Raw genomic sequence first — 61,287 nt, 5'->3', positions numbered from 1 at the left:
TCCCTGCAGAGCTGTATGATCAGTGCCACCACCTTGTCCCTGCAGGTCTGTAGGATCTGTGCCACTACCTCATCCCTGCAAAGCTGTTTAATCAGTGCCACCACCTCCTCTCTGCAGAGCTGTATGATCTGTGCCACTACCTCATTCCTGAAGAGCTGTATGATCTGTGCCACTACCTCATCCCTGCAGAGCTGTATGATCAGTGCCACAACCTCATCCCTGAAGAACCGCATGATCAGTGCCTCCAACTTATACCTTAAGAGATGTATAATCAGTGCAAACACATTGTCCCCGCAAAGCTGTATGATCAGTGCCACCACCTGGTCCTTGCAGAGCTGTATGATCAGTACCACCACCTTATCGCCGCAGAGGTGTATGATCAGTGTCACCACCTTGTCACTGCAGAGCTGTATGATCAGTGCCACCACCTTGTCCCTGCAGGTCTGTAGGATCTGTGCCACTACCTCATCCCTGCAAAGCTGTATAATCAGTGCCACCACCTCCTCTCTGCAGAGCTGTATGATCTGTGCCACTACCTCATTCCTGAAGAGCTGTATGATCAGTGCCACCACCTCCTCCCTGAAGAGCTGTATGATCAGTGCCACCACTTCCTCCCCGCAGAACTGTATGATCAGTGCCACCACCTCATCCCTACAGAGCTGTAAGATCAGTGACACAACCTTGTCCCTGCAGAGCCTTATGATCAGTGCCACCGCCTCCTCCCCACAGAGCTGTATGATCAGTGCAACCACCTCATCACTGCAGAGCTGTATCTTCAGTGCCACCACCTCATCCCTGCAGAGCTGTATGATCAGTGCCACTACCTCATCACTGCAAACAAGTATGTTCAGTGCCACCACCTCCTCCCTGTAGAGCTGTCTGATTAGTACCACCACCTTGTCCACGCTGAGCTGTATGTTCAGTGCCACCACCTTTTCCCTGCAGAGCTGTATGTTCAGCACCACCACCTCCTCCCTGCAGAGCTGTATTATCAGTACCACCACCCTGTCCCCGCAGAGTTGTATGATCAGTGGTGGCATTTATGCACATGTAATCGAAGTACATGAATCAAAGTACTACTGTCAGTTATAGCATGGCAGTTAGACAGGGCAGGAGACAGGTAAGACATTTATATACATCTACTCCCTGTACATTTGGAGCACATCAAATATATACCATAAGCATTTGTATAATTTATATCCTGGCCGCTGCATTCACACACATCCACCGCCCTTGCATTAACTCTCTACACTCCATCCATATCGGCCCCTCGCTCCTTTCCTCTCCTATGTATAGCACTCACGCTCTTTTCACATTGTTAAATTGCACAGATCCAGTCAGTCCCACCATTCAACATCAGAGACGCTCTCACAAATCACTTAACAATCTGCTCACTCTTTCTATCCTCCTTCTCCTAGTCGCAGGAGACATTGCTCCCAACCTTGGTCCCCCATGTTATAGAAAGTCAAACCCCCCAACTGCTACACTTAGAAACCCCTCTAATCTTATTAATATTCCCTGCATGCCATCTGTCTCTCTTAATTGTGCACTTTGGAATTCTCGCTTAGTTTGTAACAAACTCTCCTTCATCCATGACTTCTTCCTTTCTAATTCTCTTAACCTTCTGGCTCTTACTGAAACCTGGATCCAGCAGTCAGACACTACCGCTGCTGCTGCTCTTTCATACGGGGGGCTACACTTCTCTCATACCCCAAGATCAGACAGTAGAGCAGGTGGAGGCGTTGGTCTGCTCCTATCACCAAAATGTACCTTTCAGGTTATCCCTCAAGTACCCTCACTTGTCTTCCCTTCTTTTGAGGTCCATGCCGTCAGACCCTACACCCCCTTCTCCATGCGAGTGGCGGTGGTGTATCGTCCTCCCGGCCCCTCCCATCAGTTCCTGGATCATTTTGCCACTTGGCTTCCACATTTTCTCTCCTGTGACATCCCTACCCTCATCATGGGAGATTTCAACATTCCCATTGCTCTTCCCCTCTCACCATCTGCTGCTCACCTTTTATCTCTAACCTCCTCATTTGGCCTTTCGCAGCTTACTAATTCTCCAACGCATGAAGTCGGAAACTCCCTCGACTTGGTCTTCTCTCGGCTTTGTGCAGTGGATGATTTTGCAAACTCCCCTCTCCCGCTCTCTGACCACAATCTTCTTTCATTCTCTATCAAGAACTGCCAGGCTGCTCAGGTCACCCCCACTGTCCAGACTTATAGAAACATACAGGCCATTAACACCCAGAAACTTACGAAGAACTTGCAGTCTTCATTGGCCCCTATCTCCTCCCTCTCATGCCCTGATTCTGCATTGAAGCATTACAATGAAACACTTCAAAGTGCCCTGGATGAATTTGCACCCCTTATAACTAGAACACCACAACACAGACGGCGACAACCCTGGCACACGGTGCAAACACGTTTCCCAAACACGTTTCCTGCAGCGGTGCTCCAGGTGCGCCGAACGTCTGTGGAGAAAATCCAATCTACACGAAGATTTCATCCATTATAAGTTTATGCTTTGAACATACAACACTGCCCTTCACCTCTCCAAACAAACCTATTTCAACACCCTCATCACCTCACTGTCCAATAACTCGAAACGTCTCTTTGACACTTTTCATTCTCTTCTCAACCCAAGAGTACAGGCCCCAACCTCGGAGCTCCGAGCTGACGATCTGGCCAATTACTTCAAAGAAAAAATTGACCAGATCCGACAGGAAATTATCTCCCAATCACCTCATACCATGCACTGTCCTCCCTCCCCCACTGCATCTAGCTCACTCTCTGATTTTGAACCAGTCACAGAAGAAGAAGTAAGCAGGCTCCTTGCATCTTCTCGCCCAACTACTTGCACCAGTGACCCATTTCCGTCACATCTCCTCCAGTCCCTTTCCCCTGCTGTCACCCCTCACCTAACTAAACTATTTAACCTCTCTCTTCAGGTATTTTTCCCTCCACATTTAAGTTTGCCATCAAACATCCACTACTTAAAACACCATCCCTCGACCAAAACTGTGCCGCTAACTATAGACCTGTCTCTAATCTTCCCTTCATCTCTAAACTCCTGGAACGCCTGATCCACTCCCGTCTTATCCGCTATCTCTCAGAAAACTCTGTTCTCGACCCTCTCCAATCCGATTTCCGTTCTGTACACTCCACTGAAACTGCCCTCACTAAAGTCTATAATGATCTGCTAACAGCTAAATCAAATGGTCATTACTCCATGCTAATTCTCTTGGATCTCTCTGCAGCATTCGACACTGTGGATCATCAGCTCCTCCTCACTATGCTCCGTTCCATTGGCCTCAAGGACACCGTTCTCTCCTGGTTCTCCTCCTATCTCTCTGACTGCTCCTTTACTGTATCTTTTGCCGGTTCCTCCTCCTCTCACCTTCCCCTTACTGTTGGGGTCCCCCAAGGATCGGTTCTAGGCCCTCTCCTCTTCTCCTTGTACACTGCCCCTATTGGTCAAACAATCAGTAGATTTGGTTTCCAGTACCATCTCTATGCTGATGACACCCAATTATACGCTTCTTCTCCTGACATCACGCCAGCCTTTCTAGAAAACACCGGCGATTGTCTAAACACTGTGTCTAATATCATGTCCTCACTATATCTGAAACTGAACCTGTCAAAGACTGAACTCCTGATGTTTCCTCCCTCTACTAATGTACCTATACCCAACATTGCTATTTCTGTGTGTGGTTCCACTATTACTCCCCAGTAAAAGGCCCGCTGTCTTGGGGTCATACTTGATTCCGAGCTTTCCTTTGCCCCCTACATTCGATCACTGGCTCGCTCTTGTCATCTGCACCTCAAAAACATTTCTAGAATTCGACCTTTTCTTACTTTTGACTCTGCAAAAGCTCTTACTGTTTCCCTTATTCATTCTCCTCTCGACTATTGTAACTCTCTTCTAATCAGTCTCCCTCTTACCAAACTCTCCCCCCTCCAATCTGTCTTGAATGCTGCAGCCAGGATTATATTCCTCACCAATCGTTACACCGATGCCTCTACCTTGTGCCAGTCATTACACTGGCTACCCATCCACTCCAGAATTCAGTATAAACCTTTTACCCTCACCCACAAAGCCTTCCATGGCTCAGCACCACCCTACATCTCCTCCCTTGTTTCAGTATACCACCCTACCCGCGCCCTCCGTTCTGCTGATGACCTGAGGTTAGCATCCTCAATAGTCAGAACCTCCCACTCCCGTCTCCATGACTTTACACGTGCAGCGCCAATTCTTTGGAATGCACTTCCCAGGTCAATACGATTAGTCCCCAATCCCCACAATTTTAAGCGTGCCCTGAAAACGCATTTATTCAGACTGGTCTATCGCCTCAACACATTAACCTAATCTATCCCCGTGTGGCACAGCCAAAAGTTTTACCATAAGCAGTTTTCCCGCATCATGTTCTCACATGTTTTATGCATCCATTAGCCCTCTGTGTCCGTACTGTCACATACCTAACAGTATGGCTGGTTCCTACAATCAGGGCAACTGTTACCACCCACCTTTCGTGTCTACCTCTTTCCTCATAGACTGTAAACTTGCGAGCAGGGCCCTCTTTCCTCTTGGTATTTGTTATAATCTACTGTATGTGATTACTGTTATGCTGTAATGTCTATTGTCTGTACAAATCCCCTTTGAAATGTAAAGTGCTGCGGAATATGTCGGCGCTATAAAAATAAAATTTTGTATTATTATTATTATTATTATCATTATCAGTGCCACAACCTCATCCCTGCAGAACCGCATGATCAGTGCCTCCAACTTATCCCTAAAGAGATATATAATCAGTGCCATCACATTGTCCCCGCAAAGCTGTAAGATCAGTGCCACCACCTAATCCCTGCAGAGCTATTTGATCAGTGCCACCACGTCATCCCCTCAGGGCTACATGATCAGTGCCACCAACTCATCCCTGCAGACCTGTATGATCAGTGCCACCACCTTGTAGCCGCAGAACTGTATAATCAGTGCCACCACCTTGTCACCACAAAGTTGTATGATCAGTGCCACCAGTTGGTCAGCACAGAGCTGTATGATCAGTACCACCACCAAGTCCCCGCAGAGCTGTATGATCAGTGCCACCGCCTACTCCCTGCAGAGCTGTATGATCAGTGCAACCACCTCATCCCTGCACAGCTGTATCTTCAGTGCCACCACCTCTCACTGCAGAGCTGTATAATCAGTGCCACTACCTCATCCCTGCAAACCAGTTTAGTGCCACAACCTCCTCCCTGTAGAGCTGTCTGATCAGTGCCACCACCTTGTCCGCGCTGATCTGTATGTTCAGTGCCACCACCTTTTCCCTGCAGACATGTATGATCAGTGCCCCCACCTTGTCGCCGCAGAACTGTATAATCAGTGCTACCACCTTGTCACCGCATGAACAGTGCCACCAGTTGGTCAGCACAGAGCTGTATGATCAGTACCACTGCCTACTCCTCGCACAGCTGTTGAATCAGTGCCACCGCCTACTCCTTGCAGAGCTGTATGATCAGTGCCACCACCTAATCCCTGCAGAGCTATTTGATCAGTGCCACCACGTCATCCCCTCAGAGCTATATGATCAGTGCCACCACCTTGTCCACGCAAAGCTGTATGATGAGTGCTACCACCTCATCCCTGCAGACCTGTACGATCAGTGCCACCACATCATCCCTGCAGAGCCTTATCATCAGTGCCTCCATCTTGTCCCCGCAGAGCTGTATGATCAGTGCCACCACCTCCTCCCTGCAGAGCTGTATGATTAGTACCACCACCTCATCCTTGTAGAGCTTTAAGATCAGTGCCACCACTTTGTCCACGCTGAGCTGTATGTTCAGTGCCACCAACTCCTCCCTGCAGAGCTGTATGATCAGTGCCACCACCTTGTCCCCGCAAAGCTGTAACATAAGTGCCACCACTTTGTCCCCGCAGAGCTGTATGATCAGTGCCACCACCTACTCCCTGCAGAGCTGTATGATCAGTGCCAACTGGTATGATTGAGTCACCGTAGGAGGCAGACACAAAAATAGAAGCTACGTCCAGAAAAAAAGAGAAGTTGGCAACTATCAGATTGAATACCCCTGAACCTATCAACACAACTAGCAGTAGCCGTGGGGGATTCCTACGGTGCCCTAGACCCCTCGATCACAGCCGGAGAGCTAATTAGGCTAAAGACAGAAAAGGAAATCTAAACTGCCCCAGAGCAGACCCCAAAGTAAAAGGCAGCCCCCAACATATAATGACGCTGAAGCAAGATGAAAAAACACTCACACAGATAGAAATATAGGCTGAGCAAACGATGGGGCCCAAGCTAACTAAACAGAACAGGAAAGAAAGGTTGCTGTCTGCAATCTGCCAAAACCCTATCAAAGACATAAGCCAACAAGCTGATATGGAAAAAGACCCTGAAGCAGCTAGGCTTCAAAAACTAAATCAGCACTCAGTTATTTTCAGAAGACAGAGCTAAAGGAATTCAGCTCACCCCAGCAGGGAATGGCAGAAATCCAGAAAAACAAAGCAAAACAAAGTTAAAGCACAAATGCAAAAAGCCGAGCAGAAAACTTAGCTTTAGAAGAGCAGGAATTCAGACTGGTCTCCAAGGATCCCACAGAGAATTCACCCGCAGGGCAGAAGGGCGTCGGCGGCCTTATATCCAGTCAGTAACTCCACTCAGCCAGTCATCATCATTAGGCTCAGGTGCTTGATAATCAGGCTCACTACCTTTCTTTACCAGAAGAGGGAGTTCATCGGGCCTCAGTAGTGAAGGGGAAAATGAACTCACAACAGTACCTCCCCCTTGAGGAGGGGTCACCGAACCCTCATCCATGCCACCAGGGCGATCCGGGTGAGACCGATGAAAGGCACGCACCAATCTTTTGGCATGAATATCAGAGGCAGAGACCCAGGAATTATCCTCCTGACCATAACCCTTCCACTTAACCAAATACTGGAGTCTCCGTCTAGCCAGACGGGAATCCAGTACTTTCTCTACCTCATATTCCATGTTACCTTCAACCAATACAGGGTCTGGAGGTGCCACCCCCGGAACAACAGGTTCAACAAACCTCTTCAACAAAGATTTATGGAACACATTATGGATTTTAAATGTGACAGGAAGAGCCAAACGAAAAGAGAACGGATTAATAATCTCCAAAATCTTGTAAGGTCCAATAAATCTAGGCTTAAACTTAGGAGGAGCCACCTTCATAGCAATATTTTTTGATGATAACCACACCATATCACCAACCTTAAACTGGGGACCAATGGTCCTATGTCGGTTGGAAAACCGCTGGGCCTTTTCCTGGGAGAGAGATAACTTATCCACCACTTGGTCCCAGACCTGGTGCATTCTCTCCACCACAGTGTCAACACCTGGGCAGGCAGAGGGCTCCACCTGCCCTGAAGAAAATCGAGGATGAAACCCAAAGTTACAAAAAAAGGTGACATCAAAGTGGCAGAACTAGCTCCATTATTTAAAGCAAATTTGGCCAAGGGCAAAAATGAAACCCAATCATCCTGATCAGCAGAAATAAAACATCTCAAATATGACTCAAAGGTCTGGTTTGTTCTCTCTGTCTGCCCATTGGTCTGATGGTGAAAAGCAGTGGAGAAGGACAACTGAATTCCCAGCTTGGAACAGAAAGTTCTCCAAAATCTAGACACAAACTGAACTCCTCTGTCAGATACAATGTTCTCAGGAATCCCTTGCAAGCGAACCACCTGTTGCAAAAACAGGGGCACCAACTCAGAGGAAGACGGCAACTTAGGGAGTGGTACAAGATGAACCATCTTAGAGAACCTATCACAAATCACCCAAATAACAGTCATCCTTTGAGAGACAGGCATATGAGAGATGAAATCCATTGAAATATGGGTCCATGGCCTCTTGGGGACAGGCAAAGGCATCAACAACCCACTAGAGCGAGAACACGATTTAGACCGGGAGCACGTCCCACAGGACTGCACAAAATTCCTGACATCACGAGACAAGGAGGGCCACCAAAAAGATCGACTCACCAGATGTCTAGTAAAAAAAATACCTGGATGACCAGCCAAAGCACAGCAATGAACTTCAGACATCACTCTCTTCTTCCACTGATCAGGAACATACAACTTTCCACTGGGACAACGCTCAGGTTTGTCCTCCTGGAACTCTTCCAGAGCACGTCTCAAATCGGGCAAGATGGCAGAAAGAACTACCCCTTCGCCTAAGATGGTAGCAGGCTTGGTCACCACAGGAGAATCAGCAAAGAAGCTCCTAGAGAGGGCGTCTGCCTTGACATTCTTAGTTCCAGGAAGAAAAGAAACCACAAAATCAAAACGTGTAAAAAAACAAAGCCCACCTAGCCTGTCTAGGGCTCAAGCGCTTAGCCGACTCTAGGTAAATCAAATTCTTGTGGTCAGTGAGGACCACGACTTGATGCTTAGCTCCCTCCAACCAATGTCTCCACTCCTCAAATGCCCCTTTCATGGCCAACAGTTCCCGATTCCCCACATCATAGTTACGTTCAGATGGAGAGAACTTTCGGGAAAAGAAAGCACAGGGATTAATTTTAGATGTTACAGGATCCTTTTGGGACAAAACAGCTCCTGCACCAATCTCAGAAGCATCCACCTCTACCTGGAACGGAAGTGAGACATCAGGTTGCCGCAAAACCGGGGCGGAGGTGAATCTTCGCTTCAGCTCCTGAAAGGAAGAAACAGCCTCCGGAGACCAATTTAACACATCAGCACCCTTCTTAGTCAAATCAGTCAATGGCTTGGCAATACTAGAAAATTTTGCTATAAATTTCCGATAAAAATTAGCAAAACCCAAAAACTTCTGGAGGGCCTTCAAAGAAGTGGGCTGAACCCAATCGTAAATGGCCTGTACCTTGGCCGGGTCCATTTCAATAGTTGACGGGGACAAAATAAATCCCAAAAAAGAAATCCTCTGTACTCCAAAAAGGCATTTAGATCCTTTGACATACAGGGAATTCTCCCTCAAGATACGGAACACAGTCCGAATATGTTCCACATGAGAATCCCAGTCCTTGGAGAAGATCAAAATATCATCCAGATAGATAATCAAAAATTTATCGACAAAATCTCGGAAAATATCGTTCATGAAGCACTGGAAGACAGAAGGGGCATTAGTGAGCCCAAAAGGCATCACCAGGTACTCAAAATGTCCCTCCGGAGTATTAAACGCCGTCTTCCATTCATCCCCATGCTTAATGCGAATAAGATTATACGCCCCCCGAGGTCAAGCTTGGTAAACCAGCAAGCACCTTTAACTCTGGAGAATAGATCAGAAATCAGGGGTAACGGATACTGATATTTAACAGTAATTTTGTTGAGGGCACGATAATCAATACAAGGTCTTAATGATCCATCCTTTTTGGCTACAAAAAAAAAACCGGCACCTAAGGGTGACGAGGATGGTCTAATATGACCCTTCTCCAACGCCTCCTTAATATAGGATCGCATAGCCTCATGCTCGGGTACAGATAAATTGAAGAGCCGACCCTTGGGAAATTTACACCCCGGGCTCAGTTCAATTGCACAGTCATAACTCCTATGAGGAGGCAGAGACGCAGACTCATTCTCACTAAATACATCATAAAAGTCCGCCAAATAATCAGGAACATCATGCGACTGAGGAGAGGTGGAAAACACCGGAGCCTCACTAAAGGCACACCGACAACCCCAACTCACCATAGACACAGATTTCCAATCCAAAACTGGATTATGAATTTGTAACCAGGGAAACCCCAGAACAATAGTATCATGCAGATTATGCAACACCAAAAATCTGCAATTTTCTTGATGGTCTGGGGCGACCCGCATTACCACCTGGGTCCAAAACTGAGGTTTATTTTTAGCCAAAGGAGTAGCATCAATCCCCCTCAAAGGGATAGGCGTCTGCAGAGGTGTCATCGGAAATCCACAACGTTTAGCAAAATCCAAGTCCATTAGGTTTAGGGCTGCTCCCGAATCCACAAAAGCCTTGGCGGAAAATGTGGACAGGGAGCAGATCAGAGTAATAGCCAGAAGAAACTTAGGTTGAACACTACCAACAGAAAACGTGTGTGCAAAGCGTTTCTCTCGTTTAGGGCAGACAGAAATAACATGCGAGGCATCTCCACAGAAAAAAAAACACAACTTATTACGCCTTCTGAACTCCTGACGCTGCTCTCTGGACAAAACTCTATCACATTGCATAGGTTCAGACATTTGTTCAACAGGTGGCAACACCTCTCGTGCAGTTTTGCGTTCGCGCAAACGCCGATCAACCTGAATAGCTAATGACATAGAATCGTCAAGACCAGAGGGAACAGGAAATCCCACCATAGTATCTTTTACGGCTTCTGACAACCCCTTCCGAAAGAGAGCAGCCAAGACATTATCATTCCAGGTAGTAAGTACTGCCCATTTTCGGAATTTTTGACAGTACAATTCTGCAGAATCTCGATCCTGGTTCAATGCCAGCAGGGTCTTTTCAGCCTGATCAATGGCATTAGGTTTGTCATACAACAACCCCAAGGCTTGAAAAAATGCGTTCACATTAGTCAGAAAAGGATCATCTGGTTTCAAAGAAAACGCCCAATCCTGGGGATCGCCACGCAGCAAAGAGATGACAATTTTAACCTGCTGCGCGGAGCTCCCTGACGAGTTAGGCTTCAAGGCAAAAAATAATTTACAATTATTTTTGAAATTCAAAAATTTAGACCGATCCCCAAAAAATACATCAGGTGTAGGAATCTTTGGTTCAGCAGCATGTGAATGAGCAAGGTAGGCGGAAATTCCACGCACTTCCGCAGCGAGCTGCTCCACACGATCAGACAATTGCTTTATCTCCATTGAGAGAAAAAAAAAAAATCCCCCTACGGCCTCAGAGATATAGAGGAAAAAATATACACACTTTTTTTTTTTTTTTTTTACAATTCTTTCCTGCTATTGAGTACCCTAGGATCTGCGGTATGGCGGGTGATTCTGTTATGATTGAGTCACCGTAGGAGGCAGACACAAAAATAGAAGCTACGTCCAGAAAACCAGAGAAGTTGGCAACTATCAGACTGCAGACCCCTGAACCTATCAACACAACTAGCAGTAGCCGTGGGGGGTTCCTACGGTGCCCTAGACCCCTCAATCACAGCCGGAGAGCTAAATAGCCTAAAGACAGAAAAGGAAATCTAAACTGCCCCAGAGCAGACCCCAAAGTAAAAGGCAGCCCCCAACATATAATGACGGTGACGCAAGATGAAAAAACACTCACACAGATAGAAAGATAGGCTGAGCAAACAATGGGGCTCAAGCTAACTAAACAGAACAGGAAAGAAAGGTTGCTGTCTGCAATCTGCCAAAACCATATCAAAGACATAAGCCAACAAGCTGATATGGAAAAAGACCCTGAAGCAGCTAGGCTTCAAAAACTAAATCAGCACTAAGGTATTTTCAGAGGACAGAGCTAAAGGAATTCAGCTCACCCCAGCAGGGAATGGCAGAAATCCGGAAAAACAAAGCAAAACAAAGTCAAAGCACAAATGCAAAAAGCCGAGCAGAAAACTTAGCTTTAGAAGAGCAGGAATTCAGACTGGTCTCCAAGGATCCCACAGAGAAATCACCCGCAGGGCAGAAGGGCGTCGGCGGCCTTATATCCAGTCAGTAACTCCACTCAGCCAGTCATCATCATTAGGCTCAGGTGTTTGATAATCAGGCTCACTACCTTTCTTTACCAGAAGAGGGAGTTCATCGGGCCTCAGTAGTGAAGGGGAAAATGAACTCACAACAGCCAACATCTCCTCCCTGCAAAGCTGTCTAATCAGTGCCACCACCTCCTCTCTGCAGAGCTTTATGATCAGTGCCACCACCTGGTCCTCGCAGAGCTGTATGATAAGTACCACCACCTTGTCGCTGCAGAGGTGTATGATCAGTGTCACCACCTTGTCCCTGCAGAACTGTATGATCAGTGCCACCACCTCGTCACTGCAGGGCTGTATGATCTGTGCCACTACCTCCTCTCCTCCCTGCAGAGCTGTATGATCAGTGCCACAACCTCATCCCTGCAGAACTGCATGAACAGTTCCACCACCTCGTCAATGCAGAGCTGTATGATCAGTGCCACCATCTTGGCTGTTTGAGGACACAAATCTGTGCGCGATCCACGCTAAGAGGGTCACCATCATGCCCAAAGATATCCAGCTAGCCCGCCGGATCCGTGGGGAGAGATCTTAGATCTGTCCTGCCCTCCTGACTGCAACACAAATGCTCTTTCCAGCATCAATGTGCTCTCCATCCGCATGCCATACCCAGTACCCCAATTTTGGCCTGTATGATCAGTGCCACCTCCTCCTCCCCGCAGAGCTGTATGATCAGTGCCACCACTTCATCCCTGCAGAGCTCTATAATGAGTGCCACCACCTCGTCCCTGCTGACCTGTATGATCGGTGCCACCACCTCGTCTCTGCAGAGTTCTTCAGTGTTTTGTTCGCTGGCTCCACTTCATCTCCTCTTCCTCTTGCTTTCTGGGTACCTCAGGGCTCAGTCCTTGGCCCCCATCTCTTCTTGCTCTATACATCCCCAATTGGACAGACCATCAGCAAATTTGGCTTTCGGTACCATCTTTATGCTGATGACACACAACTGTATACGTCTTCCCCCGACCTTACCCCTCTGTAATACAGAACGCCAGTGACAGTCTGTCCGCAGTCTCCAATATCATCAGAACTCTATGATCAGTGCCACCATCTATTCCCTGCAGAGCTGTATGATCAGTGCCACCACCTATTCCCTTCAGAGCTGTGTGATCAGTGCCACCACCTCCTCCCTGCAGAGCTGTATGATCAGTACCACCACCTTGTCGCCGCAGAGGTGTATGATCAGTGTCACCACCTTGTCCCCGCAGAGCAGTATGATCAGTGCCACAACCTCATCCCTGCAGAACCGCATGATCAGTGCCTCCAACTTATCCCTAAAGACATATATAATCAGTGCAACCACATTGTCCCCGCAAAGCTGTATGATCAGTGCCACCACCTCCTCCCTGCAGAACTGTATGATCAGTGCCACCACCTCATCCATGCAGAGCTGTAAGATCAGTGACACAACCTGGTCCCTGTAGAGCCTTATGATCAGTGCCACCGCCTCCTTCCCAAAGAGCTGTATGATCAGTGCAACCACCTCATCCCTGCAGAGCTGTATGATCAGTGCTACTACCTCATCCCTGTAAACAAGTATGTTCAGTGCCACCACCTCCTCCCTGTAGAGCTGTCTGATCAGTACCACCTCCTTGTCCTCGCTGAGCTGTATGTTCAGTGCCACCACCTTTTCCCTGCAGAACCGCATGATCAGTGCCTCCAACTTATCCCTAAAGAGATATATAATCAGTGCAACCACATTGTCCCCGCAAAGCTGTATGATCAGTGCCAACACCTCATCCTTGCAGAGCTGTATGATCAGTGCCACCAACTCCTCCCTGCAGAGCTGTATGATCATTGCCACCATCTTATCCACACAGAGCTGTATGATCAGTGCCACCACCTCCTCCCTGCAGAACTGTATGATCAGTGCCACCACCTCATCCCTGCAGAGCTTTAAGATCAGTGACACAACCTTGTCCCTGCAGATCCTTATGATCAGTGCAACCACCTCATCCCTGTAGAGCTGTATCTTCAGTGCCACCACCTCTCACTGCAGAGCTGTATAATCAGTGCCACTAACTCATCCCGGCAAACAAGTATGTTCAGTGCCACCACCTCCTCCCTGTAGAGCTGTCTGATCAGTGCCACCACCTTGTCCGCGCTGAGCTGTATGTTCAGTGCCACCACCTTTTCCCTGCAGAGCTGTTTGTTCAGTGCCACCACCTTTCCATGCAGAGCTGTATGATCAGTGTCACCACCCTGTCGCCGCCGAACTGTATAATCAGTGCCACCACATTGTCACCGCAAAGCTGTATGATCAGTGCCACCAGTTGGTCAGCACAGAGCTGTATGATCATTACCACCACCTAGTCCCCGCAGAGCTGTATGATCAGTGCCACCGCCTACTCCTTGCAGGCGTATCTATCCACCTGACGAAGGAGATTTATTTCCGAAACGCCCGTGGGGGCATGTTCTTATACAACTCACGTAGCGTCAATCGGCTTACAGGTATTTTACACTTTGTGTTTTGTTGCACACGCCTTAGTGCGATTTGAATTTTTTGCACAGCTGCACCTCTGCACTTTGGGCACATTCATTATACATATATTTATTTTCTTTTTATGTAATTATCCTTGTGTCACTATATATATGCATTTTTGTACCTGGTTCATTAATTAAGAATTTTTGATATGGATTGGTTTTCCATTATCCATAAACACATGGCTAATGTGATTGTATACTCTAATATATATCTATATATATATATATATATATATATTTTTTTTTTTTTAATGCACTTAATTGTTGTGTCAATATTTTAATAAAGGCATCTTTATTTAAAAAAATAAAAATTGTGCCATTTATTATTATCATTGTTATTATTTTTATCATTCATGTAGCATCTTTTTTATCCTGTGGGATTTCTCATTCCCATCCATCTTCGAGTTATTTTTTCCTTGCAGAGCTGTATGATCAGTGCCACCACGTCCTCCGCTCAGGGCTACATGATCAGTGCCACCACCTTGTCCCCGCAGAGCTGTATGATCAGGGCCACCACCTCCTCCCTGCAGAGCTGTATGATTAGTACCTCCACCTAATCCTTATAGAGCTTTAAGATCAGAGCCACCACCTTGTCCACGCTGAGCTATATGTTCAGTGCCACCACCTTGTCCCCGCAAAGCTGTATCATAAGTGCCACTACTTTGTCCGAGCAGAGCTGTATGATCAGTGCCATCAAATTGTCCCCACAGAGCTGTATGATCAGTGCCACCATCTCCTCCCTGTAAAGCTGTATAATCAGTGCCACCACCTCCTCTCTGCAGAGCTGTATGATCAGTGCCACCACCTCATCCCTGCAGAGCTTTATGATCAATGCCACCACCTGGTCCTTGCAGAGCTGTATGATCAGTACCACCACCTTGTCGCCACAGAGGTGTATGATCAGTGTCACCAACTTTTCCCTGCAGAGCTGTATGATCAGTGCCACCACTTCATCCCTGCAGGGCTGTATGATCTGTGCTACTGAATCATCCCTGCAGAGCTGTATGATCGGTGCCACTACCTCATCCCTGCAGAACTGCATAATCAGTGCCACGAACTCGTCACTGCAGAGCTGTATGATCAGTGCCACCACCTTGTCCCCACAAAGCTGTATCATAAGTGCCAACACTTTGTCCGAGCAGAGCTGTATGATCAGTGCCATCAAATCGTCCCCGCAGAGCTGTATGATCAGTGCCACCATATCCTCACTGCAAAGCTGTATAATCAGAGTCACCATCTCCTCTCTGCAGAGCTGTATGATCTGTGCCACTACCTCATCCCTGCAGAGCTGTATGATCTGTGCCACTACCTCATCCCTGCAGAGCTGTATGATCAGTGCCACAACCTCATCCCTTCAGAACCGCATGATCAGTGCCTCCAACTTATACCTAAAGAGATGTATAATCAGTGCAACCACATTGTCCCCGCAAAGCTGTATGATCAGTGCCACCACCTTGTCCCTGCAGGTCTGTAGGATCTGTGCCACTACCTCATCCCTGCAGAGCTGTATAATCAGTGTCACCACCTCCTCCCTGCTGAGCTGTATGATCAGTGCCACCACCTCCTCCCTGCTGAGCTGTATGATTAGTGCCACCACCTCGTCACTGCAGAACTTTATGATCAGTGCCACCACCTATTCCCTTCAGAGCTGTATGATCAGTGCCACCACCTCCTCCCTGCAGAGCTGTATGATCAGTACCAGCACCTTGTCGCCACAGACGTGTATAATCAGTGTCACCACATTGTCCCCGCAGAGGTGTATGATCAGTGCCACCTCCTCGTCCCTGGAGAGCTGTATGATCTGAGCCACTATCTCATCCCTGTAGAGCTGTATGATCAGTGCCAACACCTCGTCCTTGCAGAGCTGCATGATCAGTGCCACCAACTCCTCCCCACAGAGCTGCATGATCAGTGCAACCACCTCATCCCTGCACAGCTGTATCTTCAGTGACACCAACTCATACCTGCAGAGCTGTATGATCAGTGCCACTACCTCATCCCTGCAAACTAGTATGTTCAGTGCCACAACCTCCTCCCTGTAGAGCTGTCTGATCATTGCCACCACCTTGTCCGTGCTGAGCTGTATGTTCAGTGCCACCACCTTTTCCCTGCAGACCTGTGTGATCAGTGCCACCACCTTGTAGCCGCAGAATTGTATAATCAGTGCCACCACCTTGTCACCACAAAGTTGTATGATCAGTGCCACCAGTTGGTCAGCACAGAGCAGTATGATCTGTACCACCACCTAGTACCCGCAGAGCTGTATGATCAGTGCCACCGCCTACTCCTTGCAGAGCTGTATGATCATTGCCACCACCTAATCCCTGCAGAGCTATTTGATCAGTGCCACCACGTCATCCCCTCAGAGCTATATGATCAGTGCCACCACCTTGTCCGCGCAAAGCTGTATGATCAGTGCCACCACCTTGTCCCTGCAGAGCTATATGATGAGTGCTACCACCTCATCCCTGCAGACCTGTACGATCAGTGCCACCACATCATCCCTGCAGAGCTTTATCATCAGTGCCACCATCTTGTCCCCGCAGAGCTGTATGATCAATGCCACCACCTCCTCCCTGCAGAGCTGTATGATTAGTACCACCACCTCATCCTTGTAGAGCTTTAAGATCAGTGCCACCACCTTGTCCACGCTGAGCTGTATGTTCAGTGCCACCAACTCCTTCCTGCAGAGCTGTATGATCAGTGCCACGACCTTGTCCCCGCAAAGCTGTAACATAAGTGCCACCACTTTGTCCCCGCAGAGCTGTATGATCAGTGCCACCACTTACTCCCTGCAGAGCTGTATGATCAGTGCCAACTGTTATGATTGAGTCAGCGTAGGAGGCAGACACAAAAATAGAAGCTACGTCCAGAAAACCAGAGAAGTTGGCAACTATCAGATTGCAGACCCATGAACCTATCAACAAAACTAGCAGCAGCCGTGGGGGGTTCCTACGGTGCCCTAGACCCCTCGATCACAGCCGGAGAGCTAAATAGCCTAAAGACAGAAAAGGAAATCTAAACTGCCCCAGAGCAGACCCCAAAGTAAAAGGCAGCCCCCAACATATAATGACGGTGAAGCAAGATGAAAAAACACTCACACAGATAGAAAGATAGGCTGAGCAAACGATGGGGCCCAAGCTAACTAAACAGAACAGGAAAGGAAGGTTGCTGTCTGCAATCTGCCAAAACCATATCAAAGACATAAGCCAACAAGCTGATATGGAAAAAGACCCTGAAGCAGCTAGGCTTCAAAAACTAAATCAGCACTCAGGTATTTTCAGAAGACAGAGCTAAAGGAATTCAGCTCACCCCAGCAGGGAATGGCAGAAATCCAGAAAAACAAAGCAAAACAAAGTCAAAGCACAAATGCAAAAAGCCGAGCAGAAAACTTAGCTTTAGAAGACCAGGAATTCAGACTGGTTTCCAAGGATCCCACAGAGAAATCACCCGCAGGGCAGAAGGGCGTCGGCGGCCTTATATCCAGTCAGTAACTCCACTCAGCCAGTCATCATCATTAGGCTCAGGTGTTTGATAATCAGGCTCACTACCTTTCTTTACCAGAAGAGGGAGTTCATCGGGCCTCAGTAGTGAAGGGGAAAATGAACTCACAACAGCCAACATCTCCTCCCTGCAAAGCTGTCTAATCAGTGCCACCACCTCCTCTCTGCAGAGCTTTATGATCAGTGCCACCACCTGGTCCTCGCAGAGCTGTATGATAAGTACCACCACCTTGTCGCTGCAGAGGTGTATGATCAGTGTCACCACCTTGTCCCTGCAGAACTGTATGATCAGTGCCACCACCTCGTCACTGCAGGGCTGTATGATCTGTGCCACTACCTCCTCTCCTCCCTGCAGAGCTGTATGATCAGTGCCACAACCTCATCCCTGCAGAACTGCATGAACAGTTCCACCACCTCGTCAATGCAGAGCTGTATGATCAGTGCCACCATCTTGGCTGTTTGAGGACACAAATCTGTGCGCGATCCACGCTAAGAGGGTCACCATCATGCCCAAAGATATCCAGCTAGCCCGCCGGATCCGTGGGGAGAGATCTTAGATCTGTCCTGCCCTCCTGACTGCAACACAAATGCTCTTTCCAGCATCAATGTGCTCTCCATCCGCATGCCATACCCAGTACCCCAATTTTGGCCTGTATGATCAGTGCCACCACTTCATCCCGTCAGAGCTCTATAATGAGTGCCACCACCTCGTCCCTGCTGACCTGTATGATCGGTGCCACCACCTCGTCCCTGCAGAGTTCTTCAGTGTTTTGTTCGCTGGCTCCACTTCATCTCCTCTTCCTCTTGCTGTCTGGGTACCTCAGGGCTCAGTCCTTGGCCCCCATCTCTTCCCTCTCTATACAGCCCCAATTGGACAGACCATCAGCAAATTTGGCTTTCGGTACCATCTTTATGCTGATGACACACAACTGTATACGTCTTCCCCCGACCTTACCCCTCTGTAATACAGAACGCCAGTGACTGTCTGCCCGCAGTCTCCAATATCATCAGAACCGTATGATCAGTGCCACCATCTATTCCCTGCAGAGCTGTATGATCTGTGCCACCACCTATTCCCTTCAGAGCTGTATGATCAGTGCCACCACCTCCTCCCTGTTGAGCTGTATGATCAGTACCACCACCTTGTCGCCGCAGAGGTGTATGATCAGTGTCACCACCTTGTCCCCGCAGAGCTGTATGATCAGTGCCACAACCTCATCCCTGCAGAACCGCATGATCAGTGCATCCAACTTATCCCTAAAGATATATATAATCAGTGCAACCACATTGTCCCCGCAAAGCTGTATGATCAGTGCCACACCTCATCCTTGCAAAACTGTATGATCAGTGTCACCACCTCTTCCCTGCAGAGCTGTACGATCTGTGCCACTACCTCATCCCTGCAAAGCTGTATGATTAGTGCCACCACCTAGTCACTTCAGAACTGTATGGTTAGTGCCACCACCTCGTCACTGCAGAACTGTATGATCAGTGCCACCACCTATTCCTTTCAGAGCTGTGTGATCAGTGCCACCACCTCCTCCCTGCAGAGCTGTATGATCAGTACCACCACCTTGTGGCCGCAGAGGTGTATGATCAGTGTCACCACCTCTTCCCTGCAGAGCTGTATGATCAGTGCCACCAACTTCTCCCTGCAGAGCTGTGTGTTCAGTGCCACCACCTCCTCCCTGAAGAGCTGTATGATCAGTGCCACCACCTCCTCCCTGCTGAACTGTATAATTAGTGCCACCACCTCATCCCTGCAGAGCTGTAAGATCTGTGACACAACCTTGTCCCTGCAGAGCCTTATGGTCAGTGCCACCGCCTCCTCACCACAGTGCTGTATGATCAGTGCAACCACCTCATCCCTGCAGAGCTGTATCTTCAGTGCCACCACCTCATCCCTGTAGAGCTGTCTGATCAGTACCACCACTATGTCCGTGCTGAGCTGTATGTTCAGTGCCACCACCTTTCCCTGCAGTGCTGTATGTTCAGTGCCACCAACTCCTCCCTGTAGAGCTGTCTGATCAGTACCACCACTTTGTCCACGCTGAGCTGTATGTTCAGTGCCACCACCTTTCCCAGCAGTGCTGTATGTTCAGCGCCACCACCTCCTCCCTACAGAGCTGTATGATCAGTACCACCACCTTGTCCCCGCAGAGATGTATGATCAGTGCCACAACCTCATCCCTGCAGAACCGCATGATCAGTGCCTCCAACTTATCCCTAAAGAGATATGTAATCAGTGCAACCACATTGTCCCCGCAAAGCTGTATGATCAGTGCCAACACCTCATCCTTGCAGAGCTGTATGATCAGTGCCACCAACTCCTCCCTGCAGAGCTGCATGATCATTGCCACCATCTTATCCACACAGAGCTGTATGATCAGTGCCACCACCTACTCCCTGCAGAGCTGTGTGATCAGTGCCACCACCTCCTCCCTGCAGAGCTGTATGATCAATGCCACCACCTCCTCCCCGCAGAACTGTATGATCAGTGCCACCACCTCATCCCTGCAGAGCTTTAAGATCAGTGACTCAACCTTGTCCCTGCAGAGACTTATGATCTGTGCAACCACCTCATCCTTGCAGAACTGTATCTTCAGTGCCACCACCTCACCCCTGCAGAGCTGTATATTCAGTGCCACTACCTCATCCCGGCAAACAAGTATTTTCAGTGCCACCACCTCCTTCCTGTAGAGCTGTCTGATCAGTGCCACCACCTTGTCCGCGCTGAGCTGTATAATCAGTGCCACCACCTCTTCCCTGCAGAGCAGTATGATTAGTACCTCCACCTCATCCTTGCAAAGCTATAAGATCAGAGCCACCACCTTGTCCATGCTGAGCTATATGTTCAGTGCCACCACCTTGTCCCCGCAAAGCTGTATCATAAGTGCCACCACTTTGTCCGAGCAGAGATGTATGATCAGTGCTATCAAATTGTCCACACAGAGCTGTATGATCAGTGCCACCACCTCCTCTCTGCAGAGCTGTATGATCAGTGCCACAACCTCATCCTTGCAGAACCACATGATCAGTGCCTCCAACTTATCCCTAAAGTGATGTATAATCAGTACAACCACATTGTCCCCGTAAAGATGTATGATCAGTGCCACCACCTTGTCTGCGCAAGGCTGTATGATAAGTGCCAACACCTCGTCCCTGCAGAGCTGTATGATCAGTGCCACCAACTCTTCCCTGCAGATCTTTATGATCAGTGCCACCACCTGGCCCTTGCAGGGCTCTATGATCAGTGTCACCACATTGTCCCCGCAGAGCTGTATGATCAGTGCCACCAACTCTTCCCTGCAGATCTTTATGATCAGTGCCACCACCTGGCCCTTGCAGGGCTCTATGATCAGTGTCACCACATTGTCCCCGCAGAGCTGTATGATCTGTGCCACTACCTCATCCCTGCAGAGCTGTACCATTAGTGCCACCAAATCGTCACTGCAGAACTGTATGATCAGTGCCACCAACTATTCCCTTCAGAGCTGTGTGATCAGTGCCACCACCTTCTCCATGCAGAGCTGTATGATCAGTACCACCACCTTGTCACCGCAGAGGTGTATGATCAGTGCAACCACATTGTCCCCGCAAAGCTGTATGATCAGTGCCAACACCTCATCCTTGCAGATCTGTATGATAAGTGTCACCTCCTCTTCCCTGCAGAGCTGTATGATCAGTGCCACCAACTCCTCCCTGCAGAGCTGTATGATCAGTGCCACCATCTTAGCCACACAGAGCTGTATTATCAGTGCCACAACCTACTCCCTGCAGAGCTGTGTGATCAGTGCCACCACCTCCTCCCTGAAGAGCTGTATGATCAGTGCCACCACCTCCTCCCTGCAGAACTGTATGATCAGTGCCACCACTTCATCCATGCAGAGCTGTAAGATCAGTGACACAACCTTGTCCCTGCAGAGCCTTATGATCAGTGCCACCGCCTCCTCCCCAAAGAGCTGTATGATCAGTGCAACCACCTCATCCCTGCAGAGCTGTATCGTCAGTGCCACCACCTCATCCCTGCAGAGCTGTATGATCAGTGCCACTACCTTATCCTTGTAAACAAGTATGTTCAGTGCCACCACCTCCTCCCTGTAGAGCTGTATGATCATTGCCACCATCTTATCCACACAGAGCTGTATGATCAGTGCCACCACCTCCTCCCTGCAGAACTGTATGAACAGTGCCACCACCTCATCCCTGCAGAGCTTTAAGATCAGTGACACAACCTTGTCCCTGCAGATCCTTATGATCAGTGCAACCAACTCATCCCTGCAGACCTGTATCTTCAGTGCCGCCACCTCATCCCTGCAGAGCTGTATAATCAGTGCCACTACCTCATCCCGGCAAACAAGTATGTTCAGTGCCACCACCTCGTCACTGCAGGGCTGTATGATCTGTGCCACTACCTCCTCTCCTCCCTGCAGAGCTGTATGATCAGTGCCACAACCTCATCCCTGCAGAACTGCATGAACAGTTCCACCACCTCGTCAATGCAGAGCTGTATGATCAGTGCCACCATCTTGGCTGTTTGAGGACACAAATCTGTGCGCGATCCACGCTAAGAGGGTCACCATCATGCCCAAATATATCCAGCTAGCCCGCCGGATCCGTGGGGAGAGAGCTTAGATCTGTCCTGCCCTCCTGACTGCAACACAAATGCTCTTTCCAGCATCAATGTGCTCTCCATCCGCATGCCATACACAGTACCCCAATTTTGGCCTGTATGATCAGTGCCACCTCCTCCTCCCCGCAGAGCTGTATGATCAGTGCCACCACTTCATCCCTGCAGAGCTCTATAATGAGTGCCACCACCTCGTCCCTGCTGACCTGTATGATCGGTGCCACCACCTCGTCTCTGCAGAGTTCTTCAGTGTTTTGTTCGCTGGCTCCACTTCATCTCCTCTTCCTCTTGCTTTCTGGGTACCTCAGGGCTCAGTCCTTGGCCCCCATCTCTTCTTGCTCTATACAGCCCCAATTGGACAGACCATCAGCAAATTTGGCTTTCGGTAGCATCTTTATGCTGATGACACACAACTGTATACGTCTTCCCCCGACCTTACCCCTCTGTAATACAGAACGCCAGTGACAGTCTGTCCGCAGTCTCCAATATCATCAGAACTCTATGATCAGTGCCACCATCTATTCCCTGCAGAGCTGTATGATCAGTGCCACCACCTATTCCCTTCAGAGCTGTGTGATCAGTGCCACCACCTCCTCCCTGCAGAGCTGTATGATCAGTACCACCACCTTGTCGCCGCAGAGGTGTATGATCAGTGTCACCACCTTGTCCCCGCAGAGCAGTATGATCAGTGCCACAACCTCATCCCTGCAGAACCGCATGATCAGTGCCTCCAACTTATCCCTAAAGACATATATAATCAGTGCCACCACATTGTCCCCGCAAAGCTGTATGATCAGTGCCACCACCTCCTCCCTGCAGAACTGTATGATCAGTGCCACCACCTCATCCATGCAGAGCTGTAAGATCAGTGACACAACCTGGTCCCTGCAGAGCCTTATGATCAGTGCCACCGCCTCCTTCCCAAAGAGCTGTATGATCAGTGCAACCACCTCATCCCTGCAGAGCTGTATGTTCAGTGCTACTACCTCATCCCTGTAAACAAGTATGTTCAGTGCCACCACCTCCTCCCTGTAGAGCTGTCTGATCAGTACCACCTCCTTGTCCTCGCTGAGCTGTATGTTCAGTGCCACTACCTCATCCCGGCAAACAAGTATGTTCAGTGCCACCACCTCCTCCCTGTAGAGCTGTCTGATCAGTGCCACCACCCTGTCCGCGCTGAGCTGTATGTTCAGTGCCACCACCTTTTCCCTGCAGAGCTGTTTGTTCAGTGCCACCACCTTTCCATGCAGAGCTGTATGATCAGTGTCACCACCCTGTCGCCGCCGAACTGTATAATCAGTGCCACCACATTGTCACCGCAAAGCTGTATGATCAGTGCCACCAGTTGGTCAGCACAGAGCTGTATGATCATTACCACCACCTAGTCCCCGCAGAGCTGTATGATCAGTGCCACCGCCTACTCCTTGCAGGCGTATCTATCCACCTGACGAAGGAGATTTATTTCTGAAACGCCCGTGGGGGCATGTTCTTATACAACTCACGTAGCGTCAATCGGCTTACAGGTATTTTACACCTTGTGTTTTGTTGCACACGCCTTAGTGCGATTTGAATTTTTTGCACAGCTGCACCTCTGCACTTTGGGCACATTCATTATACATATATTTATTTTCTTTTTATGTAATTATCCTTGTGTCACTATATATATGCATTTTTGTACCTGGTTCATTAATTAAGAATTTTTGATATGGATTGGTTTTCCATTATCCATAAACACATGGCTAATGTGATTGTATACTCTAATATATATATATATATATATATATATATATATATATATATATATTTTAATGCACTTAATTGTTGTGTCAATATTTTAATAAAGGCATCTTTATTTAAAAAAATAAAAATTGTGCCATTTATTATTATCATTGTTATTATTTTTATCATTCATGTAGCATCTTTTTTATCCTGTGGGATTTCTCATTCCCATCCATCTTTGAGTTATTTTTTCCTTGCAGAGCTGTATGATCAGTGCCACCACGTCCTCCGCTCAGGGCTACATGATCAGTGCCACCACCTTGTCCACGCAAAGCTGTATGATCAGTGCCACCACCTCATCCCTGCAGAGCTTTATGATTAGTGCCACCATCTTGTCCCCGCAGAGCTGTATGATCAGGGCCACCACCTCCTCCCTGCAGAGCTGTATGATTAGTACCTCCACCTAATCCTTATAGAGCTTTAAGATCAGAGCCACCACCTTGTCCACGCTGAGCTATATGTTCAGTGCCACCACCTTGTCCCCGCAAAGCTGTATCATAAGTGCCACTACTTTGTCCGAGCAGAGCTGTATGATCAGTGCCATCAAATTGTCCCCACAGAGCTGTATGATCAGTGCCACCATCTCCTCCCTCTAAAGCTGTATAATCAGTGCCACCACCTCCTCTCTGCAGAGCTGTATGATCAGTGCCACCACCTCATCCCTGCAGAGCTTTATGATCAATGCCACCACCTGGTCCTTGCAGAGCTGTATGATCAGTACCACCACCTTGTCGCCACAGAGGTGTATGATCAGTGTCACCAACTTTTCCCTGCAGAGCTGTATGATCAGTGCCACCACTTCATCCCTGCAGGGCTGTATGATCTGTGCTACTGAATCATCCCTGCAGAACTGCATGATCAGTGCCACGACCTCGTCACTGCAGAGCTGTATGATCAGTGCCACCACCTTGTCCCCACAAAGCTGTATCATAAGTGCCAACACTTTGTCCGAGCAGAGCTGTATGATCAGTGCCATCAAATTGTCCCCGCAGAGCTGTATGATCAGTGCCACCATATCCTCACTGCAAAGCTGTATAATCAGTGTCACCATCTCCTCTCTGCAGAGCTGTATGATCTGTGCCACTACCTCATCCCTGCAGAGCTGTATGATCTGTGCCACTACCTCATCCCTGCAGAGCTGTATGATCAGTGCCACAACCTCATCCCTTCAGAACCGCATGATCAGTGCCTCCAACTTATACCTAAAGAGATGTATAATCAGTGCAACCACATTGTCCCCGCAAAGCTGTATGATTAGTGCCACCACCTTGTCCCTGCAGGTCTGTAGGATCTGTGCCACTACCTCATCCCTGCAGAGCTGTATAATCAGTGTCACCACCTCCTCCCTGCTGAGCTGTATGATCAGTGCCACCACCTCCTCCCTGCTGAGCTGTATGATTAGTGCCACTACCTCGTCACTGCAGAACTTTATGATCAGTGCCACCACCTATTCCCTTCAGAGCTGTATGATCAGTGCCACCACCTCCTCCCTGCAGAGCTGTATGATCAGTGCCACCACCTCCTCCCTGCAGAGCTGTATGATCAGTGCCAGCACCTTGTCGCCACAGACGTGTATAATCAGTGTCACCACATTGTCCCCGCAGAGGTGTATGATCAGTGCCACCTCCTCGTCCCTGCAGAGCTGTATGATCTGAGCCACTATCTCATCCCTGTAGAGCTGTATGATCAGTGCCACAACCTCATCCCTGCAGAACTGCATGATCAGTGCCTCCAACTTGTCCCTAAAGAGATGTATAATCAGTGCAACCACATTGTCCCCGCAAAGCTGTATGATCAGTGCCAACACCTCGTCCTTGCAGAGTTGCATGATCAGTGCCACCAACTCCTCCCCACAGAGCTGCATGATCAGTGCAACCACCTCATCCCTGCACAGCTGTATCTTCAGTGACACCACCTCATACCTGCAGAGCTGTATGATCAGTGCCACTACCTCATCCCTGCAAACTAGTATGTTCAGTGCCACAACCTCCTCCCTGTAGAGCTGTCTGATCAGTGCCACCACCTTGTCCGTGCTGAGCTGTATGTTCAGTGCCACCACCTTTTCCCTGCAGACCTGTGTGATCAGTGCCTCCACCTTGTAGCCGCAGAATTGTATAATCAGTGCCACCACCTTGTCACCACAAAGTTGTATGATCAGTGCCACCAGTTGGTCAGCACAGAGCAGTATGATCAGTACCACCACCTAGTACCCGCAGAGCTGTATGATCAGTGCCACCGCCTACTCCTTGCAGAGCTGTATGATCATTGCCACCACCTAATCCCTGCAGAGCTATTTGATCAGTGCCACCACGTCATCCCCTCAGAGCTATATGATCAGTGCCACCGCCTTGTCCACGCAAAGCTGTATGATCAGTGCCACCACCTCGTCCCTGCAGAGCTTTATGATCAGTGCCACCATCTTGTCCCCGCAGAGCTGTATGATCAGTGCCACCACCTCCTCCCTGCAAAGCTGTATGATTAGAACCATCACCTCATCCTTGTAGAGCTTTAAGATCAGTGCCACCACCTTGTTCACGCTGAGCTGTAACATAAGTGCCACCACTTTGTCCGAGCAGAGCTGCATGATCAGTGCCACCATTTCCTCCCTGCAGAGCTGTATGATCCGTACCACCACCATGTCGCCGCAGAGGTGTATGATCAGTGTCACCACCTTGTCCCCGCAGAGCTATAAGATCAGTGCCACCACCTCGTCCCTGCAGGGCTGTATGATCTGTGCCACCACCTCGTCACTGCAGAACTGTATGATTAGTGCCACCACCTCATCACTGCAGAACTGTATGATCAGTGCCACCACCTCCTCCCTGTTGAGCTGTATGATCAGTACCACCACCTTGTCGCCGCAGAGGTGTATGATCAGTGTCACCACCTTGTCCCCGCAGAGCTGTATGATCAGTGCCACAACCTCATCCCTGCAGAACCGCATGATCAGTGCCTCCAACTTATCCCTAAAGATATATATATATAATCAGTGCAACCACATTGTCCCCGCAAAGCTGTATGATCAGTGCCACACCTCATCCTTGCAAAACTGTATGATCAGTGTCACCACCTCTTCCCTGCAGAGCTGTACGATCTGTGCCACTACCTCATCCCTGCATAGCTGTATGATTAGTGCCACCACCTCGTCACTTCAGAACTGTATGGTTAGTGCCACCACCTCGTCACTGCAGAACTGTATGATCAGTGCCACCACCTATTCCCTTCAGAGCTGTGTGATCAGTGCCACCACCTCCTCCCTGCAGAGCTGTATGATCAGTACCACCACCTTGTGGCCGCAGAGGTGTATGATCAGTGTCACCACCTCTTCCCTGCAGAGCTGTATGATCAGTGCCACCAACTTCTCCCTGCAGAGCTGTGTTTTCAGTGCCACCACCTCCTCCCTGAAGAGCTGTATGATCAGTGCCACTACCTCCTCCCTGCTGAACTGTATAATTAGTGCCACCACCTCATCCCTGCAGAGCTGTAAGATCTGTGACACAACCTTGTCCCTGCAGAGCCTTATGGTCAGTGCCACCGCCTCCTCACCACAGTGCTGTATGATCAGTGCAACCACCTCATCCCTGCAGAGCTGTATCTTCAGTGCCACCACCTCATCCCTGCAGAGCTGTAAGATCAGTGACACTACCTCATCCCTGCAAACAAGTATGTTCAGTGCCACCACCTCCTCCCTGTAGAGCTGTCTGATCAGTACCACCACTATGTCCGTGCTGAGCTGTATGTTCAGTGCGACCACCTTTCCCTGCAGTGCTGTATGTTCAGTGCCACCAACTCCTCCCTGTAGAGCTGTCTGATCAGTACCACCACTTTGTCCACGCTGAGCTGTATGTTCAGTGCCACCACCTTTCCCTGCAGTGCTGTATGTACAGCGCCACCACCTCCTCCCTGCAGAGCTGTATGATCAGTACCACCACCTTGTCCCCGTAGAGCTGTATGATCAGTGCCACAACCTCATCCCTGCAGAACCGCATGATCAGTGCCTCCAACTTATCCCTAAAGAGATATATAATCAGTGCAACCACATTGTCCCCGCAAAGCTGTATGATCAGTGCCAACACCTCATCCTTGCAGAGCTGTATGATCAGTGCCACCAACTCCTCCCTGCAGAGCTGCAAGATCATTGCCACCATCTTATCCACACAGAGCTGTATGATCAGTGCCACCACCTACTCCCTGCAGAGCTGTGTGATCAGTGCCACCACCTCCTCCCTGCAGAGCTGTATGATCAATGCCACCACCTCCTCCCCGCAGAACTGTATGATCAGTGCCACCACCTCATCCCTGCAGAGCTTTAAGATCAGTGACTCAACCTTGTCCCTGCAGAGACTTATGATCAGTGCAACCACCTCATCCTTGCAGAACTGTATCTTCAGTGCCACCACCTCACCCCTGCAGAGCTGTATAATCAGTGCCACTACCTCATCCCGGCAAACAAGTATTTTCAGTGCCACCACCTCCTTCCTGTAGAGCTGTCTGATCAGTGCCACCACCTTGTCCGCGCTGAGCTGTATAATCAGTGCCACCACCTCTTCACTGCAGAGCAGTATGATTAGTACCTCCACCTCATCCTTGCAAAGCTATAAGATCAGTGCCACCACCTTGTCCCCGCAAAGCTGTATCATAAGTGCCACCACTTTGTCCGAGCAGAGATGTATGATCAGTGCTATCAAATTGTCCACACAGTGCTGTATGATCAGTGCCACCACCTCCTCTCTGCAGAGCTGTATGATCAGTGCCACAACCTCATCCTTGCAGAACCACATGATCAGTGCCTCCAACTTATCCCTAAAGAGATGTATAATCAGTATAACCACATTGTCCCCGTAAAGATGTATGATCAGTGCCACCACCTTGTCTGCGCAAGGCTGTATGATAAGTGCCAACACCTCGTCCCTGCAGAGCTGTATGATCAGTGCCACCAACTCTTCCCTGCAGATCTTTATGATCAGTGCCACCACCTGGCCCTTGCAGGGCTCTATGATCAGTGTCACCACATTGTCCCCGCAGAGCTGTATGATCAGTGCCACCAACTCTTCCCTGCAGATCTTTATGATCAGTGCCACCACCTGGCCCTTGCAGGGCTCTATGATCAGTGTCACCACATTGTCCCCGCAGAGCTGTATGATCTGTGCCACTACCTCATCCCTGCAGAGCTGTACCATTAGTGCCACCAAATCGTCACTGCAGAACTGTATGATCAGTGCCACCACCTTCTCCATGCAGAGCTGTATGATCAGTACCACCACCTTGTCACCGCAGAGGTGTATGATCAGTGCAACCACATTGTCCCCGCAAAGCTGTATGATCAGTGCCAACACCTCATCCTTGCAGATCTGTATGATAAGTGTCACCTCCTCTTCCCTGCAGAGCTGTATGATCAGTGCCACCAACTCCTCCCTGCAGAGCTGTATGATCAGTGCCACCATCTTAGCCACACAGAGCTGTATTATCAGTGCCACAACCTACTCCCTGCAGAGCTGTGTGATCAGTGCCACCACCTCCTCCCTGAAGAGCTGTATGATCAGTGCCACCACCTCCTCCCTGCAGAACTGTATGATCAGTGCCACCACTTCATCCATGCAGAGCTGTAAGATCAGTGACACAACCTTGTCCCTGCAGAGCCTTATGATCAGTGCCACCGCCTCCTCCCCAAAGAGCTTTATGATCAGTGCAACCACCTCATCCCTGCAGAGCTGTATCGTCAGTGCCACCACCTCATCCCTGCAGAGCTGTATGATCAGTGCCACTACCTCATCCCTGTAAACAAGTATGTTCAGTGCCACCACCTCCTCCCTGTAGAGCTGTATGATCATTGCCACCATCTTATCCACACAGAGCTGTATGATCAGTGCCACCACCTCCTCCCTGCAGAGCTGTATGATCATTGCCACCATCTTATCCACACAGAGCTGTATGATCAGTGCCACCACCTCCTCCCTGCAGAACTGTATGAACAGTGCCACCTCATCCCTGCAGAGCTTTAAGATCAGTGACACAACCTTGTCCCTGCAGATCCTTATGATCAGTGCAACCAACTCATCCCTGCAGACCTGTATCTTCAGTGCCGCCACCTCATCCCTGCAGAGCTGTATAATCAGTGCCACTACCTCATCCCGGCAATCAAGTATGTTCAGTGCCACCACCTCCTCCCTGTAGAGCTGTCTCATCAGTGCCACCACCTTTTCCCTGCAGAGCTGTTTGTTCAGTGCCACCACCTTTCCATGCAGAGCTGTATGATCCGTGTCACCACCTTGTCGCCGCAGACTGTATAATCAGTGCCACCACATTGCCACCGCAAAGCTGTATGATCAGTGCCACCACCTAGTCCCCGCAGAGCTGTATGATCAGTGCCACCGCCTACTCCTTGCAGGCGTATCTATCCACCTGACGAAGGAGATTTATTTCCGAAACGCCCGTCGGGGCATGTTCTTATACAACTCACATAGAGTCAATCGGCTTACAGGTATTTTACACTTTGTGTTTTGTTGCACACGCCTTAGTGCGATTTGAATTTTTTGCACAGCTGCACCTCTGCACTTTGGGCACATTCATTATACATAAATTTATTTTCTTTTTATGTAATTATCCTTGTGTCACTATATATATGCATTTTTGTACCTGGTTCATTAATTAAGCCTTTTTGATATGGATTGGTTTTGGCTAATGTGATTGTATACTCTAATATATATATATATATATATATATATATATATAATTTTTTTTTTTTAATGCACTTAATTGTTGTGTCAATATTTTAATAAAGGCATCTTTATTTAAAAAAATAAAAATTGTGCCATTTATTATTATCATTGTTATTATTTTTATCATTCATGTAGCATCTTTTTTATCCTGTGGGATTTCTCATTCCCATCCATCTTTGAGTTATTTTTTCCTTGCAGAGCTGTATGATCAGTGCCACCACGTCCTCCGCTCAGGGCTACATGATCAGTGCCACCACCTTGTCCACGCAAAGCTGTATGATCAGTGCCACCACCTCATCCCTGCAGAGCTTTATGATTAGTGCCACCATCTTGTGCCCGCAGAGCTGTATGATCAGTGCCACCACCTCCTCCCTGCAGAGCTGTATGATTAGTACCTCCACCTAATCCTTGTAGAGCTTTAAGATCAGAGCCACCACCTTGTCCACGCTGAGCTATATGTTCAGTGCCACCACCTTGTCCCCGCAAAGCTGTATCATAAGTGCCACTACTTTGTCCGAGCAGAGCTGTATGATCAGTGCCATCAAATTGTCCACACAGAGCTGTATGATCAGTGCCACCATCTCCTCCCTGTAAAGCTGTATAATCAGTGCCACCACCTCCTCTCTGCAGAGCTGTATGATCAGTGCCACCACCTCATCCCTGCAGAGCTTTATAATCAGTGCCACCACCTGGTCCTTGCAGAGCTGTATGATCAGTACCACCACCTTGTCGCCACAGAGGTGTATGATCAGTGTCACCAACTTTTCCCTGCAGAGCTGTATGATCAGTGCCACCACTTCATCCCTGCAGGGCTGTATGATCTGTGCTACTGAATCATCCCTGCAGAACTGCATGATCAGTGCCACGACCTCGTCACTGCAGAGCTGTATGATCAGTGCCACCACCTTGTCCCCACAAAGCTGTATCATAAGTGCCAACACTTTGTCCGAGCAGAGCTGTATGATCAGTGCCATCAAATTGTCCCGGGAGAGCTGTATGATCAGTGCCACCACCTACTCCCTGCAGAGCTGTATGATCAGTGCCACCATCTCCTCCCTGCAAAGCTGTATAATCAGTGCCACCACCTCCTCTCTGCAGAGCTGTATGATCTGTGCCACCACCTCTTCCCTGCAAAGCAGTATGATTAGTGCCACCACCTCGTCACTGCAGAACTTTATGATCAGTGCCACCACCTATTCCCTTCAGAGCTGTATGATCAGTGCCACCACCTCCTCCCTGCAGAGCTGTATGATCAGTACCAGCACCTTGTCGCCACAGACGTGTATAATCAGTGTCACCACCTTGTCCCCGCAGAGGTGTATGATCAGTGCCACCTCCTCATCCCTGTAGAGCTGTATGATCTGAGCCACTATCTCATCCCTGCAGACCTGTATGATCAGTGCCAGCACATCATCCCTGCAGAGCTTTATGATCAGTGCCACCATCTTGTCCCCGCAGAGCTGTATGATCAGTACCACCACCTTGTTGCTGCAGAGGTGTATGATCAGTGCCACCACCTCCTCCCTGCAGAGCTGTATGATCAGTACCAGCACCTCGTCGCCACAGACGTGTATAATCAGTGTCACCACCTTGTCCCCGCAGAGGTGTATGATCAGTGCCGCCACCTCCTCTCTGCAGAGCTGTATGATCAGTGCCACCACCTCATCCCTGCAGAGCTTTATGATCAGTGCCACCACCTGGTCCTTGCAGAGCTGTATGATCAGTACCATCACCTTGTCGCCACAAAGGTGTATGATCAGTGTCACCAACTTTTCCCTGCAGAGCTCTATGATCAGTGCCACCCTTTCATCCCTGCAGGGCTGTATGATCTGTGCTACTGAATCATCCCTGCAGAACTGCATGATCATTGCCACAACCTCGTCACTTCAGAGCTGTATGATCAGTGCCACCACCTTGTAGCCGCAGAACTGTATAATCAGTGCCACCACCTTGTCACCACAAAGTTGTATGATCAGTGCCACCAGTTGGTCAGCACAGAGCTGTAAGATCAGTGCCACCGCCTACTCCTTGCAGAGCTGTATGATCATTGCCACCACCTAATCCCTGCAGAGCTATTTGATCAGTCCACCACGTCATCCCCTCAGAGCTATATGATCAGTGCCACCACCTTGTCCACGCAAAGCTGTATGATCAGTGCCACCACCTCCTCCCTGCAAAGCAGTATGATTAGTGCCACCAACTCGTCACTGCAGAACTTTATGATCAGTGCCACCACCTATTCCCTTCAGAGCTGTATGATCAGTGCCACCACCTCCTCTCTGCAGAGCTGTATGATCAGTACCACCACCTTGTCGCCGCAGAGGTATATTATCAGTGTCACCACCTTGTCCCCGCAGAGCTGTATGATCAGTGCCACATCCTCATCCCTGCAGAGCTGTGTGATCTGTGCCACTACCTCATCCCTTCAGAGCTGTATGATCAGTGCCACTAACTCATACCTGCAGAGCTGTATGATCAGTGCCACAACCTCATCCCTGCATAACTGCATGATCAGTGCCTCCAACTTATCCCTAAAGAGAAGTATAATCAGTGCAACCACATTGTCCCCGCAAAGCTGTATGATCAGTGCCAACACCTCGTCCTTGCAGAGCTGTATGATCAGTGCCACAACCTCATCCCTGCATAACTGCATGATCAGTGCCTCCAACTTATCCCTAAAGAGATGTATAATCAGTGCAACCACATTGTCCCCGCAAAGCTGTATGATCAGTGCCAACACCTCGTCCTTGCAGAGCTGTATGATCAGTGTCACCACCTCTTCCCTGCAGAGCTGCATTATCAGTGCCACCATCTTATCCACACAGAGCTGAATGATCAATGCCACCACATACTCCCTGCCGATCTGTAAGATCAGTGACACAACCTTGTCCCCACAGAGCTGTATGATCATTGCAACCACCTCATCCCTGCAGAGCTGAATCTTCAGTGCCACCACCTCATACCTGCAGAGCTGTATGATCAGAGCCACTACCTTATCCCTGCAAACCAGGATGTTCAGTGCCAAAACCTCCTCCCTGTAGAGCTGTCTGATCAGTGCCACCACCTTGTCCGTGCTGAGCTGTATGTTCAGTGCCACCACCTTTTCCCTGCAGACCTGTATGATCAGTGCCACCACCTTGTCACCGCAGAACTGTATAATCAGTGCCATCACCTTGTCACCGCAAAGTTGCATGATCAGTGCCACCAGTTGGTCAGCACAGAGCTGTATAATCAGTGCCACCACCTAATCCCTGCAGAGCTGTTTGATCAGTGCCACCACCTTGTCACCGCAGAACTGTATAATCAGTGCCACCACCTTGTCCGCGCTGAGCTGTATGTTCAGTGTCACCTCCTTTTCCCTTCAGACCTGTATGAACAGTGCCAGCACCTTGTCACCGCAGAACTGTATAATCAGTGCCATCACCTTGTCACCGCAAAGTTGCATGATCAGTGCCACCAGTTGGTCAGCACAGAGCTGTATGATCAGTGCCACCAACTCCTCCCTGCAGAGCTGTATGATCAGTGCCACAACCTTTTCCCCGCAAAGCTGTAACATAAGTGCCACCACTTTGTCCCCGCAGAGCTGTATGATCAGTGCCACCACCTACTCCCTGCAAAGCTGTCTAATCAGTGCCACCACCACCTCTGCAGAGCTTTACGATCAGTGCCACCACCTGGTCCTCGCAGAGCTGTAGGATCCGTGCCACCACCTTGTCGCCGCAGAGGTGTATGATCAGTGCCACCACCTCATCCCTGCAGGGCTGTATGATCTGTGCCACTACCTCCTCTCCTCCCTGCAGAGCTGTATGATCTGTGCCACTACCTCATCCCTGCCGAGCTGTATGATCAGTGCCACAACCTCATCCCTGCAGAACTGCATGATCAGTGCCACCACCTCGTCACTACAGAGCTGTATGATCAGTTCACCATCTTGGCTGTTTGAGGACACAAATCTGTGCGCGATCCACGCTAAGAGGGTCACCATCATGCCCAAAGATATCCAGCTAGCCCGCTGGATCCGTGGGGAGAGAGCTTAGATCTGTCCTGCTCACCTGACTGCCACACAAAGGCTCTTTCCAGCATCAATGTGCTCTCCATCTGCATGCTATACCCCGTCCCCCATTTTTGGCCTGTATGATCAGTGCCACCTCCTCCTCCCCCGCAGAGCTGTATGATCAGTGCCACCACTTCATCCCTGCAGAGTTCTATAATGAGTGCCACCACCTCGTCCCTGCTGACCTGTATGATCGGTGCCACCACCTCGTCCCTGCAGAGTTCTTCAGTGTTTTGTTCTCTGGCTCCACTTCATTTCCTCTTCCTCTTGCTGTCTGGGTACCTCAGGGCTCAGTCCTTGGCCCCCATCTCTTCTCTCTCTATACAGCCCCAATTGGACAGACCATCAGCAAATTTGGCTTTCGGTACCATCTTTATGCTGATGACACACAACTGTATACGTCTTCCCCTGACCTTACCCCTCTGTAATACAGAACGCCAGTGACTGTCTGTCCGCAGTCTCCAATATCATCAGAACTGTATGATCAGTGCCACCATCTATTCCCTGCAGAGCAGTATGACCAGTACTGCCAACACATCCCTGCAGACCTGTATGATCTGTACCACCACCTAGTCACCACAAAGAAGTATGATCAGTGCCACCACCTCGCCCCTGCAGAGCTGTATGATTACTGCCACTGCCTCATCCCTGCAGAGCTGTATGATCAGTGCCACAACCTCATCCCTGCAGAAATGGATGATCAGTGCCTCCAACTTATCCCTAAAGAGATGTATAATCAGTGCAACCACATTGTCCCCGTAACGATGTATGATCAGTGCAACCACCTTGTCTGTGCACGGCTGTATGATAAGTGCCAACACCTCGTCCCTACAGAGCTGTATGATTAGTGCCACCAACTTTTCCCTGCAGAGCTTTATGATCAGTGCCACCACCTGGCCCTTGCAGAGCTCTATGATCAGTACCACCAACTTGTCGCCACAGAGGTGTATGATCAGTGTCACCACCTTGTCCCAGCAGAGCTGTAAGATCAGTGCCACTACCTCGTCCCTGCAGGGCTGTATGATCTGTGCCACTACCTCATCCCTGCAAAGATGTATGATTAGTGCCACCACCTCGTCACTGCAGAACTGTATGATCAGTGCCACCACCTATTCCCTTCAGAGCTGTGTGATCAGTGCCACCACCTCCTCCCTGCAGAGCTGTATGATCAGTACCACCACCTTGTCGCCGCAGAGGTGAATGATCAGTGTCACCACCTTATCCCCGCAGAGCTGTATGATCAGTGCCACAACCTCATGCCTGCAGAACCGCATGATCAGTGCCTCCAACTTATCCCTAAATAGATATATAATCAGTGCAACCACATTGTCCCCGCAAAGCTGTATGATCAGTGCCAACACCTCATCCTTGCAGAATTGTATGATCAGTGTCACCACCTCTTCCCTGCAGAGCTGTATGATCAGTGCCACCAACTCCTCCCTGCTGAGCTGTATGATCAGTGCCACCACCTCCTCCCTGCAGAGCTGTATGATCAGTGCCACCACCTCATCCCTGCAGAGCTGTATGATCAGTGCCACAACCTCATCTCTGCAGAACCGCATGATCAGTGCCTCCAACTTATCCCTAAAGAGATATATAATCAATGCAACCACATTGTCCCCGCAAAACTGTATGATCAGTGCCAACACATCATCCTTGCAGAGCTTTATGATCAGTGTCACCACCTCTTCCCTGCAGAGCTGTATGATCAGTGCCACCAACTCCTCCCTGCAGAGCTGTATGATCAGTGCCACCATTTTATCCACACAGAGCTGTATGATCAGTGCCACCACCTACTCCCTGCAGATCTGTGTGATCAGTGCCACTACCTCCTCCCCGCAGAACTGTATGATCAGTGCACCACCTCATCCCTGCAGAGCTGTAAGATCAGTGACACAACCTTGTCCCTACAGAGCCTTATGATCAGTGCCACCGCCTCCTCCCCACAGAGGTGTATGATCAGTGCAACCACCTCCTCCCTGTAGAGCTGTCTGATCAGTACCACCACCTTGTCCAAGCTGAGCTGTATGTTCAGTGCCACCACCTTTTCCCTGCAGAGCTGTATGTTCAGCGCCACCACCTCCTCCCTGCAGAGCTGTATGATCAGTACCACCACCTTGTCCCCGCACAGCTGTATGATCAGTGCCACAACCTCATCCTTGCAGAACCGCATGATCAGTGCCTCCAACTTATCCCTAAAGAGATTTATAATCAGTGCAACCACATTGTCCCCGCAAAGCTGTATGATCAGTTCCAACACCTCATCCTTGCAGAGCTGTATGATCAGTGCCACCAACTCCTCCCTGCAGAGCTGTATTATCATTGCCACCATCTTATCCACACAGAGCTGTATGATCAGTGCCACCACCTGATCCCCGCAGAACTGTATGATCAGTGCCACCACCTCATCCCTGCAGAGCTTTAAGATCAGTGACACAACCTTGTACCTGCAGAGCCTTATGATCAGTGCAACCACCTCATCCCTGCAGAGCTGTATCTTCAGTGCCATCACCTCATCCCTGCAGAGGTGTATGATCAGTGCCACTACCTCATCCCTGCAAGCAAGTATGTACAGTGCCAACACCTCCTCCCTGTAGAGCTGTCTGATCAGTGCCACCACCTTGTCCGCGCTGAGCTGTATGTTCAGTGCCACCACCGTTTCCCTGCAGAGCTGCTTGTGGAGTGCCACCACCTTTCCATGCAGAGCTGTATGATCAGTACTACCACGTTGTCGCCGCAGAACTGTATAATCAGTGCCACCACATTGTCACCGCAAAGCTGTATGATCAGTGCCATCAGTTGGTCAGCACAGAGCTGTATGATCAGTACCACCACCTAGTCCCCGCAGAGCTGTATGATCAGTGCCACTGCCTACTCCTTGCAGAGCTGTAAGATCAGTGCCACCACCTAATCCCTGCAGAGCTATTTGACCAGTGCCACCACCTCGTCCCTGCAGAGATGTATGATGAGTGCTACCACCTCATCCCTGCAGACCTGTATGATCAGTGCCACCACATCATCCCTGCAGAGCTTTATGATCAGTGCCACCATCTTGTCCCCGCAGAGCTGTATGATCAGTACCACCACCTTGTTGCTGCAGAGGTGTATGATCAGTGTCACCAACTTTTCCCTGCAGAGCTGTATGATCAGTGCAACCACCTCATCCAGGCACAGCTGTATGATCAGTGCCACTACCTCATCCCTGCAAACCAGTATGTTCAGTGCCACAACCTCCTCCATGTAGAGCTGTCTGATCAGTGCTACCATCTTGTCCGCGCTGAGCTGTATGTTCAGTGCCACCACCTTTTACCTGCAGACCTGTATGATCAGTGCCACCACCTTGTCGCCGCAAAGTTGTATGATCAGTGCCACCGCCAACTCCTTGCAGAGCTGTACGATCAGTGCCACCACCGAATCCCTGCAGAGCTATTTGATCAGTGCCACCACGTCATCCCCTCAGAGCTTTATGATCAGTGCCACCATCTTGTCCCCGTAGAGCTGTATGATCAGTGCCACCACCTCCTCCCTGCAGAGCTGTATGATTAGCACCACCACCTCATCCTTGTAGAGCTGTATTATCACTGCCACCACCTTGTCCCCGCAAAGCTGTAACATAAGTGCCACCACATTGTCCGAGCAGAGCTGCATGATCAGTGCCACCACCTCCTCTCTGCAGAGCTGTATGATAAGTGCCACCACCTGGTCCTTGCAGAGCTGTATGATCAGTACCAACACCTTGTCGCCGCAGAGGTGTATGATCAGTGCCACCACCTCCTCTCTGCAGAGCTGTATGATAAGTGCCACCACCTGGTCCTTGCAGAGCTGTATGATCAGTACCAACACCTTGTCCCCGCAGAGCTGTATGATCAGTGCCACCACCTTGTCGCCGCAGAGGTGTATTATCAGTGTCACCACCTTGTCCCCGCAGAGCTGTATGATCAGTGCCACCTCCTCATTCCTGCAGAGCTGTATGATCAGTGCCACCACCTCCTCCCTGAAAAGCAGTATGATTAGTGCTACCAACTCGTCACTGCAGAACTTTATGATCAGTGCCACCACACATTCCCTTCAGAGCTGTATGATCAGTGCCACCACCTCCTCTCTGCAGAGCTGTATGATCAGTACCACCACCTTGTCGCCGCAGAGCTGTATGATCAGTGCCACAACCTCATCCCTGCAGAGCTGTATGATCAGTGCCACAACCTCATCCCTGCAGAGCTGTATGATCAGTGCCACCACCTCGTCCCTGCAGAGCTGTATGATCAGTGCCACCACCTCGTCCCTGCACACCTGTATCATCAGTGCCACCACATCATCCCTGCAGAGCTTTATGATCAGTGCCACCACCTCATCCCTATACAGCTGTGCTCTGTGTGTAGAAATTGCATTTTGTGTCTCCTCTTTTCTCCCAATATTCCCCTTTTGCACAATAGTTGGGTCACATAAATCCAGGAATATCTCACAGTTTTCTCCCCGGAGATGCGTCTGGTTGGGGAGTGAGTCGCATTATGAAGCTGCCCCTTATCAGTTCTCTTCCACCATTACAGGCCTCAGCGGTCACAGCTCCACAATGGGTGAGACCAGATTTTAGCAGGTCATTGCAATCAGCCGCCGATGTGGATCATCTCCTGATGTGGAGCATCTGTCACCCCCAATACTCCGCACATACGGGGTACAGGGAGGTCACAGGTCAGGGAGGCGGCAGTCAGCGGAGCCATCGCCTGTGTTACCCTTCTGGGCTCTCAGCAGCTCCAGGTCGTCCCCACATCGTACAATCAGCGTCCTGTACGATAGACATTGTAGTAAAGATCCCTGTGATGGTGACAGGAGCCGGGAACAGGAGGAACGAGTTCCCCCAGCAGATGTATCTTCCCGGATACACAGCGATGTGCAGATCTGGAGGACGACGGCGATGATCCCGGGACCTCCTCTCCGCTCTTCCCCGGCGTCTCTGCTAGTGACAGCTACAGACGGTCGGTGGAGAAGATGGCGAAGAAGAAGCGGCGGAGGAAGCGCGCTCTGCTGTCCGGTGTCAGCCGGTAAAGGGCTTTTATTCCGGGCAGGGAAGCACAAGGGGAGAGCGGAGCTTCACTCGTTCTCAGCTGGGAAGAGGCGGGGCATGTATGCAGTGTCAGCCAATAGATGCTCAGGACGGTGTAGCTCAGCAGCCAATCAGTGCACAGTAAGCCTGTACATATAACAGACTCCTCCAGCTCCGGCCTTAGTGTTTTCCTATCGGGAGATTTTTGTGTTTTGGCTCCGTAGCACAGGATGGCAGAGACCGCGCCAGCCGCCGCTCCCCCTCCCGCAGAACCGGCTGCCAAGTCCAAGAAGCAGCCAAAGAAATCCGCCGCCAAGAGCAGCAAGAAATCCTCCGGTCCTGGCGTCTCCGAGCTGATCGTGAAAGCCGTGTCAGCCTCTAAGGAGCGCAGTGGGGTGTCTCTGGCCGCCCTGAAGAAGGCGCTGTCTGCCGGAGGGTACGATGTAGAGAAGAACAACAGCCGCCTGAAGCTGGCCGTCAGGTCTCTGGTCACCAAGGGCACCCTCCTCCAGGTGAAGGGCAGCGGCGCCTCCGGGTCCTTCAAACTCAACAAGAAGCAGGAGACTAAAGTGGCCAAGAAGTCAGCAGCCAAGCCCAAGAAACCCGTTGCTGCTAAGAAAGCCGCCAAATCTCCGAAGAAGCCCAAGAAGGCTCTGACCACGGCCAAGAAGAGCCCGAAAAAGGCCAAGAAGCCCGCAGCTGCCAAGAAAGCGGCCAAGAGCCCCAAGAAGTCGAAAGCCGCTCCCAAGCCTAAGAAGGCGACGAAGAGTCCGGCTAAAAAGGCGGCCAAACCTAAAGCTGCCAAGAGTCCGGCTAAGAAAGCCAAGAAGCCCGCGGCCAAGAAATAAGTTGCGGACCCAGTTCTTTTACACAAAGGCTCTTTTCAGAGCCACCACCCTGTCCCCGCAGAGCTGTATGATCGGTGCCACCACCCTGTCCTCGTAGAGCTGTATGATCAGTGCCACCACCCTGTCCCCGCAGAGCTGTATGATCGGTGCCACCACCCTGTCCTCGTAGAGCTGTATGATCAGTGCCACCACCCTGTCCCCGCAGAGCTGTATGATCGGTGCCACCACCCTGTCCCCGCAGAGCTGTATGATCTGAGCCACCACCCTGTCCTCGTAGAGCTGTATGATCAGTGCCACCACCCTGTCCCCGCAGAGCTGTATGATCAGTGCCTCCACCTCCTCCCCGCAGAGCTGTATGATCAGTGCCTCCACCTCCTCCCCGCAGAGCTGTATGATCAGTGCCACCACCCTGTCCCCGCAGAGCTGTATGATCAGTGCCTCCACCTCCTCCCCGCAGAGCTGTATGATCAGTGCCACCACCCTGTCCCCGCAGAGCTGTATGATCAGTGCCTCCACCTCCTCCCCGCAGAGCTGTATGATCGGTGCCTTCAGGTGACAGTTCTGTGTAATGGAGGGAAGGGGCCGATGTGCAGCAGAAATCACGTTACTTCCATCATCCTAATTATCACCACCTGTAACCCACATCTTAGTAAGAGTGGTGTGAGGTTATAACTCCGATGTGAGAGTTGGAGCGTCAGTGACTGATTATAGAGGAGCTGCTGTACCGCTCTGGGTACTGGGAATATAGAATCGGAGCTTCCGCTGTAGAAGCCGCCTGGAGATTGGATGTGACCCTGTGTATCAGAGCAGTGGGTGATAGCTGAACTGTGAGTCAGGTTGAGCCTTCTCTGTACAGTGATTGGTCGCGGACATCAAACGCTATTCGCTGCTCACATTCTACAAAATAACCAATGGAATGCAGGGGACGTGTCCTCATGAAGCGTGAATAGGGGCAGAGGAGTATAAATAGCCGCTCACTCTGCTCCTCTCATCACTTCTGTTCTCTTCTATACAGAGCTATGGCCAGAACTAAGCAGACTGCTCGGAAATCCACCGGAGGGAAAGCGCCCCGCAAGCAGCTGGCCACTAAAGCCGCCAGGAAAAGCGCTCCCGCCACTGGCGGAGTGAAGAAGCCGCACAGATACCGGCCAGGGACAGTTGCTCTCCGTGAGATCCGCCGCTACCAGAAGTCCACCGAGCTGCTGATCCGTAAGCTTCCCTTCCAGCGCCTGGTGAGAGAAATCGCCCAGGACTTCAAGACTGATCTCCGCTTCCAGAGCTCCGCTGTCATGGCCCTGCAGGAGGCCAGCGAGGCTTATCTGGTGGGGCTGTTTGAGGACACAAATTTGTGCGCGATCCACGCTAAGAGGGTCACCATCATGCCCAAAGATATCCAGCTGGCCCGCCGGATCCGTGGGGAGAGAGCTTAGATCTGTCCTGCCCACCTGACTGCAACACAAAGGCTCTTTTCAGAGCCACCCAATCCTCCCTCAAGAAGAGCGAATTCCTGACCTTTAATACTGCCGGCTTTGCTACCAACCATGGTCCTGATCATGCTCGTGGTGGTGAGGCTGGTAGTTTTGCTACCCCTGCTGATGCTGGCATGGCAGGTGGTGCAAATGACCTTTTTTGGGGTTATGGGCAGAGTATTAAAAAACAACTAGACTTGAGAAGGCCTAACAGATGGACAGGCAACTTCCATCATGTTGGTGTTACTGTTAATAGTCGCCGGCCTTCTGTCTGCGGCAACCACACTGCTTCTTCCTGGCTGTTGGGGCGCTATGCCTCCCTCCCCCTATGCTGCTGTCCTCACTTTGCATGTCCTCCTGCTAGCTTGGGTCAGTTACTATATCATCCACCACTTCATCCTGCTAAACACTGTCTCTTGTGCCTCCTTCGAGCCTGCCACCTGGTTCCAGCAGTCATGGTACTTTATTTCCCAGGGCGTTCTGATGCTTCCTGTATCCCTGGGTGGTCCTTACCAGGTCAGCTCGCCCAGGGTGGGTTGGAATCATGGCCCAGAGGGTCCACTCCAGGAGTCCTCACACGAACAAGGGTGGGTGGTTTTGCTGGGCGTAAAATACTGGTTATGGAAAAGGTTGAGGTGTAACCCACAGGGCAACATGTTTGCCAGCCAACACACTTAGTGTATGGGCATTACAAGTCTAGGAGATCTGGTTCTTTTTTTAATGAGACATTTTTTAAAAGGCCCTCTATATTTTATTCCAAGGGGGGATTGGAGTTATTGGGGTGCATATGACTTGGTAGCAGGGCAGGCCTTGCCGTGAATCCATAATACATGAGGGTGTGCACGAATATATGGGGAGTATACAGCACTGTATGGATACAGGATATTCAACTATAAAATACTATATGTTGGATTATCAGCACTATATGGAGATATATAATACTACTTGAAGGGTATACTGCACAATGTGTCCGTATACAACAGTATTTGGCAGCTTACAGCACTATATGGGGGTATACAGCCACATATGATGTTATATAGAACAATATGGAGGGCCCACAGCACTTTGTGCAGAGTATTCAGCAATATGTAGGTATCAGCACTACCTTATGCTCATGTCACTATATGGAGGGTATCCAGCACTATGTGAGCCTATACATACAATAGCTATTTGGGGTTTACAGCACTATATGGGGGTATTCTGTAGATGATTCTGAATGGGAGGAGACACGGATTAGATATTAAAGAGAACTTTTTGACAGTGAGGATGATCAATAAGTGGAACAGGCTGCCACTGGAGGTGTTGAGTTCTCCTTCAATGGAAGTCTTCAAACAGAGGCTGGACAGACATCCGTCTGGGAGGATTTAATGAATCTTGCACTGAGCTGGAACATTCCATGATTCAGGCTTATATAGAACAGATGCTCTCGGATTTGTGTCTGCAGCACTAGATGGGGAGTATACAGCACACGTAGGCTTTGTAGTGCTGTATACCACCCAGTAGGTGGTATGGAGGATGTGCAGCACCGTACGGGGTGTGTATACATTGCCTGCAGCTCCAGGGCTGATCAGTCTCAACTCCACTTCCAGCAGTGATCGGAGCGGACCCCACACGGAGACCCGGTAACGTTATATCTGGGCGTCTCCGTGTGGGGTCCGCACTGATCACAGGAGGCCGCATCTAGCACAGATCGGATGATACAATCCGCACATGTTCTACCAGGAGGAGCCCGATGTGCTGAGCGCTGCCGGGAGAACACGTGTACATGAGGAGCAGCAGGTAGAAGGGCAATAAGGAGTTAAACGGAGGAGGAAGCACGTCTATCGATTGGTCGGTTCCTGTGGGCGGAGCTTTATAACCGTTTGATGGTTTGAATCTCCCGCTCAGTCGTGCTCTCGGCCCTCGATCATTAACCCTTCAGTGACTGTTCTCTGCTTGTGGAAGAGACATCATTTCCCAATCACTGTCAGGAGTAAGCGGCCATTATACCTGCAGATCATGTGGTAAAGTGAGATTGTATTAACCCCTCAATCCCCAGAACGGTGGCCGCTGCTCATTATCTCACCAACCACATTTATGCAGTTATCTTGTATGCGAGACTTTTTCTCCTCTGGAGGGATGGCGCTCTCCGCACTCAGAAATACACAGGCTCCGGAGCCGCCTCATCTCCAGTCCTCGCTATGGTCCGCCAGGCTCGGATGACGGCGCTGTACATTCGGGGTGCGGACTCTGTTCTCTCTTCTGGCTCCGACTACTGATAAATAGGATAAGACACCAGAAACCTCCCCGTCATGAGGGGAACGAGCCGCTAATGTCCGGCTGCGGGGAGGGAGCGGCTTCATCCATCAGCCCGAGCACAGGAGACCGCTGCCGGCTGTAGCTCCAGTCCATGTTATTAGGAGCAGTCAGGAGGTCACAATCAGTGGCCACATGTAGATGGTAAATGAGGAGGGTGGTAGTGATGAGATGCAGGCGCTGGACATACCGGGGAGCCGCCACTAACAAGGGGGAGCAGTTACCGGTACAGGATGTGACCGCTCCTCACTGGATTTACACCAATCCTGAGAAATAGGATCTGACCAGACTCCATCACCGCAGTCATCAAATATCAGGAATTGTAGAACACATGTGTGCGGCTCTGATAGGAGCCTTTGGGGGAGGCGCATCTATCCAGCGACAATCCCCGGGAGTATTCGCTGCCTCCTGACACACACACTGATCTGATCAGGAAGACCTGTAGCAGAATCACGTTCATCTCACGGCAGAACTTGGATTTCTGCTCTGTAGTGACCACATCACAGCGAGGTATGTACTGTGGTGCAGAGATGTCTGTGCTGCACAGTGCGGATATACTGTATGCCCCCAGAACCTGGCAGCTGTATATTATAGATCAAGGAGAATAAACCACATCACCCCAAGTCCGCGGTGCCAGCTCCAGTATGGAAGGAGGAAAGTGCAAGACACATGCCAGGCTGTGACAACTAGTATACTTACAGGCACCAGATTGCAGGAATAGGAAATCGTAGCCTCTCAGGTAGAAGATGTGGGTGGCTCTGAAAAGAGCCTTTGGGTTATCAGCACAGAAAAGAATACAATTAACCTCCGAAGCCGTAGAGAGTGCGGCCCTGGCGCTTGAGCGCGTACACCACGTCCATAGCGGTGACGGTCTTCCTCTTGGCGTGCTCGGTGTAGGTGACGGCGTCACGGATCACGTTCTCCAGGAAGACTTTCAGGACCCCGCGAGTCTCTTCATAGATGAGGCCGGAGATGCGCTTGACGCCTCCTCTGCGAGCGAGACGGCGGATGGCAGGCTTGGTGATGCCCTGGATGTTATCACGGAGCACCTTCCTGTGCCGCTTAGCGCCGCCCTTCCCAAGACCTTTTCCTCCTTTGCCGCGACCAGACATCTTCCAAGTAGTCAGCTGTAACTGATGCTAAAACCGAACGACCCCTCCTTTATATACAGGAGAGACGGACCAGAGAGAGAACTGCAGAGATGACGCGCCCCAGGGCGGGGCTTACAGAATCCACATGAGCTCCTCCCTTCCTCTGCTGTTTGGCTGAGCACAGAACTGTTGGAGAGTTTGAATTTCCCGCTCATTGTTCAGTTTCCCTTTTCTTTCCAGCTTGTAATATAATGTCACTTCTTCCCCTGTGATGAGAATTATTCCAGATTCAGCCTATAGATAAATGGGCAGCACAAATAGAGGGGAGCAGACACGGCCCCATTATATGTCAGGAGGACAGAACAGACTGTAACCACAGATATTACAGGCAGCCGCCCAGGGGATCTCACACCGGTAGATACACTGCCTGATATAAGGCTCAGTCCTCAGTAATCACAGGATCTCCGGTTTTCATAGAGAATATTACATTTATATTAACCCCAGGGCTAAGCCCTCTCTGCCTTTATTCAGGTCTTATATTCCCGCATTAGGGACATTTGTGCTATGATAGGAGTCATCATTACTTCGGGCAATTATGACACTATTGTCCTTATATTTGTGTTTTCTTCTTCCCCTGGCAATGATTCTTTTTTCCACCACATCATAGCTCACATTGCTGCAGAGTAGGGACCTGCTGTCAGCTACAATTAATTAGGAAAAACAATTATTAACAATGACAGAAAAGGCTGAAAATCAGAGCTCAGCAGTGATCCTGACTGATCCCAGCCGCCAATATCGCCCCATATCCTGCAGTAATTATTTAAAAAACATCTGTGAGGAGGATGTGATGGGAGATGATGTCATGACATGTCTGACCTAGAGGATCCTCACATCACAGTGTAATGTATTGTGCACTGAGCTCTCGGCAATCTTCTCTACATGATCGCACATTTCCCATCACAGACCTCCTGCCTGGAGCTGCAGGTGGGATCTGCTTGGAAGAGCAGAATTGGTCTCCCCTGAAATGTCTCTTGTAGGATACATCTCTAGCCAATATATTGTCTCCACAATACTGATTATGACGAGAAAGGGAGATGTGATCGCCTGCAGGTCAGACACACGGGGCATCACAGCATCTGCCTAACGCGGATTCATTCTCTAACCAGGAACAGCTGCAGACTCCTGTATGGGATGTAAGCGACCAGCGACCTCTCAACACCTGCAGATTCCCCGACATCGCTCCGTCCTGGGACCGCGCGTTATATGGAGACAAAGAACAGAAAAAGCGGGAACTGCAAACGTGTCAACCATTGGGAACATTAGCTCCTCCCCTCCCTCTGCGGATTGGCTGAACACAGGACGGTTAGGGGGTTTGAATTTCCCGCTGCTTCTAAAATGTCGTCACCGCTTCCCTTTACAGTGAAGACTCCAGCATAATCTCTAGATAAAACTGCACCGACTACAAATGTCTCCTGTTATTTGAGGAAAAACACGAGAATCATGAACTAAGTGCAGAGAGGAAAATCGTCAGCTCACTGTCTGGTGCTGCATGGGGGAGAAAATTCAGTCTCAAAGCATCCCGGCTTAGAAAGTGTTATTAGTCATCATGGTGTATCATGAACTAAACCGAATCATGTTATACCAAATGAATGAGACCCCAGAATATCAAGATCTGTGGAGCAAGGGGTTAAAGAGTAGTCCCTGAACACAGAGCAACTTATGGAGAAGTGACCAGGTTATTATTTAGAAGGTCCTCGGTTCTCACAATCTCCTTGGTAGCATTCATCATCCCTACTTCCTTCACCTGTCACTTCCCGTCACTAGACGCAGAGACCCAGGCGGTGGAGCAGACAACTCGGGGAGACGGGAAAGGACACAGGAGCAGCCACAGCTCTGATGGAGATGGGGTGGTGGCTCTTAGAAGAGCCTTTGGGGTGATGGCGGAGCAGCAGACTGAGCAGATCACTTGGCGCTGGTGTACTTGGTGACGGCCTTGGTGCCCTCGGACACGGCGTGCTTGGCCAACTCTCCAGGCAACAGCAGGCGCACGGCGGTCTGAATCTCCCGGGAGGTGATGGTGGAGCGCTTGTTGTAGTGAGCCAGGCGGGAGGCTTCCCCTGCGATGCGCTCGAAGATGTCGTTGACGAAGGAGTTCATGATGCCCATGGCCTTGGAGGAGATGCCGGTGCTGGGGTGGACCTGCTTCAGCACCTTGTACACGTAGATAGCATAGCTCTCCTTTCTGCTCTTCCTACGTTTCTTGCCGTCCTTCTTCTGAGTCTTAGTGACGGCTTTCTTGGAGCCCTTCTTGGGCGCTGGCGCAGATTTGGGATCAGCCATAACGAAAGCAAATTTCTCAAAAGAGAGAAGAATAATGATCCCAAGCCTCCCAGAGCGGCGATATTTATAGGCCCGCCATGCAAATGACACTGTTGTCAGATCGCCGTGCTATTGGGTGACAAAGTCATGTGACCAACAGAACCGTCAATCGCTCCGCCCACTGCAGCTGATTGGTAGCTACACAAGTCTGTTTTCCATTGGTAACTTGAGATCCATCCAATGACAGGAGAGGAGGGCGGGGCAGACGATTATGAAAGCGACAGCAGCCGCAGCTAGTTCTTCATTTCGCCCAGATTCTTTATTGTTTGTTATCAACCATGTCTGGACGCGGCAAACAAGGAGGGAAGGTCCGAGCTAAGGCCAAGACCCGTTCATCCCGGGCAGGACTCCAGTTCCCAGTCGGCCGTGTGCACAAGCTTCTCCGCAAGGGCAATTATGCCGAGAGAGTCGGCGCCGGCGCTCCGGTGTATCTGGCCGCTGTGCTGGAGTATCTGACTGCTGAGATCCTGGAATTGGCCGGCAATGCTGCCCGGGACAACAAGAAGACCCGCATCATCCCCCGTCACCTGCAGCTGGCGGTGCGCAATGACGAGGAGCTCAACAGGCTGCTGGGTGGGGTGACCATTGCCCAGGGGGGCGTCCTGCCCAACATCCAGGCCGTGCTGCTGCCCAAGAAGACCGAGAGCAGCAAGGCGAGCAAGAGCAAGTGAGCGCTGCCGCCGATCTCTGTCCACAACACCAAAGGCTCTTCTAAGAGCCACCCACACCGTCGCCACAAGAGCTGACACCGCTGATCTCTGCGTGCTCACATGGGACTGACGTTAGACACCACGGGCTGCCGCCACCAGTTTATAGGTTGGTGCCCATACACACTTGATTCCGGGGTTCAACACAAAACACTGAGGATGCCCATGTCTGGGTTATCACATGAAGCCTCAGACCTGTGTGGGGAGAGGAGTCCTCGAATAGTCACAGGAAATGTCCCTCATTAGTGAATGTCTTGATACTCGGGCCCCTGACTCCGCTGTGGAGATTACATGCGGTTATCACGTCCCGGAGTATCGGGGGATGGCGGCCGGTGATTGTCCACATCAGTGACTGCTGCTCCTCCCGGAGGGCGATCCCGTGATGGCGGCTCTGGAGGGCCGGACTCTGCGCGGTTCTCTGTGTGACCGGATTGTGATGTCAGCTAATAATCCTCGGCGGAAGAAGAGCGGGAAGTTCAAATCCCCAAACGGATCCTGCGATCAGACAATGAGCGGGAATCCTCGGTTAAGCGCCGCCCTCAGCCTTCAGCGATGTACATAGACGCCTTTCCTCCTCTGTTTAACCTCTTACTTGCCTTGTTCCTGCTGATCCCCTCTTATTTACCAGTGTTCATAGATGCGCCACCTTCATCTCACATCGGGCTCCTCGAGAACATCTGCTGCTTATAGCCCCCTGTAATCAGTGCAGAAACAGCTGGGAGTCCCGATAATACTGTAAGTGACTGAGGAGATTGCGGCACGTGCAGATCGAGCTAATTGCCATCATTGGTGAAAAGTCCTAGAGCTACACAGAGGGTTAACCCCACATTAGTGTAGTGTAATTATCCGCAGGTTCACTGAACAAATATTATGTAACAGAAGAAAATTAATTAAGCCAATAAACCACAAATCCTCCTGCTTTTCTGTAATTACTAAAAAAAAAAAAAGCACAGATGAAAACCTATGTACTGATGGGGGAGCGCGATAGGCGACGCGCTGGTTCCAGCATCAATGTGCTCTCCATCCGCATGCCATACTCCATACCCCGTCCCCCATTTTTGGCCTGTATGATCAGTGCCACCACTTCACCCCTGCAGAGTTCTATAATGAGTGCCACCACCTCGTCCCTGCTGACCTGTATGTTCAGTGCCACCACCTTTTCCCTGCAGAGCTGTATGTTCAGTGCCACCACCTTTACATGCAGAGCTGTATGATCAGTGCCACCACCTTTTCGCCGCAGAACTGTATAATCAGTGCCACCACATTGTCAACGCAAGCTGTATGATCAGTGCCACCACCTACTCCTTGCAGAGCTGTATGATCAGTGCCACCACCTAATCCCTGCAGAGCTTTTTGATCAGTGCCACCACGTCATCCCCTCAGGGCTACCTGATTAGTGCCACCACCTTGTACACGCAAAGCTGTCTGATCAGTGCCACCACCTTGTCCACGAAAAGTTGTATGATCAGTGCCACCACCTCGTCTCTGCAGACCTGTATGATCAGTGCCACTACATCATCCCTGCAGAGCTTTATGATCAGTACCACCATCTTGTCCCAGCAGAGCTGTACGATCAGTGCCACCACCTATTCCCTGCAGAGCTGTATGATCAGTGCCACCACCTCCTCCCTGCAGAGCTGTATGATCAGTGCCACAACCTCATCCCTGCAAACCAGTATGTTTAGTGCCACAACCTCCTCCCTGTAGAGCTGTCTGATCAGTGCCACCACCTTGTCCGCGCTGAGCTGTATGTTCAATAACACCACCTTTTCCCTGCAGACCTGTGTGATCAGTGCCACCACCTTGTCGCCGCAGAACTGTATAATCAGTGCCACCACCTTGTCGCCGCAGAGGTGTATGATCAGCGTCACCAACTTTTCCCTGAAGAGCTGTATGATCAGTGCCACCACCTCATCCCTGCAGGGCTGTATGATCTGTGCTACTGAAACATCCCTGCAGAGCTGTATGATCGGTGCCACTACCTCATCCCTGCAGAACTGCATGATCAGTGCCACAACCTCATCACTGCAGAGCTGTATGATCAGTGCCAACATCTTGTCCCCACAAAGCTGTATCATAAGTGCCACCACTTTGTCCGAGCAGAGCTGTATGATCAGTGCCATCAAATTATCCCGGGAGAGCTCTATTATCAGTGCCACCACCTACTCCCTGCAGAGCTGTATGATCAGTGCCACCATCTCCTCCCTGCAAATCTGTATAATCAGTGCCACCACCTCCTCTCTGCAGAGCTGTATGATCTGTGCCACCACCACATCCCTGCAAACCAGTATGTTCAGTGCGACAACCTCCTCCCTGCAGAGCTGTATAATCAGTGCCACCACCTTGTCTCTGCAGAGCTGTATGATTAGTGCCACCACCTGGTCCTTGCAGAGCTGTATGATCAGTAACACCACCTTGTCGCCGCAGAGGTGTATGATCAGTGCCACCACCTCATCCCTGCAGGCTGTATGATCTGTGCTACTGAATCATACCTGCAGAGCTGTATGATCGGTGTCACTACCTCATCCCTGCAGAACTGCATGATCAGTGCCACCACCTTGTCCCCACAAAGCTGTATCATAAGTGCCACCACTTTGTGCGAGCAGAGCTGTATGATCAGTGTCACCAACTTTTCCCTGCAGAGCTGTATGATCAGTGCCATCACCTCATCCCTACAGGGCTGTATGATCTGTTCTACTGAATCATCCCTGCAGAGCTGTATGATCGGTGCCACTACATCATCCCTGCAGAACTGCATAATCAGTGCCACGACCTCGTCACTGCAGAGCTGTATGATTAGTACCACCACCTTGTGGCCGCAGAGGTGTATGATCAGTGCCACCTCCTCGTCCCTGCAGAGCTGTATGATCTGAGCCACTATCTCATCCCTGCAGAACTGCATGATCAGTGCCTCCAACTTATCCCTAAAGAGATGTATAATCAGTGCAACCACATTATCCCCGCAAAGCTGTATGATCAGTGCCACCACCTTGTCCCTGCTGAGCTGTATAATCAGTGCCACCACGTCCTCCCTGCTGAGCTGTATGATCAGTGCCACCACCTCCTCCCTGCAAAGCAGTATGATTAGTGCCACCACCTCGTCACTGCAGAACTTTATGATCAGTGCCACCACATATTCCCTTCAGAGCTGTATGATCAGTGCCACCACCTCCTCTCTGCAGAGCTGTATGATCAGTACCACCACCTTGTCCCTGCAGAGCTGTATGATCAGTGCCACCTCCTCGTCCCTGCAGAGCTGTATGATCAGTGCCACCACCTGGTCCTTGCAGCACTGTGTGATCTGTGCCACTACCTCATCCCTGCAGAGCTTTATGATCAGTGTCACCACCTCTTCCCTACAGAGCTGAATGATCAATGCCACCACCTACTCCCTGCAGAGCTGTAAGATCAGTGACACAACCTTGTCCCTACAGAGCCTTATGATCAGTGCCACCGCCTCCTCCCCATAGAGCTGTATGATCAGTGCAACCACCTCATCCCTACAGAGCTGTATCATCAGTGCCACCACCTATTCCCTTCAGAGCTGTATGATCAGTGTCACCACCTCCTCTCTGCAGAGCTGTATGATCAGTACCACCACGTTGTCGCCGCAGAGGTGTATTATCAGTGCCACCACCTTGTCTCCACAGAGCTGTATGATCAGTGCCACCTCCTCGTCCCTGCAGAGCTGTATGATCAGTGGCTCCAACTTATCCCTAAAGAGATGTATAATCAGTGCAACTACATTGTCCCCACAAAGCTGTATGATCAGTGCCAACACCTCGTCTTTGCAGAGCTGTATGATCAGTGTCACCACCTCTTCCCTGCAGAGCTGTATAATCAGTGACACCACCTCATACCTGCAGAGCTGCATGATTAGTGCCACCATCTTATCCACACAGAGCTGAATGATCAATGCCACCACCTACTCCCTGCAGAGTTGTAAGATCAGTGACACAACCTTGTCCCTGCAGAGCCTTATGATCAGTGCCACCGCCTCCTCACCACAGAGCTGTATGATCAGTGCCACCTCCTCGTCCCTGCAGAGCTGTGTGATCTGTGCCACTACCTCATCCCTGCAGAGCTGTATGATCTGAGCCACTAACTCATCCCTGCAGAGCTGTATGATCAGTGCCACAACCTCATCCCTGCAGAGCTGCATGATCAGTGGCTCCAACTTATCCCTAAAGAGATGTATAATCAGTGCAACCACATTGTCCCCGCAAAGCTGTATGATCAGTGCCAACACCTCGTCCTTGCAGAGCTGTATGATCAGTGCCACCATCTTATCCACACAGAGCTGAATGATCAATGCTACCATATCCTCCCTGCAAAGCTGTATAATCAGTGCCACCACCTCCTCTCTGCAGAGCTGTATGATCAGTGCCACCACCTCATCCCTGCAGAGCTTTAAGATCAGTGCCACCACCTGGTCCTTGCAGAGCTGTATGATCAGTACCACCACCTTGTCGCCGCAGAGGTGTATGATCAGTGCCACCACCTCATCCCTGCAGGGCTGTATGATCTGTGCTACTGAAACATCCCTGCAGAGCTGTATGATCTGTGCCACTACCTCATCCCAGCAGAACTGCATGATCAGTGCCACAACCTCGTCACTGCAGAGCTGTATGATCAGTGCCACCATCTTGTCCCCACAAAGCTGTATCATAAGTGCCACCACTTTGTCCGAGCAGAGCTGTATGATCAGTGCCATCAAATTGTCCCCGCAGAGCTGTATGATCAGTGCCACCACCTACTCCCTGCAGAGCTGTATGATCAGTGCCACCATCTCCTCCCTGCAAAGCTGTATAATCAGTGCCACCACCTCCTCTCTGCAGAGCTGTATGATCTGTGCCACCACCTCATCCCTGAAAACCAGTATGTTCAGTGCGACAACCTCCTCCCTGCAGACCTGTATGATCAGTGCCACCACCGTGTCGCCACAGAACTGTAAATCAGTGCCACCACCTTGTCACCGCAAAGTTGTATGATCAGTGCCACCACTTTGTCCGAGCAGAGCTGTATGATCAGTGCCACAACCTCATCCCTGCAGAACCACATGATCAGTGCCTCCAACTTATACCTAAAGAGATGTATAATCAGTGCAACCACATTGTCCCTGCAGAGCTGTATGATCAGTGACACCACCTCTTACCTGCAGAGCTGCATGATCAGTGCCACCAACTACTCCCTGCAGAGCTGTATGATCAGTGCCACCACCTTATCCACACAGAGCTGTATAATCAGTGCCACCTCCTACTGCCTGCAGAGCTGTATGATCAGTGCCACCATCTAATCCCTGCAGAGCTGTATAATCAGTGCCACCACCTCGTCTCTGCAGTGCTGTATGATTAGTGCCACCACCTGGTCCTTGCAGAGCTGTATGATCATTACCACCACCTTGTCACCGCAGAGACGTATGATCAGTGTCACCACCTTGTCCCTGCAGGTCTGTAGGATCTGTGCCACCACCTATTCCCTTCAGAGCTGTATGATCAGTACCACCACCTTGTCGCCGCAGAGGTGTATGATCAGTGTCACCAACTTTTCCCTGCAGAGCTGTATGATCAGTGACACGCCACCACCTCATCCCTGCAGGCTGTATGATCTGTGCTACTGAATCATCCCTGCAGAGCTGTATGATCGGTGCCGCTACCTCATCCCTGCAGAAGTGCATGATCAGTGCCACCACCTTGTCCCCACAAAGCTGTATGATAAGTGCCACCACTTTGTGCGAGCAGAGCTGTATGATCAGTGCCATAAAATTGTCCCCGCAGAGCTTTATGATCAGTGCCACCACCTACTCCCTGCAGAGCTGCAAGATCAGTTCAACCACCTCATCCCTGCAGAGCTGTATCTTCAGTGCCATCACCTCATACCTGTAGAGCTGTATGATCAGTGCCACTACCTCATTCCTGCAAACCAGTATGTTCAGTGCCACAACCTCCTCCCTGTAGAGCTGTCTGATCAGTGCCACCACCTTGTACACGCTGAGCTGTATGTTCAGTGCCACCACCTTTCCATGCAGAGCTGTTTGCTCAGTGCCACAACCTCCTCCCTGCAGAGCTGTACGATTAGTACCTCCACCTCATCCTTGTAGAGCTTTAAGATCAGAGCCACCACCTTGTCCACGCTGAGCTATATGTTCAGTGCCACCACCTTGTCCCCGCAAAGCTGTATCATAAGTGCCACCACTTTGTCCGAGCATAGCTGTATGATCAGTGCCATCAAATTGTCCCCACAGAGCTGTATGATCAGTGCCACCATCTGCTCCCTGCAAAGCTGAATAATCAGTGCCACCACCTCCTCTCTGCAGAGCTTTATGATCAGTGCCACCACCTGGTCCTTGCAGAGCTGTATGATCAGTACCAACACCTTGTCGCCGCAGAGGTGTATGATCAGTGTCACCAACTTTTCACTGCAGAGCTGTATGATCAGTGCCACCACCTCATCCCTGCGGGGCTGTATGATCTGTGCTACTGAATCATCCCTGCAGAGCTGTATGATCGCTGCCACTACCTCATCCCTGCAGAACTGCATGATCAGTGCCACAACCTCGTCACTACAGAGCTGTATGATCAGTGCCACCACCTTGTCCCCACAAAGCTGTATCATAAGTGCCACCACTTTGTCCGAGCAGAGCTGTATGATCAGTGCCACCATCTCCTCCCTGCAAAGTTGTGTAATCAGTGCCACCACCTCCTCTCTGCAGAGCTGTATGATCTGTGCCACTACCTCATCCCTGCAGAGCTGTATGATAAGTGCCACAACATCATCCCTGATCAGTGCATCCAACTTATACCTAAAGAGATGTAGAAACAGTGCAACCACATTGTCCCCGCAAAGCTGTATGATCAGTGCCAACACCTCGTCCTTGCAGAGCTGTTTGATCAGTGCCACCACCTTGTCCATGAAAAGCTGTATGATCAGTGCCACCACCTCGTCCCTGCAAAGCTGTATGAGGAGTGCTACCACCTCATCTCTGCAGAACTGTATCATCAGTGCCACCACATCATCCCTGCAGATCTTCATGTTCAGTGCCACCATCTTGTCCCCGCAGAGCTGTATGATCAGTGCCACCACCTCCTCCCTGCAGAGCAGTATGATTAGTACCTACACCTCATCCTTGTGGAGCTTTAAGATCAGAGCCACCACCTTGTCCACGCTGAGCTATATGTTCAGTGCCACCACCTTGTCCCCGCAAAGCTGTATCATAAGTGCCACCACTTTGTCTGAGCAGAGCTGTTTGATCAGTGCCATCAAATTGTCCCCACAGATCAGTGCCACCATCTCCTCTCTGCAAAGCTGTATAATCAGTGCCACCACCTCCTCTCTGCAGAGCTTTATGATCAGTGCCACCACCTTGTCGACGCAGATGTGTATGATCAGTGTCACCAAATTTTCCCTGCAGAGCTGTATGATCAGTGCCACCACCTCATCCCTGCAGAACTGCATGATCAGTGCCACAACCTAGTCACTGCAGAGCTGTATGATCAGTGCCACCACCTTGTCCCCACAAAGCTGTATCATAAGTGCCACCACTTTGTCCGAGCAGAGCTGTATGATCAGTGCCATCAAATTGTCCCCGCAGAGCTGTATGATCAGTGCCACCACCTACTCCCTGCAAAGTTTTATGATCAGTACCACGATCTCCTCCCTGCAAAGCTGTATGATCTGTGCCACTACCTCATCCCTACAGAGCTATATGATCTGTGCCACTACCTCATCCCTGCAGAACTGCATGATCAGTGCCACAACCTAGCCACTGCAGAGCTGTATGATCAGTGCCACCACCTTGTCCCCACAAAGCTGTATCATAAGTGCCACCACTTTGTCCGAGCAGAGCTGTACGATCAGTGCAATCAAATTCTCCCCGCAGAGCTGTATGATCAGTGCAATCAAATTCTCCCCGCAGAGCTGTATGATCAGTGCCACCACCTACTCCCTGCAGAGCTTTATGATCAGTGCCACCATCTCCTACCTGCAAAGCTGTATAATCAGTGCCACCACCTCCTCTCTGCAGAGCTGTATGATCTGTGCCACTACCTCATCCCTAAAGAGCTGTATGATCAGTGCCACAACCTCATCCCTGAAGAACCGCATGATCAGTGCCTCCAACTTATACCTTAAGAGATGTATAATCAGTGCAACCACTTTGTCCCCGAAAAGCTGTATGATCAGTGCCAACACCTCGTCCTTGCAGAGCTGTTTGATCAGTGTCACCACCTCTTCCCTGCAGAGCAGTATGATCAGTGACATCACCTCTTACCTATAGAGCTGCATGATCAGTGCCACCTCCTCGTCCCTGCAGAGCTGTGTGATCTGTGCCACCAACTCCTCCCTGCAGAGCTGTATGATCAGTGCCACCATCTTATCCACACAGAGCTGTATAATCAGTGCCACCTCCTACTTCCTGCAGAGCTGTATGATCAGTGCCACCATCTCCTCCCTGCAGAGCTGTATAATCAGTGCCACCACCTCGTCTCTGCAGAGCTGTTTGATTAGTGCCACCACCTGGTCCTTGCAGAGCTGTATGATCAGTACCACCACCTTATCGCCGCAGAGGTGTATGATCAGTGTCACCACCTTGTCCCTGCAGAGCTGTATGATCAGTGCCACCACCTTGTCCCTGCAGGTCTGTAGGATCTGTGCCACTACCTCATCCCTGCAAAGCTGTTTAATCAGTGCCACCACCTCCTCTCTGCAGAGCTGTATGATCTGTGCCACTACCTCATTCCTGAAGAGCTGTATGATCTGTGCCACTACCTCATCCCTGCAGAGCTGTATGATCAGTGCCACAACCTCATCCCTGAAGAACCGCATGATTAGTGCCTCCAACTTATACCTTAAGAGATGTATAATCAGTGCAAACACATTGTCCCCGCAAAGCTGTATGATCAGTGCCACCACCTGGTCCTTGCAGAGCTGTATGATCAGTACCACCACCTTATCGCCGCAGAGGTGTATGATCAGTGTCACCACCTTGTCACTGCAGAGCTGTATGATCAGTGCCACCACCTTGTCCCTGCAGGTCTGTAGGATCTGTGCCACTACCTCATCCCTGCAAAGCTGTATAATCAGTGCCACCACCTCCTCTCTGCAGAGCTGTATGATCTGTGCCACTACCTCATTCCTGAAGAGCTGTATGATCAGTGCCACCACCTCCTCCCTGAAGAGCTGTATGATCAGTGCCACCACCTCCTCCCCGCAGAACTGTATGATCAGTGCCACCACCTCATCCCTACAGAGCTGTAAGATCAGTGACACAACCTTGTCCCTGCAGAGCCTTATGATCAGTGCCACCGCCTCCTCCCCACAGAGCTGTATGATCAGTGCAACCACCTCATCACTGCAGAGCTGTATCTTCAGTGCCACCACCTCATCCCTGCAGAGCTGTATGATCAGTGCCACTACCTCATCACTGCAAACAAGTATGTTCAGTGCCACCACCTCCTCCCTGTAGAGCTGTCTGATTAGTACCACCACCTTGTCCACGCTGAGCTGTATGTTCAGTGCCACCACCTTTTCCCTGCAGAGCTGTATGTTCAGCACCACCACCTCCTCCCTGCAGAGCTGTATTATCAGTACCACCACCCTGTCCCCGCAGAGTTGTATGATCAGTGGTGGCATTTATGCACATGTAATCGAAGTACATGAATCAAAGTACTACTGTCAGTTATAGCATGGCAGTTAGACAGGGCAGGAGACAGGTAAGACATTTATATACATCTACTCCCTGTACATTTGGAGCACATCAAATATATACCATAAGCATTTGTATAATTTATATCCTGGCCGCTGCATTCACACACATCCACCGCCCTTGCATTAACTCTCTACACTCCATCCATATCGGCCCCTCGCTCCTTTCCTCTCCTATGTATAGCACTCACGCTCTTTTCACATTGTTAAATTGCACAGATCCAGTCAGTCCCACCATTCAACATCAGAGACGCTCTCACAAATCACTTAACAATCTGCTCACTCTTTCTATCCTCCTTCTCCTAGTCGCAGGAGACATTGCTCCCAACCTTGGTCCCCCATGTTATAGAAAGTCAAACCCCCCAACTGCTACACTTAGAAACCCCTCTAATCTTATTAATATTCCCTGCATGCCATCTGTCTCTCTTAATTGTGCACTTTGGAATTCTCGCTTAGTTTGTAACAAACTCTCCTTCATCCATGACTTCTTCCTTTCTAATTCTCTTAACCTTCTGGCTCTTACTGAAACCTGGATCCAGCAGTCAGACACTACCGCTGCTGCTGCTCTTTCATACGGGGGGCTACACTTCTCTCATACCCCAAGATCAGACAGTAGAGCAGGTGGAGGCGTTGGTCTGCTCCTATCACCAAAATGTACCTTTCAGGTTATCCCTCAAGTACCCTCACTTGTCTTCCCTTCTTTTGAGGTCCATGCCGTCAGACCCTACACCCCCTTCTCCATGCGAGTGGCGGTGGTGTATCGTCCTCCCGGCCCCTCCCATCAGTTCCTGGATCATTTTGCCACTTGGCTTCCACATTTTCTCTCCTGTGACATCCCTACCCTCATCATGGGAGATTTCAACATTCCCATTGCTCTTCCCCTCTCACCATCTGCTGCTCACCTTTTATCTCTAACCTCCTCATTTGGCCTTTCGCAGCTTACTAATTCTCCAACGCATGAAGTCGGAAACTCCCTCGACTTGGTCTTCTCTCGGCTTTGTGCAGTGGATGATTTTGCAAACTCCCCTCTCCCGCTCTCTGACCACAATCTTCTTTCATTCTCTATCAAGAACTGCCAGGCTGCTCAGGTCACCCCCACTGTCCAGACTTATAGAAACATACAGGCCATTAACACCCAGAAACTTACGAAGAACTTGCAGTCTTCATTGGCCCCTATCTCCTCCCTCTCATGCCCTGATTCTGCATTGAAGCATTACAATGAAACACTTCAAAGTGCCCTGGATGAATTTGCACCCCTTATAACTAGAACACCACAACACAGACGGCGACAACCCTGGCACACGGTGCAAACACGTTTCCCAAACACGTTTCCTGCAGCGGTGCTCCAGGTGCGCCGAACGTCTGTGGAGAAAATCCAATCTACACGAAGATTTCATCCATTATAAGTTTATGCTTTGAACATACAACACTGCCCTTCACCTCTCCAAACAAACCTATTTCAACACCCTCATCACCTCACTGTCCAATAACTCGAAACGTCTCTTTGACACTTTTCATTCTCTTCTCAACCCAAGAGTACAGGCCCCAACCTCGGAGCTCCGAGCTGACGATCTGGCCAATTACTTCAAAGAAAAAATTGACCAGATCCGACAGGAAATTATCTCCCAATCACCTCATACCATGCACTGTCCTCCCTCCCCCACTGCATCTAGCTCACTCTCTGATTTTGAACCAGTCACAGAAGAAGAAGTAAGCAGGCTCCTTGCATCTTCTCGCCCAACTACTTGCACCAGTGACCCATTTCCGTCACATCTCCTCCAGTCCCTTTCCCCTGCTGTCACCCCTCACCTAACTAAACTATTTAACCTCTCTCTCTTCAGGTATTTTTCCCTCCACATTTAAGTTTGCCATCAAACATCCACTACTTAAAACACCATCCCTCGACCAAAACTGTGCCGCTAACTATAGACCTGTCTCTAATCTTCCCTTCATCTCTAAACTCCTGGAACGCCTGATCCACTCCCGTCTTATCCGCTATCTCTCAGAAAACTCTGTTCTCGACCCTCTCCAATCCGATTTCCGTTCTGTACACTCCACTGAAACTGCCCTCACTAAAGTCTATAATGATCTGCTAACAGCTAAATCAAATGGTCATTACTCCATGCTAATTCTCTTGGATCTCTCTGCAGCATTCGACACTGTGGATCATCAGCTCCTCCTCACTATGCTCCGTTCCATTGGCCTCAAGGACACCGTTCTCTCCTGGTTCTCCTCCTATCTCTCTGACTGCTCCTTTACTGTATCTTTTGCCGGTTCCTCCTCCTCTCACCTTCCCCTTACTGTTGGGGTCCCCCAAGGATCGGTTCTAGGCCCTCTCCTCTTCTCCTTGTACACTGCCCCTATTGGTCAAACAATCAGTAGATTTGGTTTCCAGTACCATCTCTATGCTGATGACACCCAATTATACGCTTCTTCTCCTGACATCACGCCAGCCTTTCTAGAAAACACCGGCGATTGTCTAAACACTGTGTCTAATATCATGTCCTCACTATATCTGAAACTGAACCTGTCAAAGACTGAACTCCTGATGTTTCCTCCCTCTACTAATGTACCTATACCCAACATTGCTATTTCTGTGTGTGGTTCCACTATTACTCCCCAGTAAAAGGCCCGCTGTCTTGGGGTCATACTTGATTCCGAGCTTTCCTTTGCCCCCTACATTCGATCACTGGCTCGCTCTTGTCATCTGCACCTCAAAAACATTTCTAGAATTCGACCTTTTCTTACTTTTGACTCTGCAAAAGCTCTTACTGTTTCCCTTATTCATTCTCCTCTCGACTATTGTAACTCTCTTCTAATCAGTCTCCCTCTTACCAAACTCTCCCCCCTCCAATCTGTCTTGAATGCTGCAGCCAGGATTATATTCCTCACCAATCGTTA

General features: G+C 50.1%; 5 protein-coding genes across 5 annotated transcripts; 3 read left to right on the top strand and 2 right to left on the bottom strand.

Moving 5' to 3' along the window:
* The first annotated feature begins 40,066 nt into the window (after positions 1-40,066).
* LOC141057166 (histone H1.5-like) lies at positions 40,067-42,226 on the top strand. The gene has a single exon (XM_073553707.1). It carries the CDS (start codon positions 40,126-40,128, stop codon positions 40,741-40,743), a length of 618 nt encoding a protein of 205 aa, XP_073409808.1. The 5' UTR covers positions 40,067-40,125; the 3' UTR covers positions 40,744-42,226.
* On the top strand, positions 41,763-42,173 carry LOC141057012 (histone H3). Its single transcript, XM_073553484.1, has one exon. The coding sequence runs from the start codon at positions 41,763-41,765 to the stop codon at positions 42,171-42,173; it is 411 nt and encodes a 136-aa protein (XP_073409585.1).
* Positions 42,227-45,258: 3,032 nt separating the features above from the next.
* LOC141057169 (histone H2B 1.1-like) lies at positions 45,259-47,979 on the bottom strand. Its single transcript, XM_073553709.1, has one exon. The coding sequence runs from the start codon at positions 47,936-47,938 to the stop codon at positions 47,561-47,563; it is 378 nt and encodes a 125-aa protein (XP_073409810.1). The 5' UTR covers positions 47,939-47,979; the 3' UTR covers positions 45,259-47,560.
* On the bottom strand, positions 45,308-45,619 carry LOC141057011 (histone H4). The gene has a single exon (XM_073553483.1). The coding sequence runs from the start codon at positions 45,617-45,619 to the stop codon at positions 45,308-45,310; it is 312 nt and encodes a 103-aa protein (XP_073409584.1).
* Positions 47,980-48,217: 238 nt separating the features above from the next.
* LOC141057167 (histone H2A type 1-like) lies at positions 48,218-48,700 on the top strand. Its single transcript, XM_073553708.1, has one exon. It carries the CDS (start codon positions 48,256-48,258, stop codon positions 48,646-48,648), a length of 393 nt encoding a protein of 130 aa, XP_073409809.1. The 5' UTR covers positions 48,218-48,255; the 3' UTR covers positions 48,649-48,700.
* Positions 48,701-61,287: the final 12,587 nt, after the last annotated feature.

This window comes from Dendrobates tinctorius, unplaced genomic scaffold, assembly GCF_039654945.1.
Source record: "Dendrobates tinctorius isolate UK_male_01 unplaced genomic scaffold, ASM3965494v1 ptg000202l, whole genome shotgun sequence".
Taxonomy (NCBI): Eukaryota; Metazoa; Chordata; class Amphibia; order Anura; family Dendrobatidae; genus Dendrobates; species Dendrobates tinctorius.
Note: the sequence above shows the minus strand (reverse complement) of the source record. Positions and strands in the feature narration are given on the sequence as shown.

Excerpts from the sequence above, each read along its gene's own strand:
- LOC141057166 (XM_073553707.1), top strand. The coding sequence starts at position 40,126 with ATGGCAGAGACCGCGCCAGCCGCCGCTCCCCCTCCCGCAGAACCGGCT.
- LOC141057012 (XM_073553484.1), top strand. The coding sequence starts at position 41,763 with ATGGCCAGAACTAAGCAGACTGCTCGGAAATCCACCGGAGGGAAAGCG.
- LOC141057011 (XM_073553483.1), bottom strand. The coding sequence starts at position 45,619 with ATGTCTGGTCGCGGCAAAGGAGGAAAAGGTCTTGGGAAGGGCGGCGCT.
- LOC141057169 (XM_073553709.1), bottom strand. The coding sequence starts at position 47,938 with ATGGCTGATCCCAAATCTGCGCCAGCGCCCAAGAAGGGCTCCAAGAAA.
- LOC141057167 (XM_073553708.1), top strand. The coding sequence starts at position 48,256 with ATGTCTGGACGCGGCAAACAAGGAGGGAAGGTCCGAGCTAAGGCCAAG.